Source organism: Macaca mulatta, chromosome 4, assembly GCF_049350105.2.
Source record: "Macaca mulatta isolate MMU2019108-1 chromosome 4, T2T-MMU8v2.0, whole genome shotgun sequence".
Taxonomy (NCBI): domain Eukaryota; kingdom Metazoa; phylum Chordata; class Mammalia; order Primates; family Cercopithecidae; genus Macaca; species Macaca mulatta.
This window is the reverse complement of record NC_133409.1, coordinates 97,844,874-97,916,962: the sequence shown is the minus strand read 5'-3', so window position 1 is coordinate 97,916,962 and position 72,089 is coordinate 97,844,874. Positions and strand designations below refer to the sequence as shown.

The following is a 72,089-nucleotide window of genomic DNA, read 5'->3' as shown; positions in this document are numbered from 1 at the left end:
CCTTCCTCATGAAGGGAAACACGTAGTATATCTCTCCTGAACTGTCGCAAACATTTCTGCTTTAGATGATTCCAACTGTTATTTGATCATCATTCCTTTCAAACTTTCTGAGAAGTCTACCAGAAACAGCAGGGGATTGCCCTAGCTTCTGCATCCCCTGAAAAAGTGTCACCTGTCACCTCTAGATGTCTTTTCTACCTCTAGGTCTTTCCATGAGGCTGCTGAATGCCACCTGACTGGTGGTTTGGAAAACTAGAACAGGTGGACTGATTGCTCTCAACTAGACTTTCCAAAAATTAAGAGTAACATAAATTATTCCAACTAAATTGGGCACCCCAAGGCCTGCCAGTTGGCTATGAGTCCACATTGGAGGCCACTGTCAACCTGTGCTCCTCACTGATGGAGGAAGATAGCATGAATGTGCCTCTCTCCTGAAAATACAGTGACTTGCACCTTATGGAGAGTCATAAGAGACCTTAAAGTATTTAAGGAAATACTACTTTGACCCTGGAAGTCATTAAGGTCAGCCTTAATTCACTGGGCTGAGAATGGTTGCTGAGAAGTACCCTAAACTTCTTCACTATGGGCCATGGTGAAATCTGTGCTGTTGCCAATACATTCTGGTATATTTGGATTGATGCTTCAGACTAAGTACAAATGTCAATATGAAAACTTAAAGCCATTTAAATTTCTGATGTAGACCCTGATGACTTATATGATTTTTCTGCAGGTTAGGTCTGGGACAATAGTGGGACACGGTTGAGATTTATGCTGCCAGTTGGTCTTATTCTTTTTCTTGGAGTTCTATTAATAGTAACCTAAGTAAATACTGTATAAGACAAATTTAATGGATTTGATCCCAGCTGTTCTTGCTCAAATTGTGCACAGTAGCTGATGGAGCACTATACTTTGGAAAAATTCACCAGAAGTCAAAAAAACAGTGTAGAAATGAGGGTTGGATATTATTGGAAGATAATACTCCAAGGTTCTCAAGTTTCTGCATGTCTTATAAACAAAAGGTCAAAAACTGCCCTTTTGTCCTAGACTATATTTTTAAGGATGTCTGTATGGCAAACAGCCTTGGAAGATAAAGCTAGCATCTCTCTGGAGCAGAGGGTAGGCTTGATTACTGTCCAGTGTAATAAATAATTATTAATATGGTTGGGTATGTTTGTTTACCATCCAATATAAAAGATTAAACTTCCCTAAGTACTAGGTTCCTCAGCTGTGACAAACCCACTGTGTGTGCAGTATCTCTCTGGGTCACACTGTTTACCCCTGGAACTTGGATAGCAAGAAGTACTGATGCAAACATAAAGCTCATGATTACTTATTGTGTTATGAGTAATAAGGCCCTTTGTTTCTGACCCAAGAGTCTTGTGTCTTATTTTGGCATCCATGAGATAATGTGGCAAGCCAAGTTCTTGTCTTGCAAATAGGGTAATATCTCAGACTCTTCCCAGTTCTTGACACTGGGAAAAAAGATCCAATAGGGAAGTAATAAATAGTGAATGGCAAAGAAGGAAGCATTACACCAGGAAATCAGTGAAAGGCTTTCTGAGAGAGGTGACATTTAAATGCAGAGCAGGCTCATGAGAAGGAAGCAGAGACCTAGACAGAAACAAACATTAATGCAAAGTCCCAAGGCAGGAATGAACTTAGAATGTCTGAGGAAAGGCAGGGAGACCAGTGTGACTAGAGGACAGCGAGTAAGAAGGCCAGTGCACGGAAAGGAGATGGGAAAGGAGGGCAGTGGCCAGGCCATGTGGAGCACTGTGGGCTCTGATAAAGTAAGTTGTTCTTGCTTGGGTCTTGACTAATAACTGAGTCCAGTTCTTTAATACATTAACAATTCTGAACCCCATTTCAGATTTGTTCCCCTCCAATCCATTCATCTTGCTTGTCAGAGATGCAAATCTGACCACCTCCCTCTCCTGCTAAAACCTTTCATTAGTTTCTCAATTCATGTAGGACAAAGTTTAGACTGTTTAACATGGCACACAAGGTCCTCTCTGATGGGGCCACCCACCTATCACTTGCACAAAGCCTAAGATCCACCCCAAAACTTTATTGCACGGAGCTATTTCTCAACTGTATGCTTTCAGTATGCTTCATTCCGGGTATGGGCAGAATACCCTTTCAGCATTCTTCAGCCCCTGGGCTTCCTGAGAAGTTCACACTCATCTTTCAAGCCTCAACTCAAACACCTTCTGGGTGAAGCTTTCTTTAATTACCTCAAGCAGAGTGGTGGTTTCTTCCTTTGAACACTCACTGCACTGTGTACTCACTTTTATTACAGCCCCCATTACCCTGTATGGACACTACTTGTCTATAGGCCCACATCCTTCATGAGACTGAGCTCACTGATGGTAGGAACTATGTCGTGTATCCATTAATCCTCAGCACTAGGACGATTTTTACCAAACAGCAGGTGTTTGGTGAACATGTTTGATTCTGACCCAAGGATTAATTCGTTTGATGAATCAATTACTTAATGAATCCTATTCCAAGAATGCGACTTTTTATATAAACACTGCTTTTATCTCAGTTACAATGCAACAGCACTAATGCTCTTTTAAAATCAATTTATTGGTTTATAGTTTACTTACAATAAAATAATCTAATTTTAACTATGTAGACTGGGTATGGTGGCTCATGCCTATAATGCCAGCATTTTGGGAGGCTGAGGCATGTGGATCACCAGAGGTCAGGGGTTCGAGACCAGCCTGGCCAACATGGTGAAACCCTCTCTCTACCAAAATACAAAAATTAGTCAGGCATGGTGGTGCACACCTGTAGTCCCGGCTACTTGGGAGGCTGCAGCAGGAAAATCACTTGAACCTGGGAGGCAGAGGTTGCAGTGAGCCAAGATCGTGCCACTGCACTGCAACCGGGGAGCCTGGGCAACAGAGTGAGACTCCATCTCAACCAAAAACAAAACAAAACAAAAACAAAACAAAAAACCCTATGTTTTAAAAATGAGTTTTGGCAAATTTATATACCCATAAATATTATCAAAATAAAGATGCAGAACTTTTCCAACATCTCCAAAAGTTCCATTGGCCTCCTTTGCAGTCAATTTGCCCACCAACACTCCTGGCCTAGACAACCACTGCTCTGGTTTTTGCCACTGTAGATTAGCTTTAACTATTCTAGAATTGTATAAATGGAATTATGAGTATGTATTTATGTGCCTGACTTCTTTCACAAAGTGTAATGTTTTCAGATTCATCTATGTCATTGAATGCAGTAGTCTTCTTTTTCTTGTTGAGAGAATTTCATTATGGGAATATACCATGATACATTGATTTTAAAATAACATTAGTGCTATTGGATTGTAATTGTGAGATAAATTTCATTATTCATTCACCTGTTGATGGACGTTTGGATTGTTTCCCAATGTTTTGAAATGTTGACTAAAACTGCTATGTATGTTCATATCTTTTTGTGGACATATATTTTCATTTCTTTTGGGTAAATACTTAAGAGTAGTATTGCTGGGTTGCATGTTAACCTCATAAGAAGCTGCCAAATTGTTCCCCATAGTGGCTGTACTATTTTTACACTCCCATCAGCATGAAGAGTTCCATGTTTCTCTACCTCCTTGCCAACACTTGATATTGTCAGCTTTTTTACTAATAGCAATTCTAGTGAGGATGTAGTGGTATCTAATTGTGGTTTTAATTTGCATTTCTGTGGTAACTAATGATATTGAGTGTATTTTAAGGTAACTATTGGCCATTTGTGCATCTCTTTTTTAGTCTATTAAAATCTTTTGCCCATTTTAAAATTAGGTTGTTTGCCTTTAATTATTGAGTTCTAAGAGTTCTTTAGATAATCTAGATACAAATTTTTTGTCAGATGTGTGTTTTTTGAATATTTTCTCCCAGTCTAACAATATTAACTTTCTAAATTGTTTTCATCTCAAAAGAGCTCACCTCTAATAAACTATGTTCTGCTTAGTTGAAGGCCATTGCTGTTCTTTCGAGGTTTATATCATATGCTTCTGGATAACATAAAAGGGTAGTGTATTTTACACACATTTATTTCTATTGCTTATTTAGCATACTGGTGTTTACCAATGTCTATCCTCCAAAATGCTTTGGCCGATTACATACCTGTGGCTCTGAATGCTCCTTAAATTTTCTGTGTTTTCAGATCCCTGACTCGGCTGAAAAATATTCCAATCACCACAATAAGGTGAAAGTCACATTAGCTCCATACAACAAGAACTGCCATAGCCTACCCCAACATCATTATTCCTTTTCTACTGATTTATCACAGGAGGCAATGTGCTTAGCTAAAATATACTTCCCACCCTCCTCACAGCTGGGTGCGGCCATGTGGTTAATCCTGGACAGTGAGTTGTCAACTTCTTGTGGGAAATACATGAAGGAAAAGAAAAAAGATAACAGGTTTTTTTGTTTGTTTGTTTGTTTGTTTTTTTTGTAGTCAGTTTTTAGGCTTAAGACAAATACCACATGTTACTTTATACTTAAAGATTTATTAAATGTTGTCTGGGTGCAGTGGCTCAAGCCTGTAATCCCAGCACTTTGGGAGGCTGAGGGGGTTGGATCATGAGGTCAGGAGTTCAAGACCAGCCTGGTCAAGATGGTGAAACCCCGTCTCTACTAAAAATGCAAAAATTAGCCGGGCGGGCATGGTGGTGGGCACCTGTAATCCCAGCTGCTCAGGAGGCTAAGGCAGAGAATTGCTTGAACCCAGGAGGTGGAGATTGCAGTGAGCCGAGATCATGCCACTGCACTCCAGCCTGGGTGACAGAGTGAGACTCCATCTCAAAAAAATTAAAATTAAAATTAAAATTAAAATTTAATGTTATGTTATTGTTCATCCCCCTTTCCCTTGGCTTTTCTTTCTCTCCTCTCCTTTCTTTTCCCGTTTGTATTAGGGATCTCCAGAAACAGAACAAGTAAGATATTTATAGATATACAGAAATTTATTATGAGGGATTGGTTTACAGGATTATGTAGGCTGAGAAGTCCTACAATCTGCCATCAGCCGACTGAAGGCCCAGGAAGGTCAACAATGTTATGCTGGTCTAAGCTGGAAGGCCTGAGACCCAGGAGACCCAGTCCAAGTCTGGAGGCTGAGAACTGGAAGCACCAATGTCTGAGGGTAGGAGAAGTTAGATGCACAACTTAAGCAAATACATAATTCCCACTTCCCCCATTTTTTTTGTTTTATTCAGGGTCCCTAGTGTATTAAATAATGCTCACCCACATTGAGAAAGGCCATCTGCTTTACTCAGTTTACCAGTTCAAATGCTAATCTCTTCTGGAAATACCCCTACAAGCACATGCAGAAATGTTTTGTCAGCTATCTAGACATCCCCATAGCCCAGTCAAGTTGACATATAAAATTTACCATCACACCCTCCTACCTTTCCTCTTTTTGCCTTTCTTCTATCTCCCCTACTTCCTCATCTCTCTTCTCTTTCTCCAGAATAATAGCTTTATATTTTATGTGTTAGTTTATAATAGGAGTTATACTACAGGTGGTTACCTAGTCTTAAATGATTTGAAACTGAAGGGTGGTGTAGCAGAGTAGTTTTGTTTTGATGTAGGATCTTCCCTAAAATCCCATTCTGGGCTCCTTTATACATCTTCTCTGGCACTTGACTTCATTTGCTTTAAATAATCTACTGTTCCATGGTTCTGACTTTCCATTGCCTCCTACACATCTGTTTGGACTGATATTCTGCTGTTCGTCATGCAAGCATGATTTCACTTTGAAAATGATTTCCTTTTGATGGATGCTCTGGTTGTTCAGGCGAGCACAGTCTTGTGTTTTTAACATTCTCTTCAGCTGGTCTCAGCATTCCAACAGTCATCCCTCAGGGTCTCAGTCATTCACTCATGCTAGCTCTGGACTTCTTTGTAATTAAATGCCAAAAATGCTATATTCCTTGGATTAATCTATATCAGGGCTCAGCAAACTACAGCCGGTGGGCCAAATCTGGCCCTAGCTTGTTTTTGTGTGCCCTGTGAGCTAAGACTGGTTTTTACACTTTTTAAGTGTTAAAAAAGCAAATGAAAAAAACTATGAAGAGTATGTAATAGAGACTGCATATAGCCCACAAAGCCTAAAAGATTCACTATCTGGGTCTTTATTGAAAAGTTTGCCTAACCCTGATTTATGTTAAAAAATTAAGTTTTTATGTAACACCACATCATGCAAAACAGCAAGCTTCATGTCTTCCCAATTTAGAAAGTCTTTCGGTATGGTTTGACTTTAAGTGTAAACTATGTAGACTATATGAAACTTTCTTTAGGGAGAGCCCAGGGAAGATCTCAAAAGACAATTAGCGAAGCAGCTGAAACTGAGATTCAGGGAGAGACTTTATGATTGAGTGAGACATACTAGACAATGGTTGCAAATGGCCCCAAATTGGAAGTAACAAGGACCAATGCACCAAATTATGTGAAAACTGAACTACTTCTCATTTGGCCTTCTCTATAGGAAGTTCTAGGGAAGTAGCACCAAGGATTTACTTATCTGACTGTGGGGAATTATTTGGCCAAGAGAACTCAGGGGAGGTTAGCTAGTATTAAGCAACACTTTCACTCATTCATATCATTCATTATTCATATTGCTCATTATCGAGTGGAAAGGGATAAACCTAGTTATTAGCTTTACACATTGTGACATTTGCAATCAGCTTGAGCATAATACCAGTTATTTTTACAATAAAAAAGTTGATCATCTTATTCCTCTAATCTGCCCCCCTTATACACCCTTTTTTCTCACTCTCCCCCTTCACAAATTTCTTACCTTAGGCCACATATTCCCTCATATGCTTTTGCACAGGAAGGTGTCCACCTGAAACACCTTTCCCCTAATTCTGTCCATTTAAATTCTGTTTATCCTTCCAGGTCCACATTTGGTAGAAACCTCCCAGATGCCTTCAGTTGCTGTTTGTTTCTCTGGGTTCTAGGGTTCCAGTGATCCTGGGCTACTTTTTGGGCTTGTTTCTTGGCCTGGAGGTTCCCTACCATGCAAATGATATAAATTCAAGCTATACACCCAAATATGTCACAGAACTGGGATTTTGATTTCTGGTGACTATTTTCTAACCCAAGGCCCCAGAAGGACAACAACTTTCTTCAAGGCTTTTCTGGACTTGTGGAGTTTTCCTGGCTCCTTTTCCCTGGAGAAGGCAGCACTTCATGGCTCTGACCTTAATGCCCAAGGCCCAGGTAGGCTCCCAGCCTCATGTAGAGCCTAGGCTAAACTTCTTGCCCTTGAATCAGCAGTCCCAAGGGCCTCCATTCCATTCAATCCCTATGGGCTGTGGCTGCATCACCCCACTACTGCATGCTGCTCTGACTTTGGCTTCTGCTTTTGTTTTTGCTTCCTACATTTTTACCATTCTTTTGTGCTTTTGGCTTGTAGTCAAATTGTTTTGTGGTGTTTTCCTATTTTATCCAGCATTTCCTTGTTTTGGGAGCTGGGTGTAAGATGGTGATGCAGGGAGGGAACCTGCTTATGTCAGCTCATTCTGCTGTGTTTCCTGATGGTCCCAGAACAGTATACTGGTGTGCAATTATGGAAGTTGTCACAACTATTCATTCCACTTAATCTGTGTAAATAGGAAGATCCCAAGTACACCTCTTATGTAATAACACTACTTCTCTCTAACATCTGGATATCTAGGGTTTCCACATAAGATTGTTTCTGGAATTTTTCCAACTAAAGAAATAGATCCCAGTGAGGAAAGGGTAAATTCCCAGAGATGTATGGGAGACAATGAGCAGGCCAAGGGAAATTTCACGGTAATAAAAACGTAGTCAGTTGTCACTTACCTGGGCAGATGAGCATTTTGCCACAGTGCAGATAACCAGGAATTCACTGAGTGGCAGTCAACCCTCTGCCAAATCATGTTTAAATTTAAATTATAATTTGGCATTCTAAGCGTACACTTCAAGCACTTTTCATATAACTAAAATGACTGTTACAAATAGTTAAACAAAGGATTGTTTATATTGAGAATAGCTCACATTTTAGAGGGCAAATCTGACTTTACAGGTCAATGGACTAACTTTATGCAATTTCACTCATGGTTACAATGGAGGAATAATATAGGACAGGTAGTTAGAAGTCATTTATATCAGGGCATTATTTTATTTCTAAATATGGATGTATAAAAAATTAAGACAGCTTGACCAATTACTTGGTAATGCTCATCTTTCAGTTACCTAACCTATATATTTTTCCTAAACTCATGTGTGTATATATAAATTATATATTCTTTTTTTTTTTTTTAAACAGAGTCTCACTGTGTCGCCCAGGCTGGAGTGCAGTGGCACGATCTCGGCTCACTGCAAGCGCTGCCTCCCGGGTTCATGCCATTCTCCTGCCTCAGCCTCCCAAGTAGCTGGGACTACAGGTGCCTGCCACCACGCCCGGCTAATTTTTTGTATTTTTTAGTAGAGATGGGGTTTCACTGTGTTAGCCAGGATGGTCTCCATCTCCTGACCTCGTGATCCGCCTGCCTTGGCCTCCCATGGATTATACATTCTTAATTTGAAATAACAAGTGTCCTCATTTTTCCAGACCGAATCTTTGAATTCATTCCTATAATATGCATGACTGGGAAAACACTGAGTTAATTTTCTGTTTTTTTTTTGGAGACGGAGTCTCTCTCTCTGTTGCCCAGGCTGGAGTGCAGTGGCACAATCTCAGTTCACTGCAACCTCTGCTTCCTGTGTTCAAGCAATTTCTGACTAATTTTTGTATTTTTAGGAGAGACGGGGTTTCACCATATTGTCCAGGCTGGTCTCAAACTTCTGACCTCAAGTGATCCACCTGCCTTGGCCTCCCAAATTGTTAGGGTTACAGGCGTGAGCCACCACCAATCTTTTTGACAGACAGTGTGAGTTTGCCACCAAACTTCCATAAGAACAGATACTGAGTACTTTGCTATATCAGCAAGGGATATCAAAGTGGAGCAAAAGACCAAAGAAGGATGAAGGGACGCCTTATTTTACTCTGTTTCATGGCGCTACAGGTTTTATAGTCAGATGGAGACTCAGATTGGGAAGTACAGTTCTGTCTTTTTTACACATGGAAAACCAGTCCCAGGCAAGGTGAAATGACTTGCTCAGGGTCACATGGCTGGAAGCAGGGCTGCAGCTGGAGCCCAGGCATCTTCTTACCCAGCTCCTCAGAAGGACATTCATTATTGGGATAACTTGAGGAGATTTATGTAACAGCACTTGAAGATAATGGGGTCTTTGGAATGCGCGTCTACTTTGTGGCATAAAAAGCACTGCCTGTGTATGTGTAGCTTTGTTACAGAAGGAAGCAGACACATACTTGGTATATATATATTTATTTCCTTATAACTGATGCTAAACCATCTGAACATTTCTAAACATTCTGTAATATAAGGAATTGCAACTCATTTCCCATATTTTGTGCAGTGTGTGGTACTGAGATATTATTTATGTGGGCAGGTTGGGAATTGTGATGGGAAGCTAAAGATGAATAGGACAATAAAAAGAGAAATATATTTAATTTTCTTAGGGAAACTTTGAAATATAATATGGAAAAAAATCCAAGTGTGTATTTTAAGGGACAGCTGGGATCCTGGCACTCTGGTGCAGTAAACACTGCATTTTTTTTTTCCAGATTGACAGATACACAGCCTCTGCATTTCACATTGCTGGTTATTGCTTAATGCTTAGCAAAATCCTCTGCTTGGGAAACATTCACAAGACACTTGTTGGTTGACTGACTAATTCTTCACATCACAGAACTGACCAGTTGTGAGAGTTGCTCAAATCTTTAGTCTACAGTTGAGCAAATAAACAAGAGTGGGGATATAGCTTTAGACTCACAAATTGCATGGAATATCTCAGATACTTTCTGCAGTTCTAATATTGATCTAGGAGTGTTCTTAAAACATTACTATGGCAACAATCCCTATTCAGTGGGGGAAAGCAATGCATTATCTATGCAAAGAAAGAAGTGAGAAAAGAGTATTTCAGATGCCACCTTTTTACGCCCTGCAGATAGATGTGCGCTGACCTCTCAGTATTATTTTTGCTGAGGACAGTGTCTGGAAAATAAGATTTGTTGAGAGTTACTGACTGACTCTGGAAGATGTCATCAATTCAAATACTATGTCACAGAAAAATGCATCTTGATGATTTAAGATTTTCCACAAAAATGAATACTTTCATCATATTTGAAGTCAATCAGGTTTATCATTGAGAACACCATGAAAAAAAAGATAATATTTTCAGCCAGTAGCTGAAGATAGTAGCATAGGGTACGGTACAAAGATATGGCTGTAGGTGTTCATAAATTTGTTCATGTGGCATTTACTGAACAAACATTTTTCGAGCATAGTCTATGAGTAAGAAGAGTGCTAGATGTCAATTCCATCAGCAAGAGTTACTAGGGCTTATTGATGCCTTTTGAATATTTATGACCAGGTGTTGCTTTTATCATTAAACAAGTCAGGCCTCTGCCAAGCATGATCAAACTCAACACTTCATTTCTTTTCTTTTTTCTCCACAGAATCTAGAAATAGTAGGTAACTTACCTACTGTTTATCATCTTTGTTTCAAAGATGAGAAAACTAAGGAAACTAGGCTGTCTGTATAGTATAAATTACAGTGTAAACTGGCCATTTGCCATAATTTGCTTCATGTTGATGGTCAAACCTGATGGAATACTTTATGTATATGTGTGTGTATATATAGTATATATGTGTATAGATGTATATATAGTCTATGTAGAGATACGTATATTTGTATATGTACAAATAAAGTATACATGTATAGATGTATATATAAAGTATATATGTGTGTGTATATATGTGATATATATGCACACATATAAGTACATGAATTACATATATGCATACATATGCACACACATATAAGTATATGAATTATCTGGATTCACTAGATAAGTAGATTACTCAAATACTATATTATTTACTACATAAGTATGGTCCAGGGCTAGCAGCATCAGCATCATCTGGGAGCTTGATAGAAATGAAGAATCTCAGGCCCCACCCCAAATCTACCAAATCATAGTCTGCCTTTTAACAAGATCCCCAGGTGATTCATGTGCAATTAAAGCTTAAGAAGCATTTCTGTAACAGATTTTAACCAGCCAAGCGAGTTGAGACTTGAGACAATTATCTAAAAGAAGAAATCTGTTTCAATTCTCTATACAGTTTTTAAAAAGTGATTATCTGGGAGGCAGAAGGGAGAATGGTCAGGATGTTGAACTATATGGATAAGTACTTCAATTCTCAGATTTGTTGCTAGTGTGGCATGCAAGATGCCTGCTCAAGAATAAGCTTTCGTGTCTCTTAAACCCCCAGTAATTAGGAGAGGCAAAGTATTGCTCATTATTTAAAGATAAATTATTATGCAAACAATAGAAATTTAAAAATTAAAAAGAAAATCCTAACTCTCATCATGTGGCCTTTCAGTTTCAACGAGCTGCCAGTCTCTGCATATTCACACATGATGTTTACATACTTGTATTTGTACAATCATTCATTTACTCAAAGCAATAGGGTGAACATGGGAAAAGCTATGGAGGTTAGATGGAAAGAATGTAATGTTTGAAGATTTTGTATTCATTCTTTTTTGTATAGTGCTATGTTGAACTAATTGTAATGATAATTAGTAACAACAATTCTGGCTGTAATCAAATGTCCTAATGATGATTTGTAATGACTGTTACACATCTTATTGAATTGCTGTGAAAACATTATTTAATCTTTCTGCTATTAGATACATATTCAGATAGTTTCTATGTTTGGCATTATAAATAATGCAGTAATAAACATCTTTGTGCAGTTTGTATAGTTTAAGCCATCAAATTCATTTCATAGCATAAATTACCAATAATCAAATTATTGAATATAAATATATATAATATTTTACAAAGCACACCTCTGATATATGGATAAAGTTGTTTTAGAAAAAGTCTATAACAATTTATTTTGAATCCTGCATTGTTAGAGCATTCCAGTTTCATTGCATCTTGCTAGCAATAGAAATAATTATTTCCAAATTTATTAATCAACATACAGCATTATTTTTCCACAGTGAAAAATAATTGAAACTATAATTAAAATTAACTTTCTCTGTCTTGTTTTCTTAGAACAAAAATTCCCAATATATCTTCTGTGATCCAAACCGTAAATGGGCAACAGATGTATTGGGATATCTTGCTCCATGATCTTCTGAGTAACACTGGAGATAACTGAAGCCTCTGTCTGGATGGTCACTCCCCAGCATGAACAGTATGGGATAAGTTTGGGCAGACTTAAAATCACTGTTTCCTCTACTTCAGTTCTTTCTTTTTTTTCTACAGAAACAGTTTTTAAAAATTAACATTTGTAGGGCAGAGAAAATACTCTGTGTAATACTTGTGTTAGGCTGTTCTTGCATTGCAATAAAGAAATACCTGAAACTGGATAATTTATTAAAAGAGAGGTTTAATTAGCTCACAGTTCTGCAGGCTGTACAGGAAGCATGGTGCCAGAATATGCTTCTCAGAGGCCTCAGGAAAGTTTTCTTCATGGTGGAAGGCAAAGGAGGGAGCTTGCATGCCACATAACAAAAGCAGAAGCAACAGGGATGGGGGTGGGGTGGTACACACTTAAACAACCAAATCTCGAGTGAGCTCACCCACTATCACAAGGACAACACCAAGGCATGAGGGATCTATCCCCATGACACAAACCCCTCCCACTAGGCCCCACCTCCAACATTGGGAATTATAATTCAACATGAGATTTGGTGGGGACATATATTCAAATTATATCATTCCACCCCTAGCCCCCTACATCTCATGTCCTCACATTGCAAAATATAATATTTCTTTCCCAGTAGTCCCCCAGACTTAACTCATTCCAGCGTCAATTCAAAAGTCCCAAGTCCCAAGTCCAAGTCCAAAGTCTCCTCAGGAGATGAGTTCCTTCTACCTATGAGACTGTAAAATCAAAACAAGCCGTTTACTTCCAAGACCCAGTGGGGATATAGGCATTAGGTAAACACTTCCATTCCAAAAGGGAAAAATTGGCCAAAAAAAGGGTGCTATAGGCTCCATGCAAGATCAAAACCCAGCAGGGCAGTCATTAAATCTTATAGCTCCAAAATTATCTCCTTTGACTCCATGTCCCACATCCAGAACATGCTGGTGTAAGGGGTGGGCTCCCAAGGCTTTGGGCAGCTCTACCCCTCTGGCTTTGCAGGGTTCAGCCCCCATGGCTGCTTTCACAGGTTGTTGAGTGCCTGGGGCTTTTTGAGGTACAGGGAGCAAGCTACCAGTGGACCTAGCATTCTGAAGTCTGGAGGATGGTGGTCCTCTTCTCACAGCTCCACTAGGCAGTGCCAAGGGGAAATGTGGGGTTGGAATCCCCACACATAGTCCCCAAAGAGGCACTGCCCTAGTAGAAGCTCTCTGTGAGGGTTCTGCCTCCATAGCAAGCTTCTGCTTGGGCACCCAGGCTTTCCCATACATCCTCTGAAATCTAGGCAAAGACTACTAAGACTCCTTTACTCTTGCACTGTGTGTGTGTGCCTGCAGGCTTAACACCACATGAATGCCTCCAAAGCTCATGGCTTTTGCTGTCTGGAGTGACAGGCAGAGATGTACTGGGGTCCTTTTGATCCACAGCTGACGATGGAGCAGAGGAGATGTAGGAAGCAGTGTTCTGAGACTGCACAGGGCAGCAGAACCCTAGGCCTGTTCATGAAACCATTCAGTCCTCCTAGGCCTCTGAGCCTATGATAGGAGGGGCTGCTGTGAAGGTCTTAGAAATGCCTTTGACACCTTTTTCCCATTGTCTTGGCTATCAGCACTTGTCTCCTTTTAAGTCATGCAGATCTCTCTAGAAAGTGGTTGCTCTGCAACCTGCTTGAATTTCTCTCCCCAGAAAACTTTTTCTTTCTCTGCTGCATATCTAGGCTACAAATTTTCCAAACTTTCATGTTCTGCTTCTCTTTTAAATATAACTTCCAATTTTAAAAAATTTATTTGCTCCTACCTCTGAGTGTATCCTGTTAGAAGCAGCCAGGCCACACCTTGAACACTTTGCTGCTTAGAAATTTCTTCTGCCAGACATCCTAGGTCATCACTATCAAGTTGAAATTTCCACAGATCCCTAGGGCATGGGCACAATGCAGCCAAGTTTTTTGCTAGGACACAATAAAGGCAACATTTGCTCCAGTTTTTAAGTTCTTCATTTGCCTCTGAGACCTCAGCAGCCTAGACTTCACTGTCCATATCACTGTCAACATTTTGGTCACAATCATTTAACCAGTCTCAGAAGTTCCAAACTTCCCTTCATCTTCCTGTCTTCTTCTGAGCCCTCCAAATTCTTCCAACATCTGCCTGTTACCCAATTCTAAAGTTGCTTTCACATTTTCAGGTATCCTTATAGCAATGTCCTACTCCTAGTACCAATTTTCTGTGTTAGGCCATTCTTGCATTGCTATAAAGAAATATCTGAGACTGGGTAATTTATAAGAAAGCAATTTAATTGGTTCATGGTTCTGCAGGCTTTACAGGAAGTATAGCATCAGTATCTGCTCTTGGGAGGGCTCAGGAAGCTTTTACTTATGTTAGAATGTGAAGCAGGAAGCTTGCATGTCACATGGAGAAAGCAGGAGCAAAAGGGAGTGGGAGGGTGGTGTCACACACTTAACCAAATCTTGACAGAACTCACTTACTATTGTGAGGACAATGCCAAGCAGAAGGGATCTGCCCCCATGACCCAAATGCCTCCCATCAGGCCCCCCTGCAACATTCCTCAATGTTGATTAAATGAAATGGGATTAAAATTCAACACGAAATTTGGGGGGAAGATATATTGAAACTATGTCAATACTATAAGGCTGAATACAGTACATGGCACTATACATCCGTCCAAATGATAGAATGTACACCACCAAAGGTGAGCCCTAATGTAAGCTATGAACTTTAGGTTATGATGATGTGCCAATGCGGGTTCATTGATTGTAACAAATATACCACTATGGTGCTTGATGTTGATAGTTGGGGAGATTATGCATGTGTTGGGGGTAGAGAATAGATGGGGAATCTCTGTATCTTTCACTCAATTTTGCTGTGAACCTAAAACTGCTCTAAACAATATAAAGTCTTTAAAAATATATACTTTATTTTTTTATAAGTTTTGGTTTGCAAGACAATTGAGCAGAAGGCACAGACAGTTCCTATATACTCATTCAACCCAAACACACCTCCTGGTTTTTGCCATGCATTAGTGTGGTACATTTTTTACAAATTATGAGCCAATCTTGATACATTAATATTAAAGTCCATAGTTTACATTAAGGTTCACTCTTTGTATTATACACTTCTATGAGTTTTGACAAAAACCCTATCACATGCATCTACCACTACAGTATCATACAGAATAGTTTTGCTGTTCTGAAAATCACCTGTGCTCCACTTATTCATCCTTTCTTCACCTCTTTCCTCTGAACCCCTAGTAACCACTGATCTTTTTATTTTCTCCACAGTTTTGCCTCTTCCAGACTGTCATATAGTTGTAACCTTACAGTATATAGCCTTTTCAGATGGGCTTTTCTTACTTAGCAAGTTTCCTCCATGTCTCCTCACAGTGTGATAGTTCATTTCTTTTTATTGCTGAATAAAATTTCATTGTATGGATGTACCACAGTTTGTTTATCTATTACATTGGTTGCTTTTAAGTTTTAGCAATTATGAATAAAGTGCTATAAACAAAAGACATTGAATCAACCTAGATGCCATGAACAGCAGATTGAATGAAGAAAATGTAGTACATATACACCATGGAATACTTCACAGCTACTAAAAAAATAAGATCATGGCCTTTGCAGCAACATGGATGGAGCTGGAGGCATTATCCTAAGCAAAGTAATGCAGAAACAGAAAACCAAATACTGCATGTTCTGACTTATAAGTGGGAGCTAAACATGAGTACACATGAACACAAAAAAAGGATCAATAGACATTGGGGCCTATTTGAGGGTGGTGGGTGAGAGGATGGTTAAGATTGAAAAACTAGCTATCAGGTATTATCCTGATTACCTGGGCGACAAAAATATCTGTATACCAAACCCTTGGGACATGCAATTTACAAATGTAATGAATTTGCACATGTACCCCTTGAACCTAAAAAAGCAAAAAGCTGGAAAGAAAAAAAAGAATAAGACTTATAATTAAAAAAAACTGAAGCAGGAAATTAAAGAAAAAAAGGAAAAATAAAATTAAAAAGAGAAAAACAAGCTTTCTATATTAGGCTGAGTCATCCCAAAGGCAGTAACAGGCAAAGCCTGGACCCAGGCAAAGTCTCAATAACATTATCAAAGAAACCAGGGCTCAAAGGAACGTGCTCTAGAGACTCTCCCAGCACTCCCTCAACATAAGGAGAAGAAAACAAATTTTCCTTTCCCCAATGATATGAGTAAACTTACGAGTTTATAGATTCCTGTTTTTTGTAACTAGTAACTTCACGTATTCTGTTTTATCTAAGCAGCACAGTGAAAGTTATAAGACGTGCCTGAGCAGGCCTGGGCTGCAGCCATCTAGGTGCCATAGCAAAGGTTATGAGATAAGCCCATGCAAGGCATTAGAGCAAGCCTGGATAACAGCCATCTATACCGCATAGCAAGAGTCGCATGTAATCCTGAGTTATGAACCTGTCACAATTTGATTAACTGCCTTTGTTCTGCCTCTGTATGCTTGCTTTCACACCACTATGCTTTGCACTACTATAAGCTTATTTCAAGCTAGCCCACCCCCTTTTGGAAGTGTGTATAAAAGTCAAGTGCTGTCGGGAGGTGGAGCTTGCAGTGAGCCGAGATCACACCACTGCCCTCCAGCCTGGGAGACACAGCAAGACTCCGTCTAAAAAAAAAAAAAAAAAAAAGTCAAGTGCTGTCTTTGTTCTAGGCCCAGTTTTTGGATGTTAATCTGCTAAGTCTAAGTGCACTCAATAAACATCCTCCTATTTCACCACATAGTCTCTCCAGTCCTCCTCATTCCCACAACAAAACAAAAAAACAAAATGAAACTGTCATAAACATTTGTATGTGGGGCTTTGTATAAACATGTTTTCAATTCATTGGGATAAATACCAAGGAGCAAAACTGCTATATCATATGGTCAGAGTCTATTTAGTTTTGTGAATATTGCCAAATCTGTCACCCAAAGTGGCCATACCATTTTGCATTTCTGTCAGCAATGCATGAGTGTTCCTCTTGTTCCACATCCTCACCAGAATTTGGTGTTTTAGTGTTTTTGAATTTTAGTTATGTGGTGGTTTATCATTGTTGTTTTAATTTGCAATTCCTTAATGACATGTTGTGTTGAGGATCTTTCTCTATGCTTATTTGCCATTTGTATATCTTCTTTGATGAGATGTCCATTCAGAACTTTTGCCTATTTTTCAATTGGGTTGTTTGTTTTCTTTTCTTATTGTTGAGTTTTAAGAGTTCTTTGTTGAATTATTTGGTTATCAGTCCTTATGTGTTTTGCAAATATTTTCTTCCAGTCTGTAGCTTGTCTTTTCATTTTCTTAATAGTATCTTTTACAGAGAAGTTTTTAAAATTTTAATAAAGTCTATTAAAAGTCAAAATCTGTAAAATCTGAAAAGAGTCAAAATCTGTAAAATATTTGAAGAGATTTATTCTGAGCCAAATGTGAGTGCTAAAGCCTGTGACACAGCCCTAGGAGATCCTGAGAACATATGCCCGAGGTAGTTGGGCTACACCTTGATTTTTTTGCATTTTAGGGAGACAAAGACATCAATCAGTGTATGTAGGATATAAATTAGTTTGGTCCAGAAAGGCAAGACAACTTGAAGTATGAAGTGGTGGGTGTGGGTATGGGGGTGCTTCCAGGTCATAGGTGAATGCAAAGATTTTCTGATTGGCAATTGGTTGAGTTCATCTAAGACCTGGAATCAACAGAAGGGAGTGTCTGGGTTAAGATAAGAGGTTGTGGAGACCAAGGTTCTTATTACACAAATGAAGCCTCCAGGTAGAAGGCTTCAGACAGAATAGATTCATTTCTTATTGGACAGAATAGTCTTATTAGACTTAAAAAGGTGTCAGACTCTTAGTTAATTCTCTTCTGGGTCAGACATAAAAACCTGGAAATGGAAGGGGATTCTCTACAGAATGTAGATGTCCCCCACAGGAGACAGCTTTGTGGAGCCATTTCAAAATATGGCTCTCTCTCTATATATATATAATACTTTTTATATATGGCTATATATAGATATATAAAATACTTTATGTTCTAGGGTACATGTGCACAACATGCAGGTTTGTTACATATGTATACATGTGCCATGTTGGTGTGCTACACCCATTCACTCATCATTTATATTAGGTATATCTCCTAATGCTATCCCTACCCCCTCCCCCCACCCCACAATAGGCCCTGGTGTGTGATGTTCCCCTTCCTGTGTCCAAGTGATCTCATTGTTTAATTCCCACCTATGAGTGAGAACATGTAACATGTGGTGTTTGGTTTTCTGTTCTTGCAACAATTTGCTGAGAATCATGGTTTCTAGCTGCATCCATGTTCCTACAAAGGACATGAACTCATCCTTTTTTATGGCTGCATAGTATACCATGGCGTATATGTGCCACATTTTCTTAATCCAGTCTATCATTGATGGACATTTGGGTTGGTTCCAAGCCTTTGCTATTGTGAATAGTGCCGCAATAAACATACATGTGCGTGTGTCTTTATAGCAACATGATTTATAATCCTTTGGGTATATACCCAGTAATGGGATGGCTGGGTCAAATGGTATTTCTAGTTGTAGATCCTTGAGGAATCACCACACTGTCTTCCACAATGGTTGAACTAGTTTACAGTCCCACCAACAGTGTAAAAGTGTTCCTATTTCTCCACATCCTCTCCAGCACCTGTTGTTTCATGACTTTTTAATGATAGCCATTCTAATTGGTGTGAGATGTTATCTCATTGTGGTTTTGATTTGCATTTTAATATTAATAGCTGGTCATTCTGTGCCTGAATTCCAAAGGGAGGAAGGTATAAATTAGGAATGTCCAACCACCTATTACCATCATGAACTGAACTAGTGTTTCAGGTTTACTTCAGACTGCCCTTGGCCAAGAGGGATCCATTCAGTTGGTTGAGGGGCTTAGAATTTTATTTTTGGTTTAGAAGTCCAATTTATCAGTTTTTCTTTCATGGATCATGCTTTTAGTGTTGTATGTAAGAAATTATCACCAAACCCAAGTTGCTCTGGATTTGCTATGTTATCTTCTAGGAGTTTTATATTTTACATTTTGCCTCCAGGTTTATCATCTGATTTGTGTTAATTTTGGTGAGACACCTAAGGTCTGTGTCTAGATTCCTTTCTTCGAGGGTGGGGGGCATGTGGACAACCACTTGTTCCAATACCACTTGTTGAAAAGACCACCCTTTCTCTGTTGGATTGTCTTCTCTCCTTTGTGAAAGTTCAGTTGACTATATTTGTTTGGGTCTATTTCTGGATTCTCTTTTCTGTTCTGCTGAAATATTTGTCTTTTTTCCCCCACCAATACAACACTGTCTTGATTACTGCAGCTTGCGAGTAAGTCTTGAAGTCAGGTAGTGTCAGTGCTCTGACTGTTCTTCTCCTTTAAATACTGTCTAGGTTGTTCTGGGTCTTTTGTCTTTCCTTCAGGGAGTGAGTGAAGATGAAAATGTAAGGGCAGGAAGGCAGAGATAATGTGGTTCCTTGTGAGGAGCTGTCTTCAAGTTCAAGGTTTTGAGCCATTTGTGCTACTGGCTAGAAAGCTGATAGAATAGTCTGGTAGAAAGTAACAGGGAAGGAGACTGGGAGAGAATGATTAGGGAAAATCTGTGCAAGAAGGAGAGAGACAGTTGAATGAAAAGAAGAAAGCAGGCAAATGGAGGTGAGGGGAAGAGCTTTCTATGCAAGGGAGAATAGCCAGTACAAAGATCTACTGGTGGGAAAAAGCTCAGAGTCCAAGAGAGAGATGCCAATGTCTCCCAGCAGGGTGAAAGGTGAAGTTTGTGGGGAAAAAAAGGAAAGAAAGAGAAAAGAAAAAGAATAAAATTGAGTCTTCCTGTCCACATACATGAACTGTCTCACCACGTGTTATCTTCCTTGATTTCTTTCATCACAGTCTTATAATTTTCCTCATATAAATCTTGTGCTTATTTTTATAGATTTCTTTTTTCTTTTCAGTGTGAATGTAAATGACATTATGTTTTCATTTCAAATTTCAATTTTTCACTGCTGGTATATAAGAAAGCAATTTATATATTAACCTTGTATCCTGCAACCTTGTTAAACTTGCTTATTAGCTTCAGGGTTTTCTGATGTTGATTCTTTGGGATTTTCTACATTGATGGTCATGCCATCTATGAACAAATATAGTTTTATTTCTTCCTTCCCAATCTGTATACATTTTATGTTCTTTCTGTATCTTATTGTATCAGCTAGGACTTCCCAGTAGGATGTTAAATAGGAGTAGTAAGAACAGACATTCTTGCCTTGTTCCTACCTGATCTTAGGTAGATCGTGCTTCTCGCCATTAAGTATGACATTACCTGTATGGTTTTTGTAGATGTTTTATATCAAGTTGAGGAAGACCTTCTCTATTCCTAGTTTGCTGAGGATTTTTAAAAAAAATCATTAATGGGTTTTGGGTTTTCTCAAATGTTTTTTCTGCATCTATTGACAAAATCACATGTTTCTTCTTTAGTCTGTTAATGTGATGAATTAACTGATTTTTGAACCACACATGGAATAAACCCCAGTGGTTCATGATGGATAATTCTTTTTATATACCGTTTGCTAATAATTTGTTGTGAATGTTTACATCTGTGTTCATGAGAGATGGTTAGAGATATTGGTCTGCAGTTTTCCTTTCTTGCAGTGTCTTTGGTTTTACTACTGGTGGAATGCTAGTCTCAGAATGTTAGAGAGTATTCTTTCTGCTTCTATTTTCTCTAAGAGATTATAGATAATTAGTATAATTTCTTCCTTAAATTTTTGATGGAATTTATCAGTGAACCCATCTGGGCCTGGTGCTTTCTGTTTTGGCAGGCTACTAATTATTGATTTAATTTCCTTAATAGATATAGGCCTATTCTAACTGTATATTTCTTCTTGTGTGGATTTTGGTAGATTGTATCTTTCAAGGAGTTGGTTCGTTTATCTGGGTTATATATGTGGGCATAGAGTTGTTCAGAAGATTCCTTTATTAACCTTTTAATGTCCATGGAATCAGCAGTGATGACGCATCTTTTATTTCTTATATTAGTAATTTATGTATTCTCTTTTTTTCCTAGTTAGCCTGGCTAGAGGTTTATTGATTTGATTATTTCAAAGAACCAGGTGTTAGTCTTGTTGATTTTCTTTATTGATTTCCTTTTGCCAAGTTCACTGATTTCTGCTCTAATTTTTATTATTTCTTTTCTTCTACTTACTTTGGGCTTAATTTCTTCTTCTTTTTCTGGTTTCTGAAGTTGCAAGCTTAGGTTATTGATGCTATATCTTTCTTTTCTTTCATACATGCATTCAATCCTTTAAATTTTCCTCTAAGCATTGTTTTTTTCTGTATCTAACCAATTTTGATAAGTTGTATTTTCAAAATATTTCTAAATTTTCCTTGAGAATTCTTATTTGACCCACATGTTATTTGGAGGTATGTTTTCTAACATTCAAATATTTGAGTAAGTTTCTACCTATCATTCTTTTATTGATTTCAAGTTGAATTCTATTGTGGTCTGAGAATATGCTTTGCATGATTTCCATTTTTTAATATCTGTGGTGGGGTGTCTTATGACTCAGAATGTATTCTATCTTGATAAATGTTTCAGGCTAGCTTGAGAACAATGTGTATTCTGTTGTGTATAAATGTCAATTAGGTCCAGTTGACTGATAATGCTGTTCAAGCCAACTCTATCTTTACTTATTTTCTGCTTATTTCATCTCTCAATTACTTGAAAAGAGGGATGTTGAAGTGTCCAACTATACTAGTGGATTTATTTATTCATTGAGTTATATCAATTTCTTCCTCATATTTTGAAACCCTGTTGTTAGGTGCATACATGTTTAGGATTGTTATATCTTCTTGGACATAAATATTTTCTACTTATCAAGTCAAGAGCAATTGTTTAAGATTAATCTAGGACTTTAAAGACCAAATAAAAGATGAGCTTTTATGTACAACCTCAAAACAGTATTTAGTATTTACAATTCCATCAACTATATTCTATGGATAAAAAAGAAAAAGAGGAATTGTCTCATAATTTGAATCAACTGGTCTCAAGTTTGGTATGAACAATTTATTAGAAACCCCTGACAAAAATGGATAATGTCCCTATCATGTTATACAGTGCTCATACAAGTTTCACAGAGGGGTAGGGATTAATGCCATTGTGGTACTTTCCTTACAGAGGCATCTTTATTGAATCAAATACTAATATAAAGTTCAGGTTATAAGTATACATGATTCATTTATTTTAAAGGTGCTTAGAATTAAGTATCACTCAGTACCTACATGAAGGCTTGTTCAGGTTATAAGTATACATGATTCATTTATTTTAAAGGTACTTCAAATTAATTATCACTCAGTACCTACATAAAGGCCTGTCCCCAGATCTACTAGGGAAAAAAGCCACCAGAAAGTTGGAAAAGTTATCTCATGCCTAGAAATGATGTCTAATAATGATAACTAGTAATGATATCTACTGGCCACTTCCCTAAATCCTTGGGTAAGGAAACTACTCTCCCCACTAGCACTAGTCTGTTAATGGTAAACATTCAGAGAAGAATTCTAGTCATTAATCAATTCTAGTCACTAATCAAAAGTGATATTTGATATGCAGGAAATGGGATGGGGCTCAGAGAAGCTGGAAAATGTGGCCCCCAAAAGAAAATTTCAGAGCCTTATTTGAGAGATCTAACTTCAGAACTGAACTGTAATATAAAGTTGGATTAACTCCTTTTTCATGACATTCAACTGGAGCTTTCTGAATATCTGAATTTCCTAGATCTTTATTCATGAAATAGGGGGACAGGGAAGGAAGCCACCATATCCAAAACCATTAGAACATACATTGAGACTTTGACTAATGCCAAAGATGAAATAAGAAGAATTGGTTTTATCCTGCTGTGTCTAGCAACTCACTCTTTTGTCTGCCCTATCCGCAAGCAGAAAAAAGTATGAAACAACAGTTTGCAAGACACTGGTCATCAGGCAATGAAGTATAGTGATCCCTTAGAGATGGGAAACAATGAGGTAGGCTTACAGTTGCCCCAGAATATTGCCTTGAGAGAGTTTGCAGGCTGTGGTGCAGGGAGGGTGAAGCCAGGAAGAACCTGGCAAACTCTCTGAGTTGAAGGCATGGAGCTGACATTACTTGATGATAAATAAGTTAATCTACCAAGAAGATACAGCAATCTTAAATGTGTATGCACCAAACAACCAAGTTGCAAAATATGTGAAGCAAAAACTGATATAACTGAAAAGAGAAATAGCAAATCTAAAATTATACCTGGAAACTTCAACACCACACTCTAAGCAATAGATAGAACAACTAGACCAAAAAATGAGCAAAGATACAGAAGAACTTAATAGCACCATCAACCATCAGCATCTAATTGACATGGAACATGCCACTCAACAACAGAAGAATATGGACTCTTCCCAAGAGTCAATGGAACATATACCAAGATAGAACATATCTTGGCCCTAAAACAAACCTCGACACATTTAAAATAATTGAAATCATACAGAATGTGTTTTCTGACCACAACGGAATCAAACTAGAACTCAATAACAGAGAAATAACAGGAAAATCTCCAAACATATGGTAACTAAATAACATTCTGATAAATAATCCATGGGTCAAAAATGAAGTCTCAAAGGAATCAAAAAATACTTTGAACTAAATAAAAATGAAAATATATCAGAATTTGAGAAACACACCTTACATAATGTTAAGAGGGATATTTATAGCATAAATGCTTATATCAGAAAAGAAAACAGTCTCAAATGAATAACCTAAGCTCCCACCTTAAGGAACTAGAAAAAGAAGAGAACAATAAGCTCAAAGCAAGCAGAAGGAAATAAACAATAAAGATAAGGGTAAAATTCAAAACAGAAAATAAAGAAAATTAATAAAACAAAAAACTCACTCTTTGAAAAGATAAACTGACAAATCTCTAGCAAGAATGACAAAGAAAAAAAGAAGACACAAATTATCAATATCAACAGTGAAACAGAGGCTGTCACTACAGATGCTGTAGATATCGAAAAGATAACAAGGGAACACTACAAAGAACTCTATACCCATGAAATTGGCAACTTAGACAAAATGGACTAATCTCTCAAAAAGGACAAACTATTATAACTCATCAAGATGGTATAGATAATTTGAATAACCCTACAGCCATTTAGGAAATTGATTTTGTAATTTAAAAATTCCCCCAAAAGACATATCCAGGCCCAGATGGTTTAACTGGAAAATTCTACTGGGGGAATACAGTTGGTCCTTCTTGTCTGCAAGCTATGCATTTGCAGATTAAACCAATCACAAATCAAAAATATTTGAAACAAATTTTAAAAAGTAACAATAAAAAATAACACAAATAAAAATACAGCATAAGAACTATTTACATAGTATTTACATTGCATTGGGCATTATATGTGATCTAGAGATGATTTAAAGTATGTGAAAGGATATGGCATAGGTTATATGCAAATACTATGACATTTTATATAAGGGATTTGAGCATCCTCAGATTTTGGAACTCTTGAGAGAGAGAGAGAGGAAGAGAGAGAGAGAGAGAGAGAGAGACAGAATGTGTCCTGGAACTAATGCCTCTTGAAACTAAAGGAAAACTGTACTTCTCAACTCATTCTATGAAGCTAGTTTTATTCTGAAGAAAGACACAGACAGTACAAAACAAAAAAAGAAAACAAAACCAAACTACAGACAAATATCTCTCATGAGTATAGATTTTATAATCCTTGAGAATATATTAGCAAATTCAGCAATATGTTAAAAAAATGAATTATACAATATAATCAAGTGGAGTTTAACAAGGATGCAAAGCTGGTTCAATATTTAAAAATCAATCCTGGTTCAATATTTAAAAATCAATCATTGTAATTCATCATATTAAGTCTGAAGGTAAAAAATTACATGATCATTTCAATTGATGTAGAATGCATTTGACAAAATTCAATACCCAAATGATTACTTTTTAAAAACTCCCAGAAAAATAGGAATGGGAGAACTGCCTCATCTTGAGCATCTACAAAACCCTACAGCTAATATTACACATCATGGTGAAAGACTAAATGCTCTTCTCCCAAGGTCAAGGACAAAGCAAAGATGTCTGCTCTCATCACTCTTATTCAGCCTAGTACTGAAAGTTCTAGCCAGTGCTGTCAGGCAAGAAAAGGAAATAAAATGCATACAGATTGAAAAGGAAGAATTAAAACTGTCCCTACTTGCATATGACATGATTGTGTAGAAAATCCCAAGGAATCTGCATAAAAACACCTAGACCTAATAAGTGAATTTAGCAAGTTCATAGGATACAAGATAAACATACAAAAATAAAAGTACAAAAGTAAACATACAAAGTAAAAGATGATAAATTGGACTTTATCAAAATTAATTTTTTTTGCCTGTGAGAGATTCTATTAAGAGGATGAAAAACTAGCAATGGACAGGGAGAAAATATTTGCAAACCACATGTCTGACAAAGGACTAGTACAATATTTGGAGTATATCATATACTTATCAATACAGCTAAAATTTAAAAAAAAGTTGTTAAAGATGTGGAGAAACTGGATCACTCATACATTGCTTGCAGGAATATAAAATGGTTCAGCTACTTTTCAAAACAATTTAGCAGTTTCTTTAAAAGGTAAACATGCACTTTTCATACAACCTAGCAACTGTGCTCCTAGCATTTATCACAGAGAAGCGAAAATTTATATTCATACAAAATCTGTATATGAATGTTTATAGCAACTTTATAATAGCCAAAAACCAGAAACAATCCAGATGTCCACCAATAGGTGAATGGTTAAAGAAACCATGCTACATTCATATCATAGAATACTACTTGGCAATATAAAGGAACAAGCTATTGCTACACACATTAGACTGAGAATTATATGGAATAAAAAAACCAGTAATCTCAAAAGCCTGTATACTCTATGATTCCATTTATATGGCATTCTTGAATTGACAAAATTACAGAAATGGACAATAGATTGGTAGTTGCCAGTGGCTAAAGAGGGGTGTTAGAGCAGCAGAAGAGTGAACGTGGCTATAAAAGGGCAACATGAGGAGCCTTGAGGTGAACCAAATGTTCAGTGTCTTGACTATATCAATGTTAATATCCTGGATGATATTTTACAAGATGTTAGTACTGGGAAAACTAGATAAAGCACACAAAGGACTTCTCTGTATTATTTCATATAACTGTGTGTAAATCTACAGGTATCTCAAAATAAAAAGTTTAATTTAATACATAGTAGCTATATGTTGCCTACCAAAAATACAACTTAAATATAAAGCCAAAAATAGGTTAAAAATAAATGGGGGCTGGGCACTGTGGCTCACACCTGTAATCCCAGCACTTTGAGGGGCTGAGGCGGGCGGATTGCCTGAGGTCAGGAGTTTGAAACCAGCCTGGCCAACATGGTGAAACCCTGTCTCTACTAAAAATATAAAAATTAGCTGGGTTTGGTGGTGGGCACCTGTAATTCCAGTTACTTGGGAGGCTGAGGCAGGAGAATAACTTGACCCTGGGAGATGGAGGTTGCAGTGAGCTGAGATTGCACCACTGCACTCCAGCCTGGGCAATGGAACAAGACTCCATCTCAAAAAAAAAAAAAAAAAAAAAAAAAAGTAAATGGAAAGAAAATATATACTATACTAACATTAATTAAAAAAAACAAAGCTGGATTGGTTATTTTAATATAAAAACATATATTTCAAAGAAAAGAATATCACCATGGATAAAAAAAGATTATTTCATAAGATAAAGAGATCATTAATCGTGAGAACACAAAGATCTTAAATATGTATGCCCCTAATAATAGAACTTCAAAATGTATGAGGCAAAAATGGATAGAGCTGCAAAAAAAAATAGAAAAATTCACAATTATAGTTGGAGATTTTAATACCTCTCTTTTAACAATTGATAGAACTAGTAGACACAAAATCAGCAACGGTATAGTTGACTTGACAACACTATCAACTAACTTGACCTAACTGGCATTTATAGAGCACTGTACCCAACAAGAGCAGAACACACATTCTTTTCAAGTGCACATGGAACATTTACCAATATAGATTATATTCTAGGCCATAATACTAATATCGACAAATTTAAAAGGGTTCAAATCTTACAAAGTATATTCTGTGACCATAACACAATTAAATCAGACATTTAATTATCTGGAAAATTAAAAAATATTTGGAAACTAAATGCCACACTTCTAAATAACCTATGGGTCAAAAAAGTCAAAATGAAAATTAAAAAATATTTCCAGTTGAATGAAAATGAAATCATAGCATATCAGAAACTGTGGGCTAACGTTAAAATAGGACTCAGGAAGAAATGTATAACACTTAATGCCTATATTTAAAAAATCAGAAAAATCTCAAATCAACAACCTCATCTTCCATTGTAAGGAAATGGAGGAAGAAGAGCAAATTGAAACTAAAGTAGGCAGAGAAAAGGGAATCAAAATTAAAGCAGAAATCAATAAGCTAGAAAACATAAAAACAATAAAGTAATTGAAACCAAAAGTCAGTTCTTTGAGAGTATATCAATAAACTTCATACACCTTTAGCCAGGCTGAGAGAGAAGGCATAGGTTACCAACATCAAAAATGAGACAGATAACATCACTAGAGTTTCTACAGATATTAAGTGGATAATAAGAATATATTATGAACACTGTTATCACTATAAATTTTGTAATTTAGATGAAATGAACAAATTCTGTGGAAGGCACAAACTACTAAAGCTCACTCTAGAAGAAACAGATAACCTGAACAGCCTTAGGTATACTAAAGAAATGGAATTTGTAGGTAAAAATCTTCCCATAAAGAAAAATCCATGACAATAATTCATAGGTGAAGTATACCAAACATTTAAAGAAGCATAAGGTCAATTCCACACAAACTTGTCCAGAAAATTGCAGAGGAGAGAATATTCCATGACTCATTCTATGAGGCCAGTATTGCAGTGATACCAAAACTAGACAAAGATATTACAAGAAAACTATCAACCAATATTCTTAGTTTGTAGAAACCAATCAATATTCTTGGTTAGATGTAAACATTCTAAACATTACAAGCCCCATATTGGAAACATCTCCCAAAAGTACACCAAAAGGTGAATGGAAAAACAAATTGTGATATTATCCACACAGTGAAACACTACACAGCAATATAAAGGGATGAACTGTTAATGCACACGACAACATACATGAATCTCAGTGTTGCTGACTGAAGGAAGCCAGACACAAAAGAATATATACTGTATGATTCCATTTACGTAAAACTCTAATGTAGCTGCCTACAAAGGCCCTACCTCTCTGAGAGTCTTGTTAAGGTAGTAAGAATTTACAAGTATTAATGGAAGAGTAGTGTTCTCGCCATAAAATGTTCTCTTGCAGATCAGTAGTTGCCTAGGGACAAGGATGGAGGTATGAAGGGGATGAGGAAACTTATTGGTGTGACAGATATTTTCACAATCTTGATTGTGGTGATGGTTTTAGACTTTGTTATTTTTTATGTTTTCTTTTCTTAAGAAAATTTATTTCAATAACTCTAGGGTCACAAGTGGTTTTTGTCTACATGGATGAATTGTATAGTGGTGAAGGCTGGGCTTTAAGTGTACCCATAACCCAAATAGTGTACAGTGTACCCAATAGGTAATTTTTAAAATCCCCTCGCCCTTTCTGAGTCTTCAATATCTATCATACCACTCCATATGCATTTGTCTACCCATAACTTAGCTCATACTTATAAATGAGAACATGCAGTATTTGGTTTTCCATTCCTGAGTCACTTCATTTAGAATTATGGCCTCCAGTTCCATCCAAGTTGCTGCAAAAGACATTATTTTGTTCTTTGTTTTGGCTATTTGATGGTATATTTCATGGTATGTGTGAATATCACCTTTTCTTTGTCCACTCATTGGTTGATGGACACTTAGGTTAATTCTACATCTTTTGAATTGTGAATTGTGCTGCAATAAACATGCATGTGCCTGTGTCTTCTTTATGTAATGACTTCCTTTCCTTTGGGTAGATACCCAGTACTGGGGTTGCTGAAGGAAATGATAGATCTACCATTGGAAAATTTCCCTACCATTTTCCATAACGGTTGTACTAATTTACATCCCCACCAACAATGTGTAAGTGTTCCCTTTATATTGCATCCATGCCAATATCTATTGTTTTTTGATTTTTAAATAATGGTCATTCTGGCTGAGGTAAAGTGGTATCTCATTGTGGTTTTAATTTGCATTTCTCTACTTTAGATGTGTGCCACTTATTGTATGGCCTATGTCTCAATAACGCTATTTTAAAAAATCTTATTTTGGAACAAAATCGTTACTCACACCTCAAAGTAACTAGAGAATTTTTAAGGTGAGTACTTATGAGTTTTGGGAAGTACAACTTATGTTTTCACTTGCTTGCAAAGCACTCTTCCCCAGAATGCCTGTCCTGTGTTATTACACGGTTGAAAGTAAAATTAAAATCCTAAGATAATTTAGGTGCATCTGATGTTTAGTGGTCCCATACAGGAATTCCTAAAGACTCTAAAGATATCCAGTTATATGACTCTCCTTAATCTACATGTGTGAAAAGTGTAAAGCTCTGGTATAATTGAGCCATATATGTGAAAAGGTAGTAGACTTTTATATAGCTTGTTAATAAATATCCTGAAACCATGGGAGTTGTAACACCCTGTATGGTTTGTGCTCTGGTGGCGGTACGGAGTAGAGTTAAATGGAGAAACTGTAAACTTGAGACTCTGGGGGAATCCTTGAGTTCAGAAATTAGGACAATTTAGGCTTGTCACCAGGGAATCCATGTTTAGAAAGGAGGGTAAGGGTCACATCTATTTTAGGAGTATTAAAGAGACAAAATTACAAAATTGGAAAGCAGTTGAGTTTGGAGTGGGCGTCGGTAGAGAAGTAGTGAAATGGGACACTGGGATAGACCTTGTTCCTCGGTAACCAAGGGAAATAAGAGAACTTGTTCTTACCATGGACTCAAAAGTAAAAAAAAGAAAAAAAAAGATACGATCACAAAAGCTGTGGGGGAAACTCAATGACACAGGTAAATTCTAAAATTCTGTTTCATGTATTAATCTGTGCACATGTAGCTAAGTGAGGCTATGCATCTATAATCTGAATAACTACAGGTAGGGGACCTTATTCAATCTTAGAAAACGTGGTTTACACAGCCCTGCAAATAGAGGAATATGAAAGTACCATATGCTTTCTATCAAGACTTATTCACAATGTGATACTTATTCCTGTCACAAATGCCGACCCCATTGCTCTAGAATATTATTTAATTTTCAGTGGCTTTTAAAATTCTTCTTATTAAAATAGAAAGAACATCTTATGAGTACCACTCTTCCTTTAACGCATGGAAATTCTTATTGGCTTATGAAGACCTTCAGTGAGGTAAGGACGTTGTAGGCAGTTACATTTTATTGAGAAGATATAGTCTGACCATTTGAAACTGCTATTCCTGTATTCAAAAGTCCAGGGGGGTTCCTACAGCTTCTTAATTTTTTATGCCTATCTTTTTCCTGCAGTAGGTTTCCTACAGTTTCTACCACAAAATTCCCTCATTAGCAGTACAGTTTTAAGTGATGGACACAGAATGAGGACACAACAGAGGTAAGGGTGTGAAACAAAACAGCCAGGGGAGAAATCCTGCCTCTGGGATCTTGCTCCAAAGAGAGAAACCTCCTTTCCCCTAAAGATTAGAAATATCACAAGAGGGCCAGGCATAGTGGCTCACGCCTGTAATCCCAGCACTCTGGGAGGCTGAGGCGGGCAGATTACGAGGTCAGGAGATCGAGACCATCCTGGCTAACATGTGACACCCTGTCTCTACTAAAAATACAAAAAATTAGCCGGGCGTGGTGGCAGGCGCCTGTAGTCCTAGCTACTCGGGAGGCTGAGACAGAAGAATGGCCTGAACCCGGCAGGCAGAGCTTGCAGTGAGCCGAGATGGCACCACTGCACTCTAGCCTGGGTGACAGAACGAGACTCTGTCAAAAAAAAAAAAAAAAAAAAAAAAAGAGGTTTGAGAACCTTCTCTCTGGGGGATTACTATGGAGAATGCTTTTTACCAAATCAAGCATATTAAAGCCAAAATCAATTTTATCTCCCAATTATTTTCACAAATATCACTGTAAAGTTTCTAATATTATAGCAGTACTTAGAACATTATATTAACTGTGTGTGTGTGTTTGTGTGTGTGTGTATTTTTCATGCTTGTGGCATGTATGAGTGGTTTTCATCTTTTTTTTTGGTATATGGTTATCTCAAGCCGCCCACTGAATGTTTTCACTTGACTTCTGTTGATACCTCCAACTTAACCTGCTTAAACAAAATGTCTACTGACTTTCCTAATTCCCTTTATTTGCTCCCTCCCTCACTCCCTTATCCTGCTTAGGCAGCCAGTCATTCCATTTTGTTAAGCCTTTCTTTGTTATTTCTCTCACATTCATTTCTCTTTTCATTTTTATGGTAATCCTTTATTTAGGCCTTGATTATCTTGTGCTTATATCACACATACACAAATTGGTCTTCCTTTTCAGAATACAAATTGGTCTTCAAGGGTAGGTAGTGCAGAGACTGGTTAGAGGAATGATTTTCCTGCATGCCAAATGAGGCCAAGCAAGGTAAGGTCAGACCAAGATAGGTGAGCTATGTTTGGGCAGAGTGGGGCAGAGGCGTTTGGGCTTTAATCCCCACATCCGAAATTGGAGCTGGGGGTGGAGATGCTTAGTTCCAGGCAGGATGAGGTGGGTCAGAGGAGCATATCAGGGATTGAGGGTGGAATTCCTGCTCCTTTGTATCTGCAGGTCAGAGTAGGGTCAGACTCTGTGCCCTGCCCTTCTGGTTAAACACTTACCTTTCATTTATTTGTGGCTAGAGAGAGTACTAGAGAGACAGTAAAAGTTTGTTGAGGACAGATATTACACTTTTTCTTATAACTTACATGAGTAACACAATATTTTATAGGTGATTTATATTGCTGCTATTAGAGATATTAATAGTCTTTATTTCAGAGTTAAATCTTTCAGGCCCTCTTTGAGACCCATCTGGATTCCCTTTGCAGCTGTTTATTTATTAGATTATTGATGTTTCCTTGAGTCAAAGTACATACTATAGAGTTTATGGGACTTCCTCTGCTCAAAAAGGATACTATCTTCAGGAAGCAATGGATCCTAAAATTGACTTTGAAACACTCAACAATTTGCCAGCAACAATACTATGTATCATCGTTTTAAAGTTTGTGTTGGACAGCATAATTTTTTACTTTATTTCTCTCAGGATTCAAAACAGAAAAATTTTGACTCATTTAGCCATGAAACAAAGGCCTTTACTTCTCGAGATCATCTCTAAGTTTCCCATGTTAACTCCCTCATAATCTTGTCAAGCGCTATATTTTAAGGTATTTTAATTGATATGAATGTTCCCAGAGACTTCTCACCGATATCAATTCGAACTTTAATACTGAAGATGTTTAGCAGTCCTTGTATTTTCAAAAGTAGAAGCCTTTTTGGGAGAAAATATTCAAATAAAAAATTTCTACTTCTGCTTCAAACAACCTGTTTTGTTACAAATAAGTGTCTCTGAAGACCCTCTTAATACTCTTCTGTTACCTGCTTATCTGTTAGTCTGCTGAGACTAGATATTCAAATATTCCAAAAGCCAGAGTGTACGCAAGTTCACTTTCATCTCACTTGTCATAGGAATTTAAACAATCAGCCTCAAAGTATGGCGCCCTATGTGTCTTTTCAAAAACAACCACAAACAACCACAATGTGACTACTAGATGAGGCAAAATTTGTAATAACAGAATCAAAAGTGAACCCTAACTTTTCAGTGCTTGAACTCCCAATCACCCCCACTGAAAGCTTCTTCATTGTTAACCTTGAATCGTAAGAATCACTGATCATCGAGTAAGTGTTCGGGAGATGTGACTGGGAGCTCCAGGTTTGTAAATAATTTGCTGGATGTTTTTGGGCGAGTCATTTCATCTCTCTGATTCTTAATCTCTTCACTTAAAAATGAGGGGCTTGGAGTATCAGATGATTTCTAAATTTCTTCTTACTCAAAGTCTATTATTCTGATCCCAAAGAAGAAATCGAGTCCTTCTCAATACATCCCAAATTGGACATTCTGGATACGAAATTTTGAAACCAAATCACACGAAGAGTATGTGAGGGCTAAGAAGTCTAGTTTGGGGAAGGGTAAACATTATGTATGAAAATGAAATGTCTTAGAAGAAAGCAGGCAGGGTGAGCCAGGAGGCTGAAGGGTCGCTCCATCAACTGCGGCGGAAGGAGCAACTGACAGCAACCCCTACCGCACCCGGAAGGCTCAGGGAGGCGGCCTGGGCAGGGAACTTCCGGTTGCGGGTAAGGGAGGCGTCCTCTTCTAGGGACTTGTCGCACGTGGCTCCTCGTCGCGTCCTGGCTTGCGCGCCACGCAGCCCAGCTCCGCGCGTGTTCCAGGCGCTCAGCCCCGGAGCAGCGCCCAGGCAACCATTGAGGCGTCACGGTTCGTCACAGGAGATTCAGAGCCGGGCGGCTGCGGGCGGGGCGTCGCACCTCTCTTCAACGCACCTGTCCTCAACCATGAGCCCCAGGGGCACGGGCTGCTCCGCCGGGCTGCTGCTGACGGTCGGCTGGCTGCTCCTGGCGGTCCTCCCGTCTGCGCGCGGGACCAACGTCACCGCCGCCGTGCAGGATGCCGGCCTGGCCCACGAAGGCGAGGGCGAGGAGGAGACCGAAAACAACGACAGCGAGACCGCGGAGAACTACGCCCCGACTGAAACCGAGGATGGTGAGGGTGGGAACTCCCTTGGGGGCATGCGGTGGCCCCTGTTGATGGAGCAAAGGCGAACCATGAGAATTATCCGTGTTAACGTCTAGAGAGCTCTCTCGCATACCTCAGCCCCGAGTTTGTCCCTTTCTTGCATCTTGTGGCCTTGAAGAAGAATGTGCTCATTCTCCCAGGCCACAGCAAGATACACAGATAAGCACGTATATAGAAATTACTATAGAAAACTTCTAAATATTGCTTTGGACAAGGAAAAAGATTTTTTTTTAAGGGTTGGAGGTAGCCTTCCACCAAGAGGAATCATTTTGACTCTTCTTGCATTCATTTTCCCTTCTCATAGTAGATTCTTTTTTTTCAAGTTCCGAGTTGCTTGATTTCCACATTTGCACTTGAGGTTGCAGTGGAATTCAGAATCCCCCTTTACGACGACACATCTAGATAGACCAGTATGCCGACAAAACTGCCCAGAAGCCCCATGGCAGCTTCCTGCAGCTCCTAGCCTTGAGCACCTCTGCATTGTGGTGTTTCATTGGTATGTGCAGCCTCGGACAAAGGAATGGAGCAGTAGAAAACACCTGTCAAGGGATCCAGCTAGTGGCTTTGTTAGATGCTGCATGTTAACCAAGGAACAATGAGCCCCTGCTTGGTTCATACATTTGCTTTTTTCTGCTGGCTCATTAAGCAATAAAACTTTACAGGCTGTTGTACATGTCATATTGATTAGTAACTCACATTCTAGCAGGTGGAAGGTCAGCAGCAGGTTTGCTATCTTCTCAAGAAGGATTATCCCTTTCCCTTCTAAATGACCCAGCTGCGATTCTTCTAATATCGTTTGCATTCTCACGTGTCTTCAGTCTATACATATCGAGTGACTGCTGTGTCTACCAGCCTTTCTTTTATTTCCTGATAGTGACCCTCAGCACCAACAAAAAGAAATGGATTGTCTGAGGTTAACAGTGGGATCGAGGTTTGCACGGCCTTGTAACATTACACTACAGAGAGCTTAAAAAGATCCTTGACTTCAGAAATGTGAAAAAGAAAGACTAGGAAAGAAGAGAACATGTTCTAAAGCATAGTAGCTATTGCTTCATTCTCTTCTTTAAAGTAATTGAATTAACAATTTTAATATTAAACTGGCCAAGAGATACTTCTAGCTATAAAATGCTAAACATTATTTAGGCTAAACTCAGACAATAAAGTTATAATGTCTTACATTCAAATTAAAATGTAGGTTAGTTACTCTCTCAGAGTCTCAGTTTCCTCATCTGTGGACTTTAAGGAATCCATGTACTTTCTGGGATTTTAACACATACAGTTTCATGCATAAGTGCTTTTTCTTGGGGAGAGCGAGAATCCAAAACTTTAAACAACCTGAGGTGTTAGAGGTCTGAAAATTTCCAGAACTGTTATTGAAATTTGCATTGTCCCCTTAACCCTCAGTGGATCAGTAGAAACAGTTATCCCCATTTACAGTCCAGTGGACCTTTAATTTTTTTAGTCATTTAAAAATAATTTACAAATATGGATAAGGGGATAGTGAAAACAACTTTGTTAGAACTTTCAAGAAGAATTTAAACATGGAAAAATTCAAATTTTTATTCCATATATCCTAGTTTTGAAGGTGTATGTACCCTAACTGGGCAAAGTACTTTGAATGCAACTAAGTGCTCAGTTGTTAAGCATGAACCTAGAATGCATTCATTGTGTTAATATTGATTACAGAGTTTGAGTGCATCTTTAATAAATTTGAGCTTGTCATTAATCTTGGTTCTTTTTGCACTTGTCAAAAAACCAACACTTTTGAAAACTACAAAGGCATATATTTTGTTGAAGAGAAAGCCATCTTTTCTTCATAATTGGAAAATATTTTCATCTTTAGATTTATAAACACCAATTAGAATGATTGGTCCAATGAATTTTACTCATTTCTACATAATCTTTTCTTTCAGTCACCTTTATATACATATCTTTCATCACAATATATTCATTTACAAACCTTGACAAATAAATGTTGGTGCATAAATGTTTTAAAAAAGGAGTGAATACTGTCCACATCCTTTTAGCAAAACAGTATGGTACAAGTTATTGTCACAGTATATTTCCAGATCAAATCTTTCCTGTTGAAAGGCTAACTACATGATAATACCATATATTCTTTTCATCCCCAGAAAGATACTATTTACTCATCAATTCTTAAGTTAGAAAAAATTCATCTAGTATATCCATCCAAGATGTCATCATCTCTCATTGAGATTTTGCTTCTACAATCAATTTCATCATCATCATTAGCATCTAAAATGCTGTTATCTGTCTCTTTTCATCTTCTGATTCGTTCAATAATTGTGAAATGTTTTTCACTGTCAGTTTTCTTCCCTTTGCCATTATGGGCAAAAGATGAAAAATTGTGAAATCTCAACTATGTTCAATAAAAGCCAGAAATAGACTACAAGGAGGATACCTCTACACTTCTTTTATATCTTCTTGAAAGATGATGCAATATCTTGGGTAAAACAATATGAAAACACAGGATGTTGTAAAATAGCCTGTGTTAGTGTAATTATTTCACAATTACATTATTTTTCTAGGCAATTCCAATCATTCTTTCATTTTTAAATTTTAGTCATTTAAAAATGTAGTTGAAAATAAAGAGTAATACAATTATGGGTGATGAAATATCACAATGTTTCAAGATAAAGAAAAATCATTAAGATACTAGATTTATGGCCAGGCACCGTAGCTCACACCTGTAATCCCAGCACTTTGGGAGGCCGAGGCGGGCGGATCACAAGGTCAGAAGATGGAGACCATCCTGGCTAACACAGTGAAACCCCATCTGTACCAAAAATACAAAAAATTAGCCAGGCGTAGTGGTGGGTGCCTGTAGTTCCAGCCACTCGGGAGACTGAAGCAGGAGAACGGCGTGAACCCAGAAGGTGGAGCTTGCAGTGAGCTGAGATCACGCCACTGCATTCCAGCCTGGGCAACAAAGCGAGACTCCGTCTCAAAAAAAAAAAAAAAAAAAAAGAAAAAAGACATGAGATTTATATCCTTATACTTTTGTTTTACCTTGTATACCCTTTAATATACCTTTTAAATATATCTTTTATGCAGGTATACCTTTAGATTTATAAACAGGATCCAATAGACCTACATAATAATTGCAAAATAGAAAGTTGTAGTCTATACGATGGGTTTTATCCTATACACATATGTTCTTTTTGTCTTTGGAATACTTCTAAGGAAGAATAGAAGTCATGAAATATCAACCTTATAAATCAACTGTCAGAAACTGAAAAACTAAAATTGCATCCTGATGATAGATACCAAAAGTTACCGTGTGCTGTCCTGAACTGAAGAGAACATTTCAGAATCTGGCCACAACTAAAAGAGCAAGATCATTATCTTCATCACTGTGAATGCCAGGCTTTTGTTAGTGTAGCCTAAGACCCAGTAGATTTTTAGGGAAGCTTCTGCACATCTTTGACTCCTATTGAATTCACTGTTGAACTCTCCATTCGTTTTTAACTGTCCTATCAAATTAAGACAACCCATAAAATAGTTTTGGACAGCTGACTTTTCAGCTGTATGTGAAGGACTTTTTATTCCTACAAGGTTTCATTTTGTTAGATTTGCCCATTATTTCACCCTGTCATTTTTTAGATACGGATATATCATCAAATATATTTGCTATCCTTTCTAGCTTTGGAGAATTCTGGATTTAGTCAGCATGATAACAGCATCTTTTTCCAGGTCATTAATAAAAATGTTGAACAGGACAGAGCCCTGTGACACATCACTCCTACCATGTTGATACCAACTGGTTAATTAACCACTGTGATCTTAGAGTTTAAACAGTTTCACATAAAACTACTGACATTCAGACCGTTTATTTTCTTACCACTCATAGGTTTATAACAAGAAATTTTGACAAATGCTACACTGAAGTCCAATTACATACAATTCCACTGACCCACCATTGTAGGATTCCCATTTTTTAAAAAGGTTACTGAGTAACCTAATGGACACTCAATACATCATAGAATATTAAAGCTGAAAGGGACTTTAGAGACTTTCTTATTTAGTCTCATTTGTTTTTCTTTAAGGAAACAAGTTGGAAGAAATTAAACAGCTTCCCCAAAGTAGAATAATACATAGTAATTGACTAATGGTTTTTGAAAAAGGCTTATATTTACAAATAGTGCAGCACTCATTCTCTTAGCCGTGTTTTCTATGTTCAGGATTTGGCTTTTAATTTGTATCACATAATGTGCCAGTAGAAGGTATCTAAGCATTCCACAATTCAAAATGATCATCATGATAGTCTAAATCATTTATTTTTGTTAAAGAAATGACTTAACATTAAGTCAATATTGATTTACTTATGTACACTGGGTGCTTACTGAGTATTCAAGATACTATATTGGGGCCGGGCACGGTGGCTCATGCCTGTAATCTCAGCACTTTGGGAGGCTGAGGCTGGTGGATCACTTGAGGTCAGGAGTTTGAGACCAGCCTGGCCAACATGGTGAAACTCTGTCTCTACTAAAAATACAAAAATTAGCTCGGTGTGGTGGCACGTGCCTGTAGTCCCAGCTACTCAGGAGGCTGAAGCATAAGAATCACTTGTGCCTAGGAGGTGGAGGTTGCAGTGAGCCCTGCACTCCAGCCTGGGCAACAGAGTAAGATTCTCTCAGAAAAACAAAAGCAAAAAACTATATTTGGTGCTCGTAAGTACAGAATAGTAGTGTTTATGAAGCTATTGAGATTTTACAGTTATCAAAATAGGAAAAAAACCCCAGCATTATATTAAATTAGTAAGTACAAAATGGGTTTAAATTGGGTAATTATATCTTAAGTATGTTTGTAGTACTAAACAATTTATAGAATGCTTTCACACACATTATCCTTATTTAATTCTTACAACAATCAAATGAGATGGATTTTCCTTTCCAAATTTTGCAGAAGGGTTAACTAAGCCTGACAGCATTTAATTAATTTGCTCAAACGCAAACAGCTAATTAGTGATAGAAGCAGCTCTTTGGACTCCAGTTCGATGGGTTTTCCATGTGATTTGTTGTCCTAGGGTACAATGCCTTTTAAAAGTCATCTTCTAACATCTCATTTGATATTTTTTCTATTGAGATTTTAGTCCTAATTTGAGCTGAAGAATGGCTTGTATACTATAGCTAGTGGAATTTTATGTCAAACTTCAGAATGATGAGAAAAAGAGAAACATGATTTAGAACCAACAACATTTAATTTTTTAAATAGTAATACACTCCTATACTAACCTGGTAAAGTGTTGAAATAAATTCTTAGAAATATTTAAATTTACCATCTTAACCTGGGAAATGAGTAGAACTAATCTATAAAACTTTTATCATTTTAATAAACACTGGTTAATGACTTCTCTTTGAATAGAAATTATACACTCAATTTTGGAAAATAGAGAATGGAAAAAATTGGTTTTTACAACTGACAGGCCTTTGTGTGTTTTTCTGAGACCCTCTATCAAATTTTAACTTACTATATATCAACTGATGAAAAACATTTTTAAGGTATATACAAAGTTTAAATATAAACCTTTCTATTAGGTTATTTCCTAATTTAATGGACTTCTTTAGAGGTTTGAGACTCTTTTGAATTAGACAATAACAGTACTCAGAATGGCATTGTTTTCTGATTTAAATGGAAAACTTAAAAAATGGCTGCTGCCTATATGATACGCATGTCTTTCATCTCCAAGTAAGAGGTGTTTCACTTAGAAAAGTTTTCATATAATTAAATAATGTATCTTTACCCTTTATGTTTAGTTTCAAATGCGAATGTAGTCAAAGAAGTAGAATTCGGAATGTGCACCGTTACATGTGGTAAGTAGCTTGGAGCAGATGAATAAACCATGTTGTAATTTGCGGGGGAGGAAAGGTAAAAGCAGATAGTGTGCAACTTTTTATTTGTAGCTTGTGTACTTTCATGCATCTCTCATGGATTTTTATTTCTAATTACTATAATGTATACACAAAACTCAGGGTGACTGCTTTGCACTGTAAGATATTTTCAGTTTGTAATCTCTAAATCTTATTTTAAGCCAGCTCCCTAATTTTTTTTTTTTGGCACATAAACTGCCTTCACCAAAGTAAAATTTTCTCTATCTCACAGATGTTCAGAAGATGAAAGATTTTCCAATGCATCTCACAGATGTCTTCCCGCATATTGTGTTGGCAAATTTATCAAGAATTTGCTTATTTGTAATAGTCCATTCTAAATTCTACATTTCTCCAATTTGCTTGTCATGTTTTGGAGAAAAGATGTATTGGCTTTGTGGGGAGGATAATATTCAAAGAATATGACTTAGTCTGATCATTCCATGGATAGAAATTGGACATAAAATTTCTCTAACAAGTTTACAATGAAGTTGATGCCGCTAGTTAGAGGACTATCCTTTGAGAAACAATACTGTAGACCAGGGTGCTAAGAAGACCATAGATAATTCACAATGAAATTAAGTTTCTTCTAAATAGAATCTGCCTTGGAAAGAAAACAGTGATGAGAGGGAAAAGGGGACAATTATCAGAGGATAAGAAGACAAAATCCAGCCGGGCACGGTGGCTCAAGCCTGTAATCCCAGCACTTTGGGAGGCTGAGACGGGCGGATCACAAGGTCAGGAGATCGAGACCATCCTGGCTAACACGGTGAAACCCCGTCTCTACTAAAAAATACAAAAAACTAGCCGGGCGAGGTGGCGGGCGCCTGTGGTCCCAGCTACTCCGGAGGCTGAGGCAGGAGAATGGCGGGAACCCGGGAGGCGGAGCTTGCAGTGAGCTGAGATCCGGCCACTGCACTCCAGCCTGGGCGACAGAGCCAGACTCAGTCTCAAAAAAAAAAAAAAAAAAAAAAAAAAAGAAGACAAAATCCATGCAGATCTAGATCAGAATGAATTTCGCAGGAGTGGGGGTGTCAAAAATTACACCTGTATTGTTTTTATTTGGAGAAGCTTTTTAACATTGTGGTACAATATACCTAACATAAAAGTTACCATTTTAGCCATTTTTAAATGTACAAGTCCGTGGACTTAAGCATATTCACATTCTTGTGCAACTGTCACAACCGCCCATCTCGAGAACTTTTTTATTATGTCAATCTGAAATGCCCATTAAACACTAACTTCTCGTTTTCCCCTCCTCCCAGCTCCTGGCAACCACTATTCTCACTATCTCTTAAAATTGTTTTAGCTGTTTTTTTTTTGTTTAACCTTAATTTCTTAGTAAGTCAGTCATAAAATGAGAGAAATCCATGTAGTAAGCCTGCAATTACTTATTTGTGGTTTACATCTTTGTTTAGCTGCTAACTTCAGAAATTTTCACAGGTAGAGAATTATTTTTATGACAGTTCAAGTAATTGTCATTGTTTTCTATTATTTAAAGACAAGTTTAGAAATTGTATTCACTCAAATGATTATTTTTTAAAAATTATTTGCCTGCTATGTGCTAGGCATCATTATAGGTGCTAGGGATATGAGCAGACAGAGCAGACAAAACTCTCTACCCTCAAGCAATGTATAGTTTACATAATATGTAAAACATATAATGTGGCAGGTGGTAATAAGTTATAAGGAAAAAATAAACTAGAAAAAGCAATATTTCATGCCTAAAATGTTAAAAGCCTTTCAGTTTAGAACTAGAAGAGAAAAATGCCTTGATGAAAATTCTGTTTAACTTCTGAAACAATATTTTAGCAGTCAAAAAGTTTTCTTTTATATCCAGGCAGATTTTTAGGTGTTACTTGGTATTGCAGAAAATCCCACACCTACATGCATCTCAGTGAACTGTATTTAGCTAAATAAATAAATACATAAAATACCTGCTTTATGTCGGGCATGGTGACTCACTCCTATAATCCCAGCACTTTGGGAGGCCGAGGCAGGTAGATCATGAGGTCCAGAAATCGAGGCCATCCTGGCCAAGATGGTGAAACCCCATCTCTACTAAAAATACAGAAAAATTAGCTGGGCACGGTGGCGTGTACCTGTAGTCCCAGCTACTTGGGAGGCTGAGGCGGGAAAAGTGCTTGAAGCTGGGAGGCGGAGGTTGCAGTGAATTGAGATCGCACCATGGCACTCCAACCTGGTGACAAAGCGAGACTCTATCTCAAAAACAAAACAAAACAAACAACAACAACAAAAAAAAACCTGCTTTAAAAATATTTATGCACTTCGGAATTAAGGCTGTGCTTCTAAAGACTCTTTCGGGCTGGCCATGGTGGCTCACGCCTGTAATCCCAGCACTTTGGGAGGCTGAGGCTGGCAGATCACCAGGTCAGGAGTTCGAGACCTGTTTGACCAACATGGTGAAACCCTGTCTCTACTAAAAATACAAAAATTAGCTGGGCAGGGTGGCATGCCCCTGTAATCCCAGCTATTCAGGAGGCTGAGGCAGGAGAATTGCTTGAACCCGGGAGGCAGAGGTTGCGGTGAGCTGAGATCATGCCACTGCACTCTAGCCTCTGCGACAGAGCAAGACTGCATCTCAAAAAAAAAAAAGTCTTTCATAAACTCAAGTGGAGCCTTACTTCAGCCATTCTTAGCCATCATTTCTCTTAACCAAAGACCTTCTTCCTTCCATCCTTCCATTTTCTTATTTCATATGTAGCCTTCTCCCTTACTATTCAAAATGAGATCCACAGACTGCAGCAGTATCACCTGGGAGCTTGTTAGAAATGCAGAATCTCAAACCCATTCAAGAACAGCTAACTCAAAATTTGCATTTTAGTAACATCTCCAGTAAGATAACATCTTAGAGGGGCTGGAAGAGGAAATCTAGTAGTTAAGGAAATAAAAATGGACTCTTTCTTAACCTGTCTTAACATGGCACATTTTTCAACATGTAGCTAATCCTGCATTTTGTTATTTCTCTCAATTGTGGTGATGTGAGGCAAACTCTGGAATTCTGAGATCAGTTAGGAAAGTTAATTTCTTGTTACAAAAAGTGTGACGATCTAAAGAGAGCATCCTGTTGGAAATGGAGATTTGGTCAGTGATAGGTTGTCCTCTCTATATTTTTTAATACAGACATTTTATGAATCTAAATATTTAAAGGCATCGTTTATGCTAAAATGTGATTTTTTATTTTCCTCCAGAGCTTCCCCCATGCTTCCCCAGAAAGTTCCTGGGTCAAATAAATTTGGGGAAAAAATACCACTGTATTCCATCAAATCCACGACTTTATGGACTGTAAGAAGTACATTTTATGTACTCTAAAAAGGAAAAATACTGCCAATTAATTTATGACATGTTATCAATTGTAAATGTATTCTGATTTTACAGATGTTAAAATGTAAAAATGTAAAAATTTTACATCTTAGATCCATGCAGATGTACACAATAGCATGTTAATTTACTAGCATATTAAAAGTTCCCTCAAAATTCTGTAGTAAAGTGATCCCTTTAATTTCATTTAATGTACTATTTTCAAATGTGCATGATTATGGAATCCTTTTTCTTATGGTACCCAGAGGAACTAGTGTTTCACATAATTCACTCCAGAAAATGCTGTTTTAGGAAATAACTCAAAATGCAGAGCCAGAAAAATTTTAAGTGTTATCATTCTGAATTTAGGAGCTTAATTTCTGAAATTAGAAGAAAAGTCTCAAGAAAAGACCTAGGTGGGAAAGTGAAGACACTATGGAATCAGTTTTTTTCTTAACATTTGCCCTTTTTTATCTTAAACCAAAGGTATTGGTGTTAGAGAAGTTATATTAACAAATGGATGCCCTACTGGTGAATCCAAGTGTGTCGTACGGGTTGAAGAGTGCCGTGGACCAACAGATTGTGGCTGTGAGTTGAATTATGTATTGGAGGGAGACTGTGGGCAAGAGTTTACTCTGGGGAAATGTTTTTCACCTCAGGTTGCCACTGAGTAGAAGGAGGCAACCAGTTGACATACTGAAAGGAAATCATAACATTTTAAATTCCACTTCTTTAAACAGTTATAGTTCTGAGCAACTTTCTGATTTTGCTTCACCTTTTTTCAGAGACATATAAAAGTTAACATATATTCTCTATAATACACTGGAGGCTTACTGTATATAGGATCTATAGTTGAGGCTATCCTGTGGCGAAATGCTTTTGATGCTTTGATCATGGCATTTTGTCAGTAGATTTGTAAACTTTAAATTGGGAACGTTGACAGCTGTTCCATATATCACATTATGCTGTTATGAAATTTCAGTATGTCTGATGGGAGTCCCTAACAAGTACATTGGAAGCCACTAATAGATCTCATAGTTTAGTCTAACAGATGACTAGGTCAATTACAACTTATTCTGCATAAGGAGCAGAAAGCCATGGTGTCTCCTCACTTGCTTCTTTTGGTGACTATCTTTGCACCTATCAGTCTTCTGTTCCTCTACACTCAAACTCCCAATTATAAGTTTGATAACTTCCAGCATATAGTTGATTTTTAAAACTGGAGGTGGCTTTTTAAAGTAGTATTGTGACACCTGTAATCTTAGCACTTTGGGAGGCTGAGGCAGGAAGATCACTTGAGCTCAGGAGTTTGAGACCAGGTTGGGCAACATGATGAAACCCCATCTCTACAGATTTTTTTGTTTTAAATTAGCCAGGCATAGTGGCATGTGCATGTATTCCCAGCCACTTGAGAGGCTGAGGTGGGAAGATGGCTTGGGCCCAGGAGGCAGAGGTTGCAGTGAGCCAAGATCATGCCACTGCACTCCAGCCTGGGAGACAGAACCAGATCCTGTCTTAGGAAAAAAAAAAAAAAAAAAGGTAGTGTCATGTATAAAGCAATTAATAATGCCCAATCGTATTTATGTGTTTAATTTTTTTTCAGGGGGTAAACCAATTTCAGAAAGTCTTGAAAGTGTTAGACTGGCATGTATTCACACATCTCCTATAAATCGTTTCAAATATATATGGAAACTTCTAAGGCCAGACCAAGTGAGTAATGAATGGATATAACCTGGTGCTTTCTAGTGAGTGATAAAATTTGTTTCTCAGTTCTGATGGTTTTCAGAAAACTTTCTTTTTAAAAGCAGTTTTCCAAAATGAAGTTAAGAATTATACAACTTTATTATTTTGGAATTTTAAAATTTTCATTATTCAGTAGGACTAAACTTTACATACGTCCAAGGGCCAGCTATAATCAGAACTTTAAAACGTCGATTTTATACAAAGTATTCAATTTCAGAAGCAAGGTTTTCATTGGCTTATATAGGAGTTGTGTAATAATAACAGTGGCTAACATTAATTAAAGGTTTATTAAGTGCCAGACATGACACTGAGTGCTAGAGCCTTTTTTAATCCATGTAACAATTCTGTGAGGTAATCACTATCATTATATCAATTTTTACAAGTGAGTAACTGAGGTGCAGTGAGTAACTTGTCCACAGTCACACAGGCATGAAGTGGTAGGGTTGGGATTTGAAGTCTGGATTGTGTGACTGAAAATCCATGTAGAGCATTAATTACTTAACTAGGCTAAGGGAGACAGTAACCCTCCTTTCCTTAAGGGAAATAAATTGTTTCCTGGTAAGTGTACATGAAGAATGTTGATACTTTGTTATTTTTTTCTTTTTAAATAGCAATCCATTGTACTTGTAAATGATTCAGCAATCCTAGAAGTACGCAGGGAAAATTACCCCTTGGCTTTCCAGTGTGACACATTGGATAATAATGAAATAGTAGCAACTATTAAATTCACAATCTATACGAGCAGTGGTAAGTGTCCAGCAATGTCTTGGTTTGCTTATATGCCAAACTTTAAAGAGCATTAAAATCACTTGGAGGCTTGTTAAAACACCAATCTCTATCCCTACCCCCAGAGTTTCTGATTCAGTAGATCTGGGATGGGACTGGAACAAGAATTTCCATTTCTAACAAGTTTCCCTGTTGCTGCTGGTCCCAGAGACCACACTTTGAGAACCACTGGTTTACATCATTTAGACTTTTCTACAAGATACTAATTAATTTCTTTTTCACAAAGTAGTCACAGTTGCCTCACTTTGGGAAACTGGTGTATTTCTTTCTTTTTTTTTTTTTTTTTGAGACAGAGCCTTGCTCAGTCGCCCAGGCTGGAGTGCGGTGGCCTGGCGCGATCTCGAGTCACTGCAAGCTCCGCCTCCCGGGTTCACGCCATTCTCCTGCCTCAGCCTCCCGAGTAGCTGGGACTACAGGCGCCCGCCACCTGGTGTATTTCTTAAGTATCTTCAGAGAACAGTCCTCTAACTTGAATTATATTCTTGCTTTTACTTTCATTAGAAAAGTGAAAATGGATAAATGGAATTCTCATGGATGCTTATGAAAATTTTCATTCAGTAAAATAAATAAAATTAAGAAATACAATGTCAAAGTATGTCTCTCTAAAAATTATATATTTGAAGCAAATGTTTTTTGATGAAGCACTAATACAGTTCTCAAAAAAATATATCACAAAATGCAAATATTGTCCTGAATGTCATTTTACATATTAGAAACCATATTTTCCTTGTGAGTTAGATCCATTTGCATATATTCAATTTAATCTGTGATGTCTTACATATCCAGGTAATTATTTCCTTTTGTTCAACTGCTCTTAACTGTTTTTACTGTTGTTATCAACTTTGTTGTTAGGGATGTGGGGACTTGGTCACAAGTTCTTTTGAGAATCCTATCAAGACTCAGGATCCTTTTTCCAGAAAAATGTCCACACACAAATATGCCAAAAGTTACATGTAATTTTAAAGGAGTTTTTGGACTTCTTGAAGCTATTTCTGAACACAAAGTAAAGAGCTTCTGCTGTAGTTTAAAGATACCGCACAACATAACCATTTTATTGAAATGAAAACAGGTTAAAGTGTTTTAGAGTGATTTTAAAAAATAAACTACTATTTAAACCTTCTTTGATACGCTGTTTAATGAGTTTAGAAACATCTTCATGGTGAAAGCTAATAATCTTATCCCTCTACTGGGATAACAGGTGTCATTAAAAGGATAATTTTCAATAAAGCTCTAAAAAAGGCAAGAGAATAAAAACATCATTAAACTAAAAAATATCTCAACTGGCCCTCGTTCATGATGTTAAAGGTGTGTGGAGCCATTCTCAGTCTTTGTCCCTACTACCTTGTCCCTGTTAGGACAATTCAGTGTGGTTAGCTCCTCTCATACGTAGAAGGGAGCATGCATTTGGTAATGTATATGTTAAAGACTGGAACACAGACCCTAAAATGTCAGGCCTTTATTGAGACAAAGTTAACTTCTCTCTCTTACATCAGTCCAGGAATGGTGGGATAACTCTGCCATCTCTGTACGTGCACTGATTGAATGACAAAATGTTTTTAGAACACTCCAGTATCTATTAATTTCTTTAGACATGACAATTGGGTACACCACTGCAACAGACCCCTCTGACTGATTAGAAATCAAACAAATGTTTTGGCTAGAAATGTCTACACAATATGGTACTAGCATGAAACAAATATGTAATAGAGATATTTTTAGAGTAAATATGGTTTCCCTAGTGAAAAATTCTCATCCATTCACTTAAATATCAGATTTTTCACTCCCACAATAGTTGTCTTTCATAATTAGGCATTGTTAAAAAAGATACTTTGAAGTACTCAGAGTGTGACTATATTTGGAAATAGGATTTTTTGCAGATGTAATTAGTTAAGATGAGGTTATACTAGAGCGGAGTGGGCCTTTAATCCAATATAACTGGTTCCCTCATAAGAAGAGGACTATTTGGGCATGTTTGTGTGCACACAGACACACAAACACAGACGGAGCGTGGGGTGGGGAATACCAGGTGAAGACACAGAGAGACACAGGGAGAAGACAGCCATGTGAAAATGGAGACAAAAATTGGAGTTATGCTACCAGAATCCAAGGAATGTCTACCAGAAGCTGAGAAGCTGTAAGAGGCAAGGAAGGATCCTCCCCCAAGAACCCTCAGTGGGAGCGTGGCTCTGCCAACACATTGTTTTCAGACTTCTAGCCTCCAAAACTGTGAGACAATACATTTCTGTTGTTTTTAAGTCACTCAGTTTGTGGTACTTTGTTATGGTGGTCCTAGGAAACTATTATGTACATAAGCTTAGTTTATCTAAAAGGTGAGAGCATCAAATTTAGCCTATTTTTCATTAAACATTTCAATAGGAAATTGAGCCTATTTTTTCATTACCTGTAAAAATAGTCTCGGTGACCCTTGCAAGACTACTGTTGTAATAAATAAAATCTTCATGCCCCTCTCTCTCCACCCTCTCTCAGCTAACATTGCAGAGTAATGGATAAATGAATTTTGCATTTCTCCTTGTCAGGTTTCAGTTATAAAAGGTGTCTTTTATTTAAGTTTCCAAAATGCCACCACTTGTGTAAATCTAAAGTTATTCTGAAATAAAAAGATTTTTAAAAATCCAACAATGTTGAAACATAAATATAGATGTACTTTCTCTAGCATACTTGGAACTATTTAGCAAGATCCCTAACTTGAGTTTATAGCTGTGGAATTACTAGGCAAAATGGAAAGTTATACTCCATGATGTCTAACAGATAGGGAAGCAAATCCAGAAAAATAAGCAGTTGAGATTGCTCATATAGAAGACTACTTCTGACAGAGTGGTACTTATCAAAATCAAAATATTTAAATAGTCAAAATATACCTTGTATAAATTAAACCTCCCTGGACCTTGGTTTACTCATCTGTATAATGCAATGGTTGGATCAGATGATCTCTGTGGTTCTTTCTTCCATGAATCTTTTATGATTCCAGAATTTGGGGACATAAAAGAGCTACAATAAAGACATATAATTCACAAAGGAAGTAATATTCTATGTTAATTGGCTTTTTACCAGTTTACAATGTAGTAATACTATAATACATATGGTAGACTGGTTTTGTCTCTTTAATAACCTTATTTGCTGAAAGAGCAGAGAGATATGGGAGAGAATGCTTGATGTAAGAGTGGTGCATGAGGTGGGTACAGTGGTGTGTGCCTATACTAGCTACTTGGGAGGCTGAGGTGGGAGGATCACTTGAGCCCAGGAGTTCAAGGCCAACCTGGGCAATATAGCAAGACCCCATTTCCTAAAAAGAGAGGGGTCGGGGTGTGTGGATATGTGTATGGAAAACGATGAGCTTCAATTCCTTTCTTATAGCAAATATAAAAATTGGAGAGGTATCATAGTCTTAAGTGTAAAAGCTAAACCCATAAAGTTTTAGGGAAGAAATATAGGAGAATATTTGCATGATTCAGGAGTAAGCAAAGGTTTCTTAGACATAATTCAGAAAACAATCACCATAAAAAGAAACATGGAATAAATCAGACCGCATCAAAATTAAAAACTTCAGCTCATTAACAGAAATCATTAGGATAATGAATAGGCAAGCCAAAATCTGGTAGAAAACATTTATAAAACATGTACAGTCAGTACAGTCAGTTTGAGAAAGTTCTCATGGTTTCTTAGAAAGCTAAACACACATCTGTCTACCCTACGACCCAGCAATTTCTATTATTAGATATTTAGCCAAAAATTAAGATATATATTCACAAAATGACTTGTATAAGAATGTTCATGGCAGCTTTATTTATAATATCTCACAACTGGAACAGCCTAGGTATCCATCAGTAGGAGGACGAGTAAACAAATTGTGGAGTATACCTAGTAATGAAAAAAAGATAGTTGCATATAACAGTATGGGTGAATTTCTAAAACATTATTCTGAGTAAACAAATCTTTACACAAGAGATTACCTAGTGTGTGTTTCCATTTATATGTAGTTCTAGAATAGTCAGAGCTAATCTATGGTGAAAAAGAAAATCAGGATACTTGTTGCCTCTGAAGGATGAAGAAGGAATTAATTAGGAAGAGGCTCAAGGGAGCTTTCTGGGGTATAGTAATATTCTATATCTTGACTAGCATTTAGTTACTTATACGAGTTTGCCTTTGTGAAAACTAAGCAAATGTACATCTAAGATCTTTGTGCAATTCTTTGTGTGAAAATTTTATTTCAAAGAAAAAACTAATATTAAAATCCAGTTAATGATGTGCTTGCTGAAAAATTTTGGGGGAAGTATACTGACATTTGTAAATTATATTGAAATGCATAAAAATCAGATGGATTAATGAGTTGATAGAAGAATGGATAGATGAATTTTAAAATATTAATGGTAGTATTTAGATGGTGGTAATACAGGCTGTTCATTGTCAAATTCTTTTAACCTTTTTGCATGTTTGAAAAGGAGATTTCAAACATGCAGAGCAAGATGATTAATAATTTTCTCTGCACTAAGTATTTCTTTATGTTTCTAGAGTTGTTTTTCAAATATCAACTTTTAAATTTCCTTTTCCTCAGTAGTCATACTCATTAGGTTTGTGTGTTTTCTCTAGAATTGCAAATGAGAAGATCAGGCCTACCGGTCACTGATGCAGCCCTAATTTTTGTGCTGACCGTAGGAGTCATTATCTGTGTATTTATAATCTTCTTATTGATCTTCATAATCATAAATTGGTAGGTGAATGGTGGAATGCATCATCACCCTTGATTGACATCCTCCTCTTCTTCCCTCTCCTCATCCAGTGAATTGCAAAGCCCTGTCCGTGTTGTCTCCTACATGTTGCCTTGAAACTGTCCATCTCCTTTCATTACTCCTGTGACTGCCCTAGTTCAGGCTACCCCATCTCTTTATGTAGATGCTTTTTAAAACAATCTCATGACTTGCTTCTCGAACTACGAGAGAGCTTTTAAATGCGATTTTTACAATTTTACATGGTAATTGCTTTAAAAAGTTTTATTTAATGAATATTTGTGTTGTCCAGTTTTGGTTCTCTCAACTCTAAAATCTTGGTTATTGTAACCTACTAATTCATTTGTATGACAATATTTATAATACCTACATGAGTAGTACACCCTGGTAAATCTGAGGGCTCATGTACTATCGATTTGTAGCTGATGCATCACAAACTAAAAATGAATAATGAACACAAAAGGCATTTCTTAGAGAAGAGGTAATATATATGTTTTATATGTATGTACATATATTGTATATACAATATACATATATCTATGTACATATATTCTATATGCAATATAAATATATCATATATAGGTCATATATGTGTACCAAATATGTATATAGTATATATTATTTATATATAATATATAATATACATGTGTATATAATATATGGGTTATATAATATATATGTAGATCTATGTATGTATAACATATACAACCTCATATCTAAGATGTGCCTTTTTATTATTTTTAGTTTGTGATGTATATATATTACAGATGATTGTGTATACATTACATATATATAGTATGTATGTATATGAGCCCTCAGGCTTACCAGGGTGTAATACTCATGTAACTATTATAAATATCATCATATATATTACACATGTATATTTGTACCATGTATACACATATATGTACCATATATGTATACATACATATATGTGTATTATGTATGTGTATACATATATAGATACATATATGTAATATATATGTATCACAGACTAAAAATAATGCATAAAAAACACTTATTAGAGAAGAGGTAATATATATTATATTTACCTCCATGTATATATAGTACATATATATACGTATATAATATATATACATATAGTACATACATATGACCTGTATACAGTATATATACTATATTTACATATATTATATATACTATATGTACACAGATATATACTATATATACTTATATATTACCTCTTCTTGAAGAAGTGCCTTTTTATTCATTATTCATTTTTAGATTATGATGCATCAGCTGGATGCATCATCACAATGAACCGGCTGGAAAATGATTTTGTTATGTATTGTAGGAAGTACACTGAGGACTTTAAGCGAAAACAATTGTTTTCATAAAATTTTCCAAAGGAATTATTTTTTTTAGTACGTCCCAGACCTCCCACCCCTATAAAAGTGTTTTTAAAAATCAGCCTTCCGATTTTTTTTCCTGAGTAGGTATAGTTGTGTAACCTTAGTGTAGGTGCTAAACATTTTTGAATAGTAATTTTTATCATTGTAATTTTTAAAAATTTTATTCTTTATTGAGATAAAATTTGAATATAAAATTTATCATTTTTACCATTTTAAAGTATACAGTTCAGTAGTCATAAATACATTTATATTCTTTTTCTTTCCTTTATGATATACCTGTAATATACCTGTAATGTAATGTACCTGTAATATATACACAGGTACAAATATATATATACAGGTTATATATATTTGTATATGTACAGGTTGTATATATTTGTACCATATATAATATATAATATATACATGCAGGTAATACACACATATATATATTTCTATACATAGAAAATATAGAAATCTATTCAGTTTTAGTTTTCGCTTCATATGGTGGTTTTGGTTTTTGCTTTTTTCTTCCAGGGCAGCAGTCAAGGCTTTCTGGGGGCCAAAAGCCTCTACACCTGAGGTACAATCAGAGCAGAGTTCTGGGAGATACAAAGATTCAACTTCTCTTGACCAATTACCAACAGAAATGCCTGGTGAAGATGATGCTTTAAGTGAATGGAATGAATGATGTATGAATGATATATAACAAATCAAAGGATATTACAGAATATTAGATTCATTATTATAAAAATAAAATATACATTGAAATACTTTAATAATGTTGCAATGGATTGCCACAGTGTGAAGGAAATGCAATGTGAGGATAGGACTGTTTTATCAGTGCTTTTTTCCAGTACAGTTATCAAATACTAGTTTTAATTTGCTCTCAACACTTATTTCAGGTAATAGCTTGGGGATATTTATCTAAAGGTACCCCCAACAAATCTTCTAAGTGCATTTTTGATCACTTTGATAACTTCTTAGGTGATTTGCCTGTTTTGTCCTAAATAAGAACAATGTAATATAGAAATGCTCTACACATTAGACTTCCTCTACCCTGAAAGCACTGTGTTGAACTTGCTAAAGCAAATCACACTTTAGAATTTCTGCAGGGAATGTGACATACAAAGTTTGTAAGACATGAAGTAATAATGATAACAATAAATACTTAGTGACTACTATGTGCCAAGCATTGCTCAATCCATTTTCCATATATTAGGTGACTTAAATATGATTCTATATAGGAAATATGTAAGGAAGAACTGGAGAGGAACTTGGAGGTGCCTGAGGAAATGACATGAATTTAACACATCCTATATTTCTCAGAGAAGCAGTGAGTTGAGGACTTTTAAATAACCACTGATAAGCACCTTCATTGTTCTTGGTATACAGGTAACATCTCAGAACCAAGGTACTTATTTTTGAACATTATCACTGCCTTTTTGTTCTGTGTAATTATGTGATACTGTTATGGCCAACTATCAAACAAGGTACAAAGACATTACTTTGATTCAGTAGACTTCATCAGAAATGAATTGTCAGAGGTTATCATGGTAGCACCAAATATATACTTTTTAATGTTTATATGAATTCTATGCCAACTTTATTTCTATTATTATGGGATTAATCTGATACCATTAACTCTTTGCACACCTGTGCAGAAGACATTGTAAATGGGCATTTATGGTACACCTCCCTCTAGTAGCCAAGAAATAGGCTGTGTTGTAGAATTATTCATGTTTTCTGTTACATAGCATTTGTATTTGAGAAAAGCAATGAGGAATTGGCTGGAAAATGATTTTGTTATCTATTGTAGGAAATCCACTGAGGACTTTAAGTGAAAAAAAATTGTTTTCATAAAATTTTCCAAAAGAATTATTTTTTGTTGCCCCCGGAGGTTCTGTCTGGGGAGTTTCTCAGTTGGTAGTGGCTCAGTAGCTTTGGCGGGGGTGGTGGGAGTGGTGGGGGTGGTGGGGGTGGTGCGGGTGGGGGTGTGGGGGGCGGTGGCTTGAGGCCGAGGCCTGGAGAACCTGTCCAGTAAGGAGCTATGGGAACAGGCACCCACATAACAGTCTGGCCACTTTTCTGTAGGGCTGCTGTGGTATGCTTGGGGCCCGCTCCAGTCCCTTGTCACCTCAGATTTTCCAGAACTGGAGGTGTCCCCAGTGAAGGCTATGAAACAGCAAAAATGGCAGCCTGCCCCTCTCTCTGGGAGCTTTGTCCCAAGGAGTCATGGACTTGTTGCCCACCCAAAGGCATTTGTAGGAAATGACTGGAGACCCCAGTTGGGAAGTCCTGCCCTGTGAGAAGGAATGGGATCAGGAAAAAAGCAGTCTGGTCACGTTTTGGTAGAGCAGCTGTGCTGCACTGGGGGTCCACTTCTGCCTCTGGTCATCTCAGATACTCCAAAACCCAAAGGCTGGAACAGCTAAGTCACCCTAACAGCAAAGATGGCAGCCTGCTCCTCCCCCTGGGAGCTCTGTCCCTGAGTAAATTCACATCTCTGTAGGTTGGAGAACATGGGCAGGGGTGGCTGGAGGCCCTGGTTGGGAGGTCCTGCCCAGTGAGGAGGAACAGAATCAGATACCCGCTTAAAGCAGCAGTCTGGCCACATTTTGGTAGGGCAGCTATGCTATGCTGGAGGACCTCTTCCACTGTGGGTTGGCTTCGACTCTCCAAAGCCCGAAGGCTGGAACGGCTAAGTCACCAGAACAGCAAAGATGGCAGCCTGCCCCTCCCTCTGGGAGAGCCATCCCAGGGGCAGTTCAGATCTCTGTTGGCTGAAGAGCTTGGACAGAGGTGGTTGGAGGTCTCAGTTGGGAGGTTCTGCCCAGTAAGGAGGAATGGGATCAGGCATCCACTTAAAGCAGCAGTTGGCCACATTTTGGTAGAGCAACTGTGCTGTGCTGTGCTGGTGGATCCCTTCCACCACGGGTCAATTCAGACTCTCCAAAGCCTGAAGGCTAGAGTGGCTATGGCACCCAAACAGCAAAGACATGGCCTGCCCCTCCCCCTGGGAGCTCATTCTTAGGGAGGTACAATGCCACTAATGGTAGCTGGCTGGAATTCCAAGCCAGTGGGTCTTACCTTGGGCTTTTCTTCCTCTGAGTCTTTCTTTGATGGGAGACTTTTTATTATGGCTTTGATTTTGCTACTCATTATTAGTTTGTTGAAATTTTCTGTTTCTTCATTGTGTTTAATCTTGGTAGATTGCATGTATGAAGGAATTCATTTCTTCTAAATTTTCCAATTTGTTGATGTATTATTGTTTATAATAGTCTCTAATGATACTTTATATTTCTGAGATCTCAGTTGTTGTGTCTTCTTTTTGATTTCTGATTTTATTTATTTGGTTCTCCCCTCTTTTTGTTAGTCTAGCTGAAGGCTTGTCAATTTTGTTTACCTTTTCAAGAAACCAACTTTTTGTTTTGTTGATCTTCTGTAATTTTTTAAATCTCAATTTCATTTATTTCTGCTCTGATATTTATTATGTCTTTCCTTCTCCTAATGGGTTTAGTTTGTTCTGCTTTTTTAGTTCTTTGAGGTATATCATTAGGTTATTTGAAGTCTTTCTCCTTTATTGGTGTAGACATTTATTGCTATAAACTTCCCTCTTAGTACTGCTTTTGCTTTATCCCATAAATTATGGTATGTTATATTTCCATTTTCATTTGTTTCAAGAAATTTTTAAATTTTCTTGTTAATTTCTTCATTGACCCATTGGTTGTTCAGAAGGATGTTGTTTAATTTGCATGGGTTTGTGTATTATCTGAGTTGCCTGTTGTTATTGATTTCTAGTTTTATTCTATTGTGGTGAGAAAAGATACTTGATATGATTTCTGGATTTTAAAATTTTGTTTAGATGAGTTTTGTGGCATAAGATATGGTCTGTTCTGGAGAATGTTCATATGCTAAAGCATGTGTATTCTGCTGCTGTTGGGTAAAATGTTCTGTAAATATCAGCTAGGCCTATTAGATCTAGTAGGTAGATTAACTCCCCTATTTTTTTGTTGATTTTCTGTCTGGATGAGCTGTCCACTGTTGAGAACAGGTTGTTAAAGTCTCCTTCTATTATTGTATTTCAGTAGATATCTCTCTTTATATCTATTAATGTTTGCATTAAATATTTGGGAGTTCCAGTGTTGGGTGCATAGATATTTATAGTTGTTACATCCTGTTTAATAGACTCCTTTATCTTTATATAGTGTCCTTTGTCTCTTTTTATAATCTTAAATTTGTAGTCTATTTTATGTGATATAAGTATAGCTACTCCTGCTCTATTTTGGTTTCCAGTTGCATGGAATATTTTTTCCACCCCTCACTTTCAGTCTGTCTTTATAGGTGAAGTGGGTTTCTTGAAGGTAGCATATAGTTGAGTCTTGTTTCTTTATCCATTCAGCCACTGTATGCCTTTTACTTGGAGAATTGAGACCATTTTACATTCTGTTTTATTATTGATAATTAAGAACTTACTAATGCGAATTTGTTGCCTGTTTTCTGGTTGTTATGAGACCTCTCTCTTCATTTTCTCCTTTCTTACTGTCTTCCTTTGTGGTTAAGTGATTTTCTCTGATAGCATGTTTTGATTAGTTGTTTTTATTTTTAGTGAATCTATTATAGATTTTTGCAGTGTAGTTACCATGAGGGTTATCAAAAACATTTTGTAGATATAACAAGTTACTTTAAAAGAGATGATGACTTATAACATATTAAAGACTAGAAACAAAGGCAAAAAAGGAACACATAAAATATTTACATTTTAACTCCATTCCCCTGACATTTGGACTTTTAATTGTCTCAATTTACATATTTTTATATTACTTATCTCTCAACAGTTTGCTGTACCTATCATTGTTTCTGATAGATTTGTATTTTGGGCTTCATACTAAAGTTTTGAATTGGTTATAAACCACAATTAAAGCAATAGAGTATTCTGGGTTTGTCTATGTATTTAATTTTACCAGCGGGTTTTATAGCTTGAAAAGTTTTCCTTTTGTACATTAGTAGTCTTTTTCTTTCAGATTAAAGAACTCTCTTTAGTACTTCATGAAAAATGGTTCTTGTGGTGCTGAATTCTCTCAGCTTTTGTTTGAGAAAGACTTTCTCTCTCCTTCATATTTGAAGGATAATTTTTTTGGATGTAATATTCTGGATGGCATTTTTTTTCCTTAAGTACTTTGAAAATGTCATTCCACTTCCTCCTGGCCTATTTTGCTTCCATGAGAAGTTGGTTGCCAGATGAGTTGGAGCTCTCTTGTGTCTTATTTGCCTTATCTTGCTGCTTTTGGAATTTTCTCTTTGTCCCTGACCTTTAAGAGTTTGATTACTATATACCTTGGGGTAGTCTTATTTGGGTTGAATCTATTTGGTGTTCTCAGACCTTCCTGTACCTGGATATTTGTATGTTTCTCATGTTTTGGAAAGTTTTCAGTTATTTCTTTGAATAACCTTTCTACCTCTTGCTCTTCCTTAGCTCCCCCTTGGACACCAATAATTCTTAGATTTGATCCTTTAAGGTAATTTTCTGTATCTCATAGGTTTTTGCGGGTTCTTTTTTTTTTAATCTTTTTCTTTTTTTCTCCTCTGACTGTGTGTTTTCAAATGCTTGGTCTTTGAGCTCACTGATTCTTTCCTCTACTTGGTCCATTTTGCTGTTGAGAGCCTTTAATGAGTTCTTCAATTCAGTAAATGTGTTTCTCCAATTCCAAGATTTCTGTTTAATTTTTTTAATCACTTCAATCTCTTTGTTGAATTTCTCTGATAAATTTTTGAATTGCTCTTCTATGTTATCTTGGAGATCACTGAGTTTCTTTAAAATTGCTGTTTTGAATTCTTGGTTGGAGAGCTCACAAATCATCATCTTGTTAGGCTCAGTCACTGGATTTTTGCTTTATCTTTCTGAGGAGATCATGGTTCGCTATTTGGTCCTGTTTCTAGTAGGTATATACCTATGTCTTTGCACTGAAGGATTAGTTATTTCCTTTTTCTCTTCCTGGCTTTTAAAAATATATGTATATGTGTATATATATGTATATATGTGTGTGCGTATATATATGTGTATATATATTTGCTTAGCAAATCCTTACCACTAAGTTGCTGCCTCCTTTTTGGCTCCAGATGCCATCTTAAGCCCAGGTTTGCCTTGCTCTGGTAAATGATGGGAGTGCTGCGTGTCCCAAATGGGAAGGGTCCCAAAGACATGATCCTGGAGGTGTGGGAAGACAGGCTAGGAGTTTGTGCCCAGGGGACCTGTGGAACATACTTCCAATAGTGTGGTGCTGTTGTATAGCCACTCTGATTTGACCTCTCCTTTGACCAACTTACAGGCAGTTTCCAGGGCTGGGGATAGTGATTCCACCTACCTCCTTTGTCTCTGTCTTTCCTCAGGGATATTTCCTTCTTCAGGCAGTCACTATAGTTCCTGTGGGTTAAGGCAAGAAAGCTTCCTTCCAGGGAACCCAAGATAGTAGGAAAGTTAGTTTACCACCTCAATTTCATTTTTTTCAGTGTAGATACCATGAGTTTCTACATGGGGAAGATTTTCCACCTACTTGTTGCCAGAATGAATGGGGAGGGAGAGGCATCACAGATGTGGAAGTCTGCTTCTCTTACCATCTGCTCAGAGTTTTTACACTTCCCTGTGGCCTTGGGAACTATTTCATCCTCATATTTGAGTTCTAGGTTGTTGCTGGTGAAAATCTCAGTGCTGTATATTTGTTTTAGGGGAGGGAGAGGGGGAGGGAGTGAAGCCAGTTTGCTTCTATGCTGTCATTTAAAAACTGGAAGTCCCCAATCCTTGTTTGTAAAACCACGAACAGCAGTGGGTCCCAGCTATACTTTAATGAACATTAGTGTTTAGCCAGGTTAACAGGGTTAGTTGTCATCGGTGCTGTCCACTGAATATTTCTGGCTGTCTACCTTTCAGATACATGGTAGGATAGTACTTTCTCAGCCCCTCATGGTTGAGTGGGCCCATGTGACTACTTCTGACCAATGAGTTCTGTGCCAAAATTCCACAGTTACGAGTCATTCTCAGGCTGCAATATTTAGTTGTTAAAACACCCAGAGCTCACCTTCTGTCTTCCAGAGCAACAAGAAATGCTCAGATGATGGTGGCTCTGACACTTTGGATCTCAGAGTAACGACTGTAGTGTAAGATTTCCAGTCAACCAACAATGGATATATAGCATGAGCGATAAATAAACCTTGCTATTTTAAGCCACTGAGGCTTAGAAAAGTTTTTTTTAATACATCAGCTTTGCTTCATTGACAAATAAGTTTTTTTATGAATAAGAAGTATTAGTGGTCAAATGAGGTGAATAACCTTTAGTGCAGGACTTCTCAAAGTCATCAATGTGCCATATACATTGTGACTGTCCAAGAAGGGATATGTAGATGCATTATTTCCCAAAGTTATTGGTGGTCTATGAAATAAAAATGAAATCATAAATGAATACGAATACTGTACCCACTCAGAAATACACTTTTGAGGACTGTCCCTGATGCGTTTGTCCGTGAGGAGCTAGGGTTCAGTGAGCTTATATTTCTTAATGTATAACACACAGCAAATCAGCAATACACCTTGACAATAGTAACATTTCATCTCTGGGTGTCACTTAGACCTTCCACTGTTGCAGACCCACCTGGACAGCGTTTCTGAAACCAATTGCTTCCAAAACTAAGGGCTCCTCTCTTAAGTACTATGACCACACCAAATTAATCAGCCAGCCTTATTTGTAAAGTAGATCATAATATAATATGCTCCAGGTCTTCATGAAATCACTCCAGTCTCATTAAAGCCTGCTGTCATTTGCCACTTGATTAGAGTCTGTGGGTGCGGCGGGGGGATCCCTCCTTGCCATACACAGTCTGAGTCTCCATTGCCTACCACTGAATGTCAGTGGAGCCAGTCTCTTCCCTCTCCAGGAAGATTAGATGAGAGGAATCTTCTAGCTCCTATTTTCTCCAAAATTCCAGGCTAGAATTTTTCCTGGTCAATTTTCTTGGTCACCAAAATATTCTTAGGGAAAATTTTGAAGTTTTCATCTGCATCCAGGAAGTAAATAAAGCCAAGCCATAATGTATCAAAAAGAGTCCTTCTTTTTGGGCACCAAGTTATTTGTCTCTGCATGTGCAACAGCAAGATTTTGTGAAATGTTCAGAGTAACACCCTACTCACCAACAGAATCCTTCATTCATTCATTCATTCAACAAATACTGACAGAGTTATTCCTGAGCTTATTCACTAAGCACTGGAAATACAGTTTGTGGAGGGAAAAAAAAAGGAAAGGTAGACACTCTCTTGTCTTGGAGTTTATCATTTACTTAAGGCAGACATTACAATTAACCAGAACTAGGATGAATACATTGAAGAAAACCTACAAGTTTCTGTGAAGCAGTGGTAGGGAAAATGACATTTAAAGGGGACTTAAAGCCTAAATAGGAACTACCTTGGCTAAAGGGGAGAAAGGCCTAGACAGAGGGAAGAACAGGTATAAAGACTCTAAGTCAGGAAGAAGCATGGTGTATCCTGAGAGAATGGCAGCAGAGCTGAAGAATAGAGAAAAGAGAAAAGAATAGAGAAAGTAGAAAAGAATGTTGAGAGATGAGGCAAGGAATGTAAGCAAAGGCAAGTGATATGACAGATAATTATACATGCTATGTATTTTATCATATATATTATTAGTTAATATAAATACAAAATAATATGCCTAAATGGCCCAAGAATACATATCCAGGAGTCAGGGCTGAGGTTAGCACTCTTGATTATTTTTCTCCACCATATTTGCTTATGCCTTCCTAGAGTTCATTTATTGTTGGCCAAAATTGACAAACTATGACTATCAATCCTTACCTAGACAGGGTTGTCTGTGATTTAATCTAACCTGGGTTCCTTTGGGTGGTACTGGGAATGCAAGATCTTATTAATGAGAATTTAATTGTCTTCCATAATGGCTCCTAATTCACTCTCATGTTATGCAGCTAAGAACTAGATAAGGAGATTAAGAGTTCCCACCAGTGACCATGGTTCCTGGGCATACCTCTAGGCCAGCAGCAAGCGATAAGCAGGTTGATAGACATAGTAGGCTGCAATTTCTACAGTCTTGGACATGACATGGAATGAAGCAGATAACATTACTCATCTTGTTGAAATACATTCCAATTTCCTTCTGTTAACATAAACATAATGTTTCAATTTAAAATGATTTTCTTTGTAGAGTGGTTCTAATATAGTCTATATGTTCTCTGTTTCTGTCTCCTTGATCTTTTAAAAATTGATGTGATTTTTCTATTTTGGTTTTACTTTAACTATATTTTAAATCTGCTTCCTCAGTCATTTTTTGTTATATTCTGAAGGACAATCTTTTTGGAATTCATAACCCATTACTGTTGTGATTCACCATCTGTCTCGAAAATCATAGAACCCATTTACATGGTTATTTAGGCTTTGAGGTTTGTGCAATTTTATTATCTGTGATCAAGTCATTTGTATGGTGGAAAACAGTTTGTCTTTGACAGTTTTCTGATTCTTATTGAAAATGAAACCTCTATGCTGAATTTCAAGGACTTTTTTCATCATGTAAAATAAATGCAAAAAACCAAACCTTTCTTTATTATTCAGTTTCTACATTTTGCAAAAATATCAAGTACATTTAAATTAATGATAAGTATTCAATTTTTTTTTCTTGTTGAGAAGAAAACCTAGCATTAAGCAACAATTATTTAAATCATGCTCCTAGAGACATATATACAAGTTTATTCTCCATACTTGCCTATGTACTTATAAATATACGTCTTAGTTCTTTAGGTTTCATAGTGAGCATTTTCACTAAAATGAAGTACATTAGTATATATGCTAAGTGAAACTGGCATGAGCAAAGGTTCAGATGTGGCAAGGCAAATCATTGCTTTCTGTGATAACAATAAGCTATGTCCTTGAGGAATGTTCCATAGCTAGAAAGGAGTTTTTGCTGAGCTACCTATAATGCTCATTGAATTTTAGATTCACTCAAATATGTTTTTTTTTTCCATGAGCGTTATTTGTTGAGGACAATAGAAACATCATAGCTTTCTTTCTGTACATTAATTTTCTCCCTTTTCTTGACAGATAATGCTTTTTTCCCAGGCACTACTGAGAAAAAAAAGCTCAAGGTACTTTTGGACAAACTGGTTGGATTTAGGCTCTCTCATCAAAGAGGCATTGTGAGATTTGTATTATTTATGTAGTACCCCAAGGTAACACCAATAAGTACTTTACAAAAGCAGAAATTATCTGACAGTAATGAAATCATGTTCTTCTAGAACAAACAATACAAGGCCCTAGCGGTAATAGGGACAGGAAAGAGTACAGTCCAAGCAATACTCTTTTGTATACTCTGGGGGAATGCAGCACACAGCATACAGTTATTAGAGCTAGCAAGCTTCACACAGGAAGTGGATACACTGGGTTTCTTTGCAGCAGGAATAGGATCTGCTGAGGAGGATAATGTAGGGTGTTGGCCTGAAGTTATGAGTGCATTAATTTGGTGGTTAAAGATTCCAGAGGAGATGAGAGGGCCAGAGGAAGGAGTGGAGGTGGGGTGTGGGATGGGGCTGTAGGAAGGATGAGGAAAAGTTGTAAGCAGGTGCAGAGTCATGGGGAGGCTGGAAGGTGAAGAGAAGCCAAAGCAGAGTGGGAGAAGCATAGTCTGAACAGCAGGAAAGGAAAATGGACTTGGCAGTAACATTTGGCAAAGACTGGAGTAGGAAATTGATGAGAAAGAGGCCAGTGAGAAGGAGTTTGTGTAAATCAAGGCAGGATGTGATGAGTGTCTTGGCAGCACAGAGAAATCAAAAAGATCAGATTTTAGGGGAAAATATTTTAAGTAAAGCTAGAAATGAGGACATACAGATAAAGAGAACATGAACTGAGGAACCAAGTTTAATCTCTTTTTATAGTTACCTTCACTCTCATCTACTCCCATATTGAGTGAACCCTATTTTGTCAAAATTCTTCCCTTGAACTTCAATAGCACTGTTTTCCTGTTTTCCATTTAACTCTCTGTTATCCTTTTCCCCATGGTTTCAACCTTTCTTTCAGATACCTCCCCGGAGCTTTAATTTTGCATTTCTGCTGGATGGATATTTCCTAATAGATGCACTGCTATCACCTCATATATAGAACTGGTTTTCTTTGTATATAGTTTTACAGTACCTCCTCTGTGGTATCACTATTCTCTAGTTATCCACACTCAAAACCTTACCCCATCTAAATAGTGACTAGAGGTAGGCAGGCAGTTGGGGATGGGTAGCCCACTCTTATCTGTGAGATTATTCTGAGATCTTCTAGTAGAGCTACTTATTTACATGATGAGAGCTTCAGTAAGGGCAAAGGCACAGGTCCACATTTCAGCCTGCAGTAAGGCAAAAGAGAAAATTGAGAACAAAGCACCTTCCTTTGAAGAGTGTAACATGGAAGTTGCACACATCACTTACCACTCGCATCTCATGGGGCAGTACTTAGTCATATGACCACATCTAGCTGCAAAGGAGGCTGGAAAATGTAGTCTGTATCTGGGAGTCTGAGCCTAGCTACAAATCAGAGTTTTATTACTAAAAGGAAGAAGGAGAAATGCTCTGGTGGAAGGCAGGGAGAGTGTTAAGTAGAGGGGAGAGAGAATTAGCTAGCACCCTGTAGCTAATCACAAAACCCCACAAGGATCTGTATTGCCTCTAATTTTCTGTACTTATCTGCTTCCATTAAATTTACATTCCTTTGCTTTGTTATTTCTTCTTTTATATTTTTATTACCTCTCTACCAAAAACATAAGCTCCTTGAAGACTCCAACTGTATGATAAAATCTTTGAGCACCTAGCACAGCACCTGGTACATAGTCGGTGTGTAAAAATTATCCCAACAGCATGTTGGGAGGCCAAGGTGGGTGAATCATGAGGTCAGGAGATGGAGACCATCCTGGCTAACATGGTGAAACTCCATGTCTACTAAAAATACAAAAACAAAATTAGCTGGGCATGGTGGTGGGCACCTGTAGTCCCAGCTACTCTGGAGGCTGAGGCAGGAGAATGGCGTGAACCTGGGAGGTGGAGCTTTCAATGAGCTGAGATTGCGCCACTGCACTCCAGCCTGGGCAACAGACTCCATCTCAAAAAGTATATATATATATCATTTTCACAAATTATAATGATGATGCATTTTGAAATCAAACATAATTGGAATTTGTGGCACAAGTTGGGAGAGAAGAACCTACTCTGAACAGTACATTAAGACATGTTAGTTGAAACAGTTACCGACTACAGGGCTCAAGAGTGCATAGGCTGGGTGTGGTGGCTCACGCCTATAATTCCAGCACTGGGAGGCCAAACTGGGCAGATCAGTTGAGGGCAGGAGTTCAAGACTAGCCTGGCCAACATGGTGAAACCCCATCTTTACTAAAACTACAAAAATTAGGTGTGGTGGTGGATGCCTGTAATCCCAGCTACTCGGGAGGCCAAGGCACGACAATCACTTGAACCCAGGAGGCAGATGACGCCACTGCACTCCAGCCGGGCTGACAGTGAGACTCTGTCTCAAAAAAAAAAAAAAACAAAAAAACAAAAAAACAAAAAGAAAACATATGCTATTGCTGTGGTACACATATTATACCTTTTACTTAAAAGTGCTTTGATAGCATTCAGCTAACCTTCCTAATGCCATGTGATATGATCTTGAGTATAATTATAATCAGAGCTGAGAAGTGTTTGTGCTGGGCTCATGATCTCATTGAATCTTGACATCTGTATGAGGTCAGTATTAGCCTCCTTTTAAATATGAGGAAACTGAGGCTTAGAGGAAGTTGAAGAAGTCACCCTCACAGTATTATGTGAGTGCTGAGTGAGAGTTAACACCCACTTTTCTGACCTAAAAGTCCAGTGCCCTTCCCACATACCACCAATATATGAGCATGATATGCATAAGATGGCAATAAACTAACCAGAAATTCTGAAGATAAATAGATATGAAAATGGAAGGCAGAATTTAATAAGCAAACCTATGGATCGTCATGAAATCATACAGCCAACTGTACTCCTAGGTTGAAAATTGGGGAAGACCTAATAGAAGCCATGCTATAGCATCTTAATGCAAATGGAGTAATATCTCCTGGTTACTCCAGAAGTCTGAAGGTCATAACTCTAGATGCTATATTGCTATAGATAAATTTTAGACCAATATGACGACTCTGTCAGCTATCAAAAAAGCTAAAATGAGCAGTGTGAAGTAGCCAGGCAGTGGGGTGAAGGGGAGTCAATATCAGAAGAAAAAGAAAGAACAGAATCCATGGGAATAGTCAGGGGGCTGTGACCTTGTGTAAAAGACTGAATCAGGATGTAAAACCCTACAGAGAAAGGCTAGGGAGTCTGTGAAAGAAGTCATGTAAATACAAGGAAATGACCTTCTCAACAAGGGAAAGGGAAACAAGGAACATGAGAAAATAACTTACTACAGATGGCCAAGAAGTCACATCACTATTAAACACAGCCACATTGAATGAAATTGGCAGAACCCAGCTCCAAGCTCATTACATGAAGAAGCTCATTTCGTGAAGAAACATGAGTTACAGAGATAATTGCTTAATAACTTACAGACTTCTGGCAAAATGGAGGTGTCAGATGGGGCTGGGTTACAAAAGTTTTTAGGTGAAAATTTTAAAGGATCATGGTTTCGGGTGGTTCTAATGTCACTGAGGAAACACCACTGGGTCCCCACTGTGTCAACGGGAGTATACAAAGCCTCCCACTGTGTGACTAAGGATAGGTTAAAGTGTGTCAGTGTTCTCACTAGGAAAAAAGTAAGTGCCTTTATGCTATTAAATTGCATATTACCTTATTAATTAATTCCATAATGTGAGAAATTTGGTATTATTCTGGTCCAAAGGACGTCCACAGAAATTTTCTTTCCAGAAAGGAGGATATTGAAAGAAATACAGCCACAATTATTTTGTTAAATATGAGAGACAGGAACAACTGGTTTTTGTTTTGTCAATAGAGATAATAACACATATGATAATGTCAACAATATATTATCTATGTCTCATTTAACAGGGTGCTTTGCCCAAGATTACACCTCCTATATTTTTTGATAGAACTGGGGTAAGGGTCTGAAACTTCTATTAGAGTTAGATATGATATGAGTTCTACTTTAAGATCAAATTGTCTTTTTTTGTGTGTATTGGGAAAACATCTATTTTAGCTCTCTGGTTAAGCAAAGATGAAGCAAAACAATTTTTTTTCAGTGATGGGGTGATGGGCTCTACAGCTCAGTCACAAGTTTGTCTCCTTGTGAGAGGAATCATATCCCAGCAGAAGCTGCCCTGAGCCTGGGAGTGAGAGGAAGCCTTTGAGGAGTTGAGGGCTTGGGCTGGGGAGTGGAGACAAGGCCAGGCTGGCACTGGCACCTGCGAAGAAGGCCATGGGCATGACCTAAGGAGGGAGACACTAACATGGGACCCTGCTAGGCATGGGGACCTTGAGCACATTTTAGCTTTGTACCAATTTTAAAAGTTTTCCATACTTTAATTCCCTTTTACAATTCTTAAGCCAAGAGTAAGATTTGGTTTAATACAGTTGTCTGGTCTTAGATGTGTTTTGGAGAATTGGGAGACAAATCTAGGCCCACACTTGGGGAAAAGGGTGAGAGGACGGGAGTAACAGTGTGAGGAGGCACAGGGGTCATCAAAGGGCCGGGAGGTGACAGAGTACAGCCAGACAGGAGTGTGGAACTTGCAAGCATTCCTCCTAGGTTCATCGAAACACAGAGGGGTAAGCGACAACTGTGTTAATAACTCGACAAAAAAATCCCAAAACTTTTACCCCTCTGTAAAAATGTTTACATATCAATATCAGCTCCAGTGGTCAAGTAAATAAATATTAATAATTATTTCTTCCTGCTGAGTAGTTCACACAAAGTCTTGAGATAGCTCCTTTCTCATCCCTTTTCCTTATTCTGCTCTGTCCAAACCAAAGGACTCACCAGGCATTGGCCAGAGTCAGACTACCATCTCCTTCTCTGCAGCCTGGAGCATCTTCACCTTTGGTTGAACAGACACTTGGAAGGTTGAGACCTCTGAGGCAAAGTTACCTCTTTACCCCAACCCTTAATCACATATAACCCCTCATGTCTCCTCTTCCATTTCTTCAACATTCTAGAGGGTAATCAGAGATTTATAACTCAGAGAAGGAAGCATGGGAAAGTGTTATAACTTTAAAGACTCAACACCTGTTTTAGTAGTCATGGCCCTTTTTGGGAACCTGGGGTAAACTGTAAAAGATAAAGCCTTCTTGGGGAGCTGATTCTTGGGAAATTTTATTGGCTAGGTGGCATCTTTCATGCAATGTTCTAGTTCAAGGGCAACTCAAGAAAGGAAAATGTAAAATAATTGTCAGCCAAAAATGTCACTATATTTCATTGGCCTCCCCAGCTCATCAGCCCATGTACCAGAAGGGACCTTAAGAGGGGGACTTTCTGATGCTATCCAGGTCAGGACTTTGTTCTCTAAGATAATCTGTGGTTTATGTAATCATAGATAGGTTCCTCACTGTGCTACGGAGAAATTTGTTACCTAAGTTTTACCTACCAGTAACAAGTTTCTCCAAAGCACGGAAAGGAATTCATTCTAAGCCATTCTTCTTTAGAAAGCAGCAAGCAGAAGCTCATTTTTAACCAGTTAGTTGGGATCAGCTGAAAGAACAAGAGTATGACAGGAAGAATATTTATGCAAATATCAGATAATCCACTACATTTAAGGTTAAAAAAAAGAACCTTACATTGGGGAAGGAGGCAAACTCAAAAGTTTTTTTAATAAAAATTTACTTTCTATTTTATTGTTGCTACTGCTGCTGCTTTTTAGAATTTCCTATTTTATTTTGATAATAGAAAATAATAGATTTCTGAAACCTTATTAACAATTATCAGTAGAAATGATGTAGGGTTTGAGGTTAGAGAGATGTAAAAATGTATTGTGTCTCTGCCACCTATTTTGTGTGTGACTTTGAGGAAGTTATGTACAATCTCAGGGCTTCTCTTTCATTTTCTGTAATTATATCTACCTCATTGAGTTTAGGGAGAGGTAATAAAGAATCCAAATACAGAGCACCTGAAATGCTGTCTGGTACATATTAGACACAATAAATGGCCATTGTTATTATTATGACTATTGAAATAATTTTTTAACTGTTGCAGCACAAGCCCTTCACACTCAAAAAATTAGAACAGCAGAAGCATAACATAATGAAGTCTTGGAACTAAATTTACCCATTATAGCAACTTTTAAGTATCAATTCAGTTTGCAAAGTTCAAGATTTCCTGAAGAATACCAAAATTCCCAAGACATACAAATATAGTTTGACTGTGTCCCCACCCAAATCTCATCTTGAATTGTAGCTCCCATAATTCCCATGTGTTGTGGGAGGGACCTGGTGGGAGATAATTGAATCATGGGGAGATGGGGGCAGTTTCCTCCATACTGTTCTTGTGGTAGTGAATAAGTCTCACAAGATCTGATGGTTTTACATGGGGTTTCCCCTTTCAGTTGAGTCTCATTCTGTTTTGCCTACTGCCATGCATGATGTGCCTTTCACCTTCCACCATCATTGCGAGGCCTCCCTAGCCACGTGGAACTGTGAGTCCATTAAACCTCTTTTTCTTTATAAATTTCCCAGTCTCAGGTATGTCTTTATCAGCAGCATGAAAACAGACTAATACAGTAACTTTCTACTAGAGAAAATTGAGTAAGAGGATGGCAGTCCCTGATGGCCAGGAGCAGACCTGGCATTTGCAGCTAGACCATGGTGTCCTCCTGTTGAACATAAATAATTTAATAGGAAACCATTTTCAGATAAAAAAAAAAATCAACCTTGTTCAGACCACAAAAAATGATCAAACATCCCCATATTATGTATAATTGCTGATTCTCTACCAATGACAACTTTAGTGGTACTTCATTCTTCTCACCTTTTAGACAGGAATTACTAGGGTACCCAGTCACAAAATTATTGCTACTTCCTAATAGCATTCAATCCAAAGAAAAGTCCCACTTCCCTAAAACCTCCCCAAATTCTTGATTATACTCTTTTTCCTTTAGAAGTATGTAGACATGGATCCTCTATTTATGGCATTTTATGGAAGAGAAGTCTCTGAGGTCGACCTATTTCTGCTTCTTAGGAAACTTATTTTTCTATGTGTGCGTGGACTTAAGGTTCACTTTTTTCTTTGTTCTTGAAGATCTATAGTTTTTTTCAGGACATAGGGTGGTGCTGATTATTCTGTATCATTTTTTTCTGGGTTAAAGTTGAATTCTTTCAACTTGTAGGTTCAATTCTGTCGATTATTCCAGAAGAGTTTTCTTTTATTGTATTGCTGAATACTTTTCTCTTTTTACTGTTTTCTGTTCTATTCTTCAGAAATTCTATTCAGAGATCCTGTTGAATCTGGTCTTACAACTATCAACCTCTGTCAAATCACATTACCTGCTTTTCCTATAGCCACCCCTGCTGCCTGCCATACAGCCAACAATTGCTCTTCTAATTGCAACATCCTTGCATGTGCATTTTTGGATCGGGACATTTATTTTAGCTCATCTATATTTTGTCTCAGGTCTGACAAAGCACATGGTATTTTTCAATGTTCTTTTTTATGTTGACCCAAAATTTCATAATGTTTGACAGATATTTTCTAATATGTGATTTAGGATTCTTACCCCTTTCTTCATTATAACCTTTTTGTTATTTTGGGTAGGTTTCAAAAGAAAGAAGTTTCATCTCTAGCTAAAAGTGTCACAGTTGTTTTTAAAAGTGTACTATATAGTCCTGGTACAGCGATGCTGTGTTTGGGAATGGTTGTTGTCTCCTTGACTCCCACTTCATGCCCCCACTTTGTGTAGAAGTCATGTGATTGAGGAATAATCTCAGTTTCAGGGCCTGGCATATCCGTAACTATGAGCTTGGTTCAGGAGTGAGCATGTGAGGTACAAGATAAAGTTTGCAAAACTTCTGAGAAATATTTTCTCCATCTTACAAGAGAGCACAGGAAAGAATGGCTTTTTTGTTCCTCTGTTAATGTCCTATATAGATGTGAAGTCTAGAAGAATTGTGGCCATCTTGACTTCATCTTAAGGATGAGACTAACATATGGTGTAACCAGAGATAAGGAACCAGAAGGCAAAGAATTGTGTTGACAACGTTAGGCTAACCTTCAAGCTGCCCTTCCTCTGGACTTCTAGCAAATCTAGCCAATGCCAACACCTTTCCTTATTGTTTAAACATGTTGAGTTAAAGCCATCCTAGCTAAAAAAAAAAAAAAAAAAAAAAAAAAAAAAAAAAAAAAATACAGCAATATGGTTCTTGTTCTGCTTTCACTGGGCACGTATTGTGTTACGGGTGTTCCACCTCAGTAGTAAGTTCACTTAGAAATACATCAAAGCAGTTCATGTGACCATAGTGGTAACGAGTGCCAAGCTTATCTTAAATGCCTTGGACTAGGTTATGTGCACCGAAATGTCCCAGTGAAATTTTTATATTTTTTTCTTGTGACAAATATAAGCAAAATAATCATAGATCAAAGCCCTCATTGGTTCTACTTCTGTGTTTTTAATGATAGCCGTGATTATTCTGCCTAAGAAAAATAACATGTCCAGACTCGGGGCCTTCGTGATAAAGTACAAAGCAATGTACTGAATGTAGTGCTTGTCTTCCTTCTGAAAATGTTCAATGGAAGTGCAGGTATATGGTAGAGATATTTGGGAATTGTTAAATGGTTGAAGAGCGATAGGATGGACCACATGTGGCTAAAATAGTCTTTATAGCTTGGTCATTCCAATTCATTTCCTTCCATTACAGCTAACATTTATTGAGAGTTAACTTTGCTTTAAATAAAATAATTTAATTTAAAATAAAGTTTATTTTTTCTATAATAAAAAGAAAATAACTTTCTTGCACTTTCACCCCTGAATTTTTCAATCACCTAGCTGTATTGTTGAATTTAAATGTAAACTCTTTTGTTCAATAGCTATCTATTGAGCACTATTTGCCTGACACTTTGCCAGATACTAGGGGCTGAGGGGAAGAAAGGACAAGAGGACATAGGGATGAATAAGGAGATTCCCAGACCCTGAGGCACTCCTAGCCTCTGCAGACACAGACACACAAAAATACAACCATTTAGATGGTAACAAAGACAATGGCATAGTTAGGAACCTAAAAGGAACCCAAAGGTGAAAATGGTAACTGTTGTATTGCCAGCAAATTTAAGTTATCGTGTTGATGCTTTACTGTGTTCACTCTCTCAAGGGTATCTTTAGTTGTAAGACCTTCTTGGATACCATGTTTTAATTCTCAGCAGTGATGGAGAGTAAAGAAAAAATTTTGAAGAAAACAACCCTCAAGTAATATGATGCAGAGAGCCATTTCCCTGTCCAAGTAAAACTAGACAAAGACATTGGCATTTGTTTTTAGCAAATGGAAATAACAGTAGTTTGAGTTACTGCTTATATTGACAGATGTTATCAACTTAATATTCCTCTTGCAGAACTTTACTCTTACATAAATTTGGAGGATACATTTATTTCTTAGGGCCACTCAAGTTCTAGTCATTAAATTAAGGCTGCAATGTTGTATTCAAATATCAGGGATCTAAAAGTGTTAATTCTGCTTCAAAAGGTGACTGACAAATTTAGGAAATAACTCATAATATTTAGTTCATATTTATCCATGTGGTTTGGAATTCTCTTTGGCAGGTTAGAATAAGTCTTCAAACTCTATTATCATGAACATAAGTGACTGTTAGAATGGAATTTACAGGGCAAAGATTATTATATATCTAGCTTGTGGATTATTTTTATCTTAGAAACTTGCACAGCTTTTCCTCCCACGATTAGCAATGGTCATAAAGCAATAGTGTTCTGGAGAGGAATTAGCATATCTCCTGGTAACATCTTGTTATGGTGACTGGCATTTGGGGCAATTGATTCATCAATAAGTGATTTGCAGGAATTTCACCCTGGAGAAGTAGTTAGAGCCATCACTCACAAGTCAC

General features: G+C 37.3%; 1 protein-coding gene across 1 annotated transcript; it reads left to right on the top strand.

The window, feature by feature from the left end:
- Positions 1-33,732: 33,732 nt before the first annotated feature.
- On the top strand, positions 33,733-53,205 carry SPACA1 (sperm acrosome associated 1). The gene is made up of 7 exons (XM_001093826.5): positions 33,733-34,153; positions 39,964-40,020; positions 43,882-43,983; positions 44,999-45,105; positions 45,750-45,885; positions 50,533-50,653; positions 52,559-53,205. The coding sequence occupies exons 1-7, from the start codon at positions 33,946-33,948 to the stop codon at positions 52,710-52,712; spliced, it is 885 nt and encodes a 294-aa protein (XP_001093826.2). The 5' UTR covers positions 33,733-33,945; the 3' UTR covers positions 52,713-53,205.
- The last annotated feature ends 18,884 nt before the right edge of the window (positions 53,206-72,089 follow it).

Bases quoted from the DNA above. Each gene is read 5' to 3' on its own strand.
- SPACA1 (XM_001093826.5), top strand. From the start codon at position 33,946: ATGAGCCCCAGGGGCACGGGCTGCTCCGCCGGGCTGCTGCTGACGGTC. The intron at 43,984-44,998 runs GTGAGTTGAATT...ATTTTTTTTCAG, and splicing joins TGGACCAACAGATTGTGGCT to GGGGTAAACCAATTTCAGAA. The intron at 50,654-52,558 runs GTAGGTGAATGG...TTTTTCTTCCAG, and splicing joins ATCTTCATAATCATAAATTG to GGCAGCAGTCAAGGCTTTCT.